The 72089-nt window shown below is 39.5% G+C and overlaps 2 protein-coding genes across 2 annotated transcripts; both read right to left on the reverse strand.

Moving 5' to 3' along the window:
• Positions 1 to 7052: 7052 nt before the first annotated feature.
• LOC142178916 (uncharacterized) lies at positions 7053 to 8331 on the reverse strand. The gene is made up of 2 exons (XM_075248736.1): positions 8109 to 8331; positions 7053 to 7813 (listed from the first exon to the last, which is right to left on the reverse strand). Exons 1-2 carry the CDS (start codon positions 8329 to 8331, stop codon positions 7053 to 7055), a joined length of 984 nt encoding a protein of 327 aa, XP_075104837.1.
• Positions 8332 to 35858: 27527 nt separating this feature from the next.
• LOC142178923 (uncharacterized) lies at positions 35859 to 36779 on the reverse strand. The gene has a single exon (XM_075248742.1). The coding sequence runs from the start codon at positions 36777 to 36779 to the stop codon at positions 35859 to 35861; it is 921 nt and encodes a 306-aa protein (XP_075104843.1).
• Positions 36780 to 72089: the final 35310 nt, after the last annotated feature.

Genomic DNA, 72089 nt, shown 5'->3' on the forward strand with positions numbered 1-72089 from the left:
TACTCTTAAGAAATAGTGAAATTAATGGCACTCACAATTAAGTCCGTCTTTCTCGGGTCTGCCATGCCATCAATTTTCATGTTTATTCCATTTGCATAATATACCAACTCCATTCTAATATAGGAAGTCTAGTCCGTTTCCATAGAATAATAAAAGTTTTAGGTTGCTAATTATTGCTACTAATTATAAAGATAGTATCCAGGTGTAATATGGTGTAAAGAATTTTTATTCAAATTATTTTTTCGGAGCCTAGAGAAAACATTAATGTTTAAATAATGCGATACCAAGTAGTCCAATTTTCAGATTATTGGAAACTGAGCAACTGATGGAGATAAATGGAAAATAAAACAAATGAATCTTCTCCGAAATGGGATTGCATATTTTTCCTCTAGGATGGACGAGGTATGAATGACAAAGTTAAATACATCTGCAAAAATTAAACCGGTAAAAAGTACGACATTAATTAACAGCTTGTTTGGATGGTTGTTACATGCCATTTCATAATGTATCGTACCGTATTGTATTACTTTGATGAATAGAATATTTGGATAGATTGTATCGTTTGTCATCATTTCATGATGCCATGCACTATCAATATGAAGAATAAACTCGCAATATTACAAAAAAAAAATGATACGAACATTATTATATAAAAAGGTAGGGTAAAAAATAAAATATGATTATTTAATAATAAAAATTGACAAGATGAAAGAAAAAAGCAAAGTAATAATGCGATCACACCAAATTGGTCGTTACACAAAGTAACATTTTTGCCGTTCCATAACAACAAATTTAACGATATGATGCAATAAAATTTAAGTAATATTCCAAATAGATATTATATTTAAAGTGACAATACGATATAATACAATGGATAACAATCATATCAAAATTAATATATGTACTAATGAATGAGAAAGAGGAAGACTAATAGCAGAATTAGAATTAGGCATTGATAGTGTAATAACTATCCTTAACAAATTTAAGCTTCCCACTAATTGCTGCAGGGATAATAGCATAATTCCTCTAGGATTTAACAAAGCCTCTGAAATTCGAGTTTCAGCAATTAACTCGAATTTCCCATAAGAATAGAGTATTTGTGGGTTGTAGAAAATAAGTAAAAGAGAAAGAGATGAAAATTTCAGATAATTTCGTTTTGGAGATGATATGGATATTTATAATACCTCTAAGAGTCTGTTGGAATTATTAGACTTATCTCTTCATAATAGGCACCTTTTTATTAATTTTGTTTTGTCTTTAAATTTCAGAAAACATTTTTTTAACAGCTTTCTTTTTAAATTCAAAAAAGGTAACTAAAATATTAATTCCGGGCTACTTAATTCCTTCCAAAACACCCTTAAAAATATTCAAACTATATAAGACAAAGAAGTGTTTTTAAACACCTCTTCCTTTCTTTCTTTTTTCAATGAGGGACAAAATAACATCTTCTCCAATACTCCCATCAAACACTAAGGGGTCGTTTGGTATGAGGTATAAGAAGGTATAGTGCTGGTATAAAAATTTAATACCACCTTAATACTTCGTTTGGTTAGCAAACCAGGTATAAGTTATCCCAGGATTAAAATTAACATCGGAATAACTTATACCTTATAGAGGGTGGGGTAATTAGCACCGGTATAACTTATACATTCTTACAAATTATGCAACTGACATATGTAATACAACATACCAAACAATAGATAAAAAACAATCCCAGCATAACTAATCCCAACATAATTTATCCCAGCATAACTTATATCAGTATAAGTTATCCCGGCATAAGCCGTGTTGAAACCAAATGACCCCTAACTAATCTAATAATATATTCCAAGATATTTTTGAACTTGCTTAAATTGGAAAAGATGGAATGAGACTTCATGGGAAGCCCCATTAAGTAGTTCAAAGCTCTAGTCATGATGATCGAAAAGAACTTAGCTTTTATTTCGGGGTAAAAAACGTCTATGATTTTTGATTGAACTGTGGTTTAACCAATGGACAAGTAGTAATGGAATTTGTATACTCTTTTCACTATGTCAGTGATCATCAGAAATGGAAAGATCCCCAACATAGGCACATTTGCGAGTGACTTGTCCAGTTCTCTATAGGATAGTGGATGTTTTGATTTGGTGTCGTTGATTGATTGTCAATTACATCCTTAGATACTGGAACTCCACGTCGTTGCTTGATATTCTTCTATTTTATTTTATGTGACACATTTTTTTAATTTGCACAAAAAGAAGAAGATTTTTATCTCTTTTTGAAAGTTGTGATACATTTGACATAAAAGTTCATTCTTCTATAGGGTGAGTGAAGATAGAAGTATGGGTAAAACTCTCGCCACTACTAATTTTCGGTGGTATACAACTATACATATGGTTTAAATGTCAAAAGTCTTCTTTCAATTTGATTTGTTAATATATTCAAATAGGTCTTTAATTCAACAAAATTTGTCTGTTTCCTTGACCTGAACTCTACACAAGTTCCACTTGCTCCAGTTCGGTTGGCCTATGGGTTTTGATCGAGACACTTTCACTGCAGAGAATGATAAGATAAATCACACTACTACTGAGTGTCTGCTGTATGTTTTTTTGTCGTTCTCAACAAAGTGCATTTGGGCTGTGATTTAATGATGTAATTTCCATGGTTCTCCATGCTCTGCTCAAATCACTCGAGACTTCAACAAAAAAAAATTAATTTACTTCTTCGTCATCACATTCAAAGGGGTTCGTTAGATAATTATATTGTATACGATTAAAATCTGGCCTATCCGACTATGCTATTTGATCGAGACAAGGGAACTGTATCAATGGATAGCCTCATAATGAATCAGACTAGAGAACAAAGACGAGGCATCGAGTCCGACGAGATCGAGGCCAACAACGACCAATACCAAATGTGACGTACTTCGAGCAAAGTGTAATAACGGAAAGGCAGGATATCCGTGACTGACCAGATATCATGGTTTAAATCACGGAACAGATCAAATCAATGGTGGTTATCTAGTTAATCACGTGATTTATTTCCATAGTTAGAATTGTATCTTAAATAAGATTCATTTACTATATAAAGGGGGTCCTAATCATCTTGTAAACACTTTACATTCACTTAGATTAAAGCAATACAATATTTTCTTTTTAATTCACATTCTCGTTTATCAGCTCGTTGCATTTTAACTGTTCTTGCATAACTAGCTCGAGGGACCTATCCAAACGCTGGTTTGCTTTATATTATTATTAATTTTAATCACTTATCTTTACGTTTATCAATTGGTATTAGATGAAATTACATATCCTTAAAAAAACATTATAAGTTTAATTGTTATCATATATATATATATATTTTAAATTCTACCAAATTTTTTCTGAGTTACCTTTTTATATTTTTAACTCCTTAAATAAAATTCTGGCTCTCCTACTAATTCTATAATAGAGTTGTGCCCATCTATCTATTCATGTCTTTGTCCTATTATGAAAATCTGTAAATCAGCCCTACCGCAGATTTCGTGATCAATCCAGACATTATTTTCTAATTTGGCAAAAAAGGTTTTCCTTTTATGATTATCATCGATACCCAACCCACTCCCCACCATGTATTAACAGAGGCGAATATAGTCTTTTGGTTATGGATTAATTTAAACTCAAAATTTATGATACAGAATATAAATATTTATATAAAAACGTGTTAAAATCTTAAAAATATTAAATTTGAACACATAATTTTAATTGTATAATAAATTCAGTGCTAAGAATAGCAATGTAGGTGCAAGACGATACTGTCTCGTCGCGTGCAACTCTTCTGCAAACTTGGTTCAAATCATAATAATTATGACGACAGCAACCAAGAGGAAAATCAATGTTTTTAGTATTAATTAATAATAAATAAAATATTTGTTTTTACGTTCATTTTTATTAATGTGTTCGATTTTTTTATCTCTATTTATGACTTAACCAAAATAATGTAAGTAAACAAGTCTTAAATCATGATTTATAGTCTTAAAACATCTTTAAAACATCTTTAATGTTTTATACTCGATTTGCTTATTTTCTGAATCCTTCACCTAATATGAATAGCCAACGCATAAATTGTGTGGTTCTCAGTTATGATTGCCCAATGTACTTTCAGATTATCAGTCACGTAAGTATTAAGTACATAAATGCTCTTAATTAATTAGAAGGTCATTTACGTAAATTGATTTGCCAGCATTGGGATACCAATATTTTTATACAATCCGTTTTTAGGACATGCATTATATGCCAAGATTAGCTAGCCAAGGGCGACGCCAGTGGCGAAGCCATTAGGATGTTCAAATTTGAAATAAGTATAAAAAATTTACGATAAATAATATTTAATATATATTATATACCATTAAAATTTGATATTTTTCCTATATATTCAGTATAATTTTTCGATGAAGGATGATCAATTGACCGCCCTTAGGATATGTACCTTCGCCCTCGGTGAGGCAGTTGGAGTTTACCTCTCAAGGCCTCCTTTTTAAATGATTGTTATTATCTAATTAAGCCACGGACTCCTTTCTTAAAAGGATAGAGGTTCTTCCAGTAAGTTCGGATCGTTGACCAAGTATTTTCTTTCTTTCTTTTTTGTTGACCTTCAAAAACTAATTTAATTTTTTGGATTATAACTGCAAATGTGTTTTAAAGATAGAAAATATTTAAAGAGTAAATTTTACAAAAACTAATACGAATATTCTACAAAAACACATTTTCAAACGGTTATAAGCTAACCAGAAACAACCAAATGTTTGAGGTGTTAACGTAGTTTTACTTCCTACTAAAAAATAATGCTGCTTCTTACCAATACACGGTGAAAACGGGCGAGTCGGGTAGGATATGATAGGTCGAAAGCGGGTAACGCAAAAAAAAAAAATTTATCCGACTCGACCCATATTTAATACGGGTAAAAAATAAATTAATCGGCGGATAATATGGATATCTGTATTATCCGTGGCTTCTTGAATGATTACTATTGGGAGAATTTCCTAGTTTTTCAAACTTGAGAAACTCCCAATTTGACTCTTTTACAAATGTAAAAGTTTAAACCCATTAGTTATCCATTTTCTAAGCGGATAATATGGTTCCTATCCATATTTAACCCATTTTTAAAAAGTTCATTATTCAACCCATTTTTTAATGAATAATATGGATGAATAACTGTTTCCTTTTAACCATTTTATCACCATACCAATATAGTTTTGTATCGGTAAATATATAGTTAAACTTCCTTCACTCACTTCCACGGGTGAATAACACTTTTTTTTTCACACTGGAAGGAAGCAGAAAAGAATAATTAAATATGTTCGATTGTGAGAGAGAATTGAGAAGGAAGAAGAGAAAATGAAATTGTATTCTGAAAATCTGAGTTTTCTCGTTACATACAAGGCTGTATATACAGCTTCTCCACTACTTAGATGACATCACATGTACAACTGTCAATTACCTAACATAACCAACTAATTTTCCTTTTGCTAACTTGCACACTCCTAGTTTTATTTTGTACACTTTGACTCCCACATGCTAAGACTCCCCCTCAAGTTGGAGGGTGAAAAGCATCGAACACTCCAAGCTTGGAAAGAAGGAAGGAATGTTGAGCAACACCAAGTCCCTTTGTCAAGAGATCAGCCAACTAAAGTTTGGTTGAAATGTGATGAGGAGCAAGCAAGCCAGACTTGATTTTTTCTCGAACAAAGTGACAATCTATCTCAATGTGCTTTGTTCTTTCATGAAAAATGGGATTAGCTGCTATTTGAAGTGCAACTTTACTATCACAATAGACATCAACAGGCTGATGTATCTCAATACTCAATTCTTGCAGCAATTTAACAAGCCAAGTAACTTCAGTTGTTACTGCAACAAGGCTTCTATATTCAGCTTCAGCTGAGCTACGACTCACTATTTGCTGCTTCTTTGACTTCCACGACAATAAGGAATCCCCAAGCTTAATGGCATATCCAGTGATTGACCTTCGTGTGTTTGGGAAAGCTGCCCAGTCTGAATCACAGAAGGCAGAAAGGTGGGTGATAGGACCCTTCTTGAGGAAAATGCCAAGACCAGGTGACCCCTTAATGTACCTAACCACTCGAAGTGCTGCAGTTAAGTGTGATTGTTTGGGATGCTGCATGAATTGGCTAAGAACTTGCACAGTAAAACAAATATCAGGCCGTGTAATGGTTAAATAGAGTAACTGGCCTACTAGTCTTTGATAGCTCCCCACATCTTGCAACTCCTCATCACCATTGTGCCCAACATGCTTGTCATATTATGTAGTGGTCAATTTCTGATTTAGCTCAATAGGGGTAGATGCAGGTTTAGCAGCAACCAAGCCTATGGAAGAGATTAACTCCAGTGCATATTTTCGTTGGCTCAACAATATCCCCTGGTCTGATCTCATCACCTCAATCCCCAAAAAATATCTGAGCTCACCCAAATCCTTGACCTTAAAGCTATTATACAAAGTGTGTTTGCCTCTTCTACTAAGGAGATATTACTGCCTCTAATCAAGAGATCATCAACATACACCAATATAATCACAAATTCATGTGATGTTTGTTTGGTGAATAGAGAATGATCATATGCACTCTGTTGATACCCTGCTCCCACTAAGGCCTCTGTGAGTTTAATATTCCATTGTCTTGAAGTCTGTTTCATCCCATAGAGTGACTTCAACAATCTTCAGACTTTGTTCTCCCCCTGTCATTTAAAACCATGTGGCAAAACCATGTAAACTACTTTATAAAGGTCCCCCTGGAGGAATGTATTATTGACATCCATTTGATAGAGGCTCCATCCCTTTGAGGCTGCTATGCTTAAGACAGTTCTCGCAGTTACCATTTTGGCAACTGGTGAAAATGTCTCATGATAGTCTAGCCCTTCTTTTTGTGTGAATCCTTTAGCTACCAACCGTGGCTTAAATTTGTCAATCTCACTAGATGACTTATACTTGATCTTAAACACCCATTTAGAACCAATATGTTTCTTTCCTTCTGGTAAATCAACTACTTCCCAAGTATGGTTTTCTTCAAGTGCCCTAATTTCTTAATCAATGGCTTCTATCCACCTTGGATCATTTACAGCCTCCTTGAAGGATTGTGGTTCAGTTAAAACTGAAAAAGCATTGAGGAATGACTGGTAGGCAGGAGATAAATGATCATATGAAAGGACATTAGAGATAGAGTACACAGTATTTGTTTGTGTCTTGGCCTCAGTGATGTAGTCCTTAAGCCATACATGAGGTCTTCCCTTTCCTTGTCGATTAGATTTCCTAGGCTGTCCCACTATAGATGGTGGTTGTGAGTGAACATCTTCTAATCCTGCTTCTTTTATGCTTGTCTCAACTTTTGGTTCCAAGATGATAGGATATGGATTCTGATTTGCTGAAGCATCTGCTGGGATCTCATGGTGCATATGGGACTCTGTGAACTGTGGCTGAATCCAGATTATCTGAAGTTTCATGATTATCACTACATTCTGCATGGTCTGTGACCAACTCCATATCAGCAGGCTCCACCTCTGTGGTGCCATTGCATTAATTGGCACTTGTATGTTCTGAGATGGAGTTGTAATTATAGGAGCTTGTGGTTCCAGTATTGGAGGTTGTGAAGCAAATAGATCCTCTGTACAGTTTGAATCAGCAACCCTTTCAAAAGGAAAACTCTGCTCCCTAAAGATCATATCTCTGCTAACAAAAATATTTCTATTCTCTAAATCATACAACCTATAACCATTTTGTGTTTCTGAGTATCCAATGAGAACAACCTTCTTAGCTCGCTGTAAACTTATCACCTTTAGGTAAGTTGCTTGCATAACATAAGCAACCAAACACCCTTAAGTGATCTATTTTAGCTGGCTTTCCAAACAACAACTCATAAGGTGATTTTTCTTGCAAGATACTAGTAGGCAGCTTATTTATCAAATACATTGCTGTTCTTACACAGTCACCCCAAAATCTCTTAGGAATTGAGCTTTGAAATTTCAAGGCTCTTGCAACCTCCAGTATATGCCTATGCTTTCGTTCAACCACCTCATTTTGTTATGGGGCGTATGGACAACTACTTTGGTGTATAATTCCTAGAGAAGCAAATAAAGTATTACATTGAGAGTTGAAAAACTTTGTACCATTATCTGATCTAACAATCTTCACAACAGCTTCAAATTGAGTCTTTATCATTGCAAGAAAGTTTTTAATCACAGTAACTACTTCACATTTCGACTGTATTAAGCATACCCAAGTAAACCTGCTGTAATCATCTACTATTGTGATAAAATAAAGCTTTCTGTCATATGTAGCTACCTTATGAGGTCCCCAAACATCCATGTATACGAGTTGAAAATAACTACTTGATCTAGTGCTACTAGTTGGAAATTGTAATCGACATTGTCTTCCTAAGGGACATACTTCACAGTTGTTTTCTCTTCCTGTCTGTATTTTATTCTTCAGTTCTGAAATATGCTGCATTGCCTTGGTTGATGCATGACCAAGCCTCAGATGCCATAGTGTTGTTTCTCCATGTTCCTTCAAAAAACTGATTGTTGCTGTGAGCACGTGATTTTTGTTTTACGCGACAATCGCTCCAAAAGAATTAAAAATGTATGTGTCATGCGTAATTTAAACCATGACCCGTTTGTTAGATGGAAAATTACAAAAATACGCATTTTTTCTTTTGTCCTGATTTGTCGCCGTGTTTAATTTTGCCTACTTTTAACATTTTATCCGCGTGAAATAAATATGTTAAGTGTTAATTAGTGGTGCTTGGTTTTATTTAATTAGTTTGTGTATTTAGGAAATTAGAAATAAAGAAAAAGAAGACAAAATTTGTTGTAAAATGAATTTGGGCCGTGCCCATTTCAAAATCTGGAGCCCAATTGAACAGCCCAAACCCCCAGTCCGAACAGCCCACCCCCAGGACACAAAACGACGTAGTTTAACACCAAAACTACGTCGTTTCAAGGCCGATCCATCTCAACCATTCAAACCAAACTGATCCAACGGCCAAGATCTCACACCCCGTACCCACTAACAAACCCGACCCGTCTCACCCGGACCGAACCCAAACCCTCAAAACGACACCGTTCCATTTAAGCCTTCAGATCCAGACCGTAGATCTAGATTGATCTAACGGTCGAGGTTCACCCACCCACTAACTATATAAGCCCTTCACCATACCCTGCCCCCCTAGCTAACACCCCTGCCTTCGTCTTCACCGAACCCATCCCCTTCAAACCCTAGCCGCCCCTGCACACCTTCACCATGAAAACCGGCGGCATGAACGCCGGTGACCTCGCCATGAACATCATAGAACCCCCTCACCACCCTGAACATAGACCTGTTAACCGTTTGGTTCGAATCACCCCCCAGGTCCTCGAATCTTCATTTGAAGATTCGAGTCAAAACTCGATCTAACCCAACCAACCCCAGTTTCATACCAGACACTCCCCGGACCCTCCTCGTGACCAAACCATACTTGGTTTGGTCCGAATCTAACCAGGGAAACACGAATCCCAGATCTAAGTTTTTGAACTCTAGTTTTCCCTGTGCATGTTCCGTGTTTTGTTCAAAACGAAGAGATTAAGGTCTAATGGACCTTAATCGAGGTGTTTCTCATCCGAGAAACACTTCGTTTAAAAGTCCATTCAACCTTAAAGAAGGTCTGTTCAAACACCAGTGGATTTTTCTGATTTATTCCTTAAAAAGATTTGAGGTGAGTCTTGTTTTCTTTTCTTTATTTTTGTTTTAGTCCGTGTGATTTGTTTTAAATATCTGGTCGTGTTTTGTTTCAATTTGTGTCTTTAAATTTTACCACCTTCTGATTGACCACTTTGCCTGAACCACTGTGTTTTGTTTGAACCCCTCCTATTCTGATAAGACATGTGTATTGGTTGTATTCCAAATTTGTACTGACTAACTGATTCCTCAAAGTATAATCCTGCTTAATCAGTATAAGTCGAGTCATGTGTCCCATGCTTTTGAATGTCTGATTTGGCTACGTTTGTGTATGTTAATGCTAATATAGTCGAGTCGACATGTGTCGTCAATTAGTTTCAACTGTCTGAACAAAGTTAAATCGATTTGCTTCTATTGAACATTTGCCTGAATCAATTAAGAGCCAGTTTAGTTCACTTATAGCTGTTGGATTGTTTGTATTTAGATTCTGAATTGGGAGGCATGTGCACTCGTGCACAGCATGTGCACTGGTGCACCTCATGTGTTTTGTGCACAGCCTGTGGCCTGCATAAAGGTTTTTGTTAAGCTCTAAACAATTTGACAGCATATGCTGTCAGATATATTCTACTGCCCATACCTTGCTTTAAGTTTAAAAAATGTTAAACCTTTTAAAAGTAAGTCTGCCAGGGAATGTTGATGGGGTTTAATACTTGATTAGCTAAAGTTGGAATTGAAATGGAAGGCACATGGGAGGGGTACTGGGATATTCTGAAAACAGGCTGTTAAAAGAGATAGTTTTGAGGCCTATAAAAGGACTGAACCTGGAAGAAAAAAAGGAGATATACAGAGAGAGAATCAGAACTGAAAAAGAAAAATACACACACTGTGAGGAGTTTGGAAAGGAGAGCTGAAATACATACAAAACAGATACACATAGATAGAGAGAGATTAAGGGATAGAAGGGATACAACCAACAATCAGAAACTTTTTTCCTCCTATTATTATTGGGTTTCAATTGTTCAACTTGTTCAAATCAATTCTGATTCTTTGAAATTCCAGTTGTGTCTATTAGTCGAGTGTTTTCATTGGTTTACCACTGGTTTGGTCCGTCTGGAGTTCTGATTCTACTCCACTGGGTTTTGCTGTTATTTGGCTATTGCTTTCTGTTGGCCATAGTTGCATTTCTGCACTCGAGCCTGCTTCTTGCTATATTGCTTTGCCTGCTGCTATCTTGCCCTGCTGCTGCTGCTATTTTGTTTCTTGCTGCTGCTGATTTCCCCATCTTTTTCTTCTTCTCCTTTGCATTTTCAGTGTTTCCAGGTACACATTTCAAACCCAACTTTGGTGTTAACTGTAACAATTCAAAAGCATGAAATGAAAGGAGTTTCCTGAAGAAGATTTAGATATCTGTTTGTAAATGTTTGTGATATACTGACTTCAGATTGTATAAATTGATTAGTGTGATTCAGTAATGAAAGATTAGTTAGATAATACTCCATCAAGTTTAGCCTCTAGCTTCTTAGTTTGTAGTTGTTTGCTGGTACAAAAATGTAATGACACAATACAGAGAGGGCATGGAGAATTAGTATAGATTTTGACTAGGATTCCCGTTCAACTGAGCGACATGCATAGAATAGAATATTTCCACCTTACACAAATGTTTCTTTGTTCATTTTAGTTTTCTTTTATCATAACTCGTTAGGCAGTACATAATATTATGTTCAAATCCCGTTAGTGACAATGCCTAGTAGTTAATTCCTTTAATTCGGCCCCAATCAGTCTAGTAAATTTCAATTCAAGAAATGTTTGGACACAAGTATAATGTTGGGTCAATCTCGAGTGTAATTTCTTTGCCCAATTAAAGTATGTTTCATGAGTTATGAACATCCCTCCACTTTGTAAATAATCAATCGGAAATTGATAAGAATCCGAATTAGGCAAAAGCCTATAGTTGAATTAGCACGTACCTTTTCTTCTAGTTTTAGAGACAAATGCATTAGAAATGTAGCCACTTTAGGATATCTTTTCTAAAAATAGAGATGAGCCTCGCCAAATAAAAGTGCAACAATTGTGGGGCCCTCCATAAATAACCATGATAATTATCTAGAACTCAAGATAGGCCATTTAATAAATTCCATGGCTTTTCTACAAAAATAATAACGCGTTAGACTCTTTAGGCACGGTTTAAGTAAATTATATTCTTAAAATCGGGTGCACATTGATGTGACCCAAATTCAAGTCTCAACGGAGTCAAAAATGTGTTAACAACTACGGGTGCATTGATTGTGACGTGGTTCGATATGCATTTTCACGACGTTGCAATTCTGTAAAATAAATGATAATAATAAAAGCGGTTAAAACTTAATAAAAGCACATAAGTCACAACATGTATTTAAATCAGATATTTAGCCATTATAACAATTTAAGCGACCGTGCTAGAACCACGGGATTCGAGGGTGCCTAACACCTTCCCTCGGGTCAACAGAATTCCTTACTTAGAATTTCTGGTTCGCAGACTTCATTTGGAAAAGTCGAAAATCTCCTCGATTTGGGATTCAAGATAAACCGGTGACTTGGGACACCAAAAGCCAAACCTTTCCCAAGTGGCGACTCTGAATTAAATAAATAATCCCATTTCGAATATTGTCACTTAAATTGGAAAAACTCCCCTCGCGCATTAACCCTTCGGGGCTGGGCGCGCAAAAAGGAGGTGTGACAGTTGCTGTTGGCAAATTTCTCTTATTAGGTACAACCCATTATTCTCTCTATCAATCCCCATCACCTTGCCATTGTAGAGACCCTGAAATATACAAAAATCAGGATAAAATCCAACTGAGCAACATAATTGCTAGTGAGCTTAGACACTGATAATAGGTTGAATTTGAAGTCTGGCACATACAGTACTCCCTCAATAGTTTTATTCCCTAAAACTACTGCATCTCCTGTATGTGTAATTTCTGCTCTACTGCTTGTAGGCAACTGTACTCCATCTGCTTTATGATCTGCTTTTCTAAGGTTATGTAAGGCATCCTTACAATGTGTCACATGGTAAGTAGCACCTGAATCCACTATCCAAACTTGAGCACTAACACCTGCATTTGACATTAAAGTAAAGATACATGTAGTATTAGTGAAGCACTCATCTGTGGTAGTCTTCTGCAACAGATTTACCAGCTGTTTGTATTGCTCCTCAGTGAAGAAATTTCCTTGTGTGGGGAGCATTGGAACCTGATTCTCTTCACTAGTTGCACTGTTCACATAAGTTTTGCCTCCTGAGTTTTGCCCTTTCTTCTTGCTTTTGAAATCTGGTGGATATCCCACTATCTTGTAGCAGTTTTCCTTTAAATGGCCCTTGTAACCACAGTGATCACAGATTAATCCTATCCTTTTAGGTTTAAATTCATAACCTTTACCTGCCAACATTGTAAGAGGATCATTCAATGTATCTGTGACTTCAGGAGTCCTTTGACTTTCTTCTTGTGTAACTATATCATAGGCTTCATTCACTGTAATTACAGGCCTTTTTGCTAAGACATTACTTCGAATGTTACCGTAGCTCTCGTTCAATTCCATGAGAAATTGTAATAAATGAATGTTTTTCAGAAGTTCCACTGAAGGCCTAGACTCCTCACAGTCACATGAAGTCAAAGGTGCTATGATATCCAATTCATCCCATAGGTCCTTCATCTTCAAGTAATAGCTAGTGACCGAGTCTGTTCCTTGTCTCAAGGTCGCAATAGCAGTCCAAAGATGATATATCCTTGTTAAATTTGACCTATCAAATCTTTCCTGGAAGTCAGCCCATACCTTATTTGCATTTGATGCATAGACAATACTAGGCATCAACTCATTTGAAACAGTGCTACCAATCCACGATAGAACAATTGCATTGCATTTTCCCCATTGCTCTGCTAACGCACCTTTATACATACTTTTTACACACGATCCATCCACAAATCCAAGCTTGCTTTTTCCCCGGAGTGCCAATTTCATCGCCCTGCTCCACAGTGCGTAATTTTCTGGGTCTGTGAGCTTGAGTAGAATTAAGACTAATCCAGGAGCATCTGAAGCTTGCAAAAACAACGGATGATTATTATCGAGTGAGCTGACTTCGTTTTCTATCATGGCCGCCTTGAAAATTGAGCTCAGAATTTCAGTATTCCTTTGCTCTGTATTTTACCTTTGTGTTCCTGCCGTAAAGTTGAATCTCACCGGAACTAGATCGGAGTACCATGTTCGATTGTGAGAGATAATTGAGAAGGAAGAAGAGAATGAAATTGTATACTGAGAATCTGAGTTTTCTCGTTACATACAAGGCTGTATATACAGCTTTTCCACTACTTAGATGACAACACATGTACAACTATCAATTAACTAACATAATCAACTAATTTTTCTTTTGCTAACTTGCACACTCCTAGTTTTATTTTGTATACTTTGACCCCCCACATGCTAAGAAAATAGACGAACAATTATCTATATTCTGATATGGCAAGCCAAAAAAGAAAAAAAGAAATAGAAACTCAATGATATTAGAGAATTACGTATGCATGCGGGGGGGGGGGGGGGGGAGGTGCATTATTTTAAGGAATATATTATACTTGTATGGTTTTATTAGAGATCAGAACACCTATGGTTTGTTGTCTCCGTTGACATGTGGAATATATATAAATTAAGTTGAAACAGCCACGTTTCCTTAATCTAGAAAAATGTCCAAGACCTCCAATAGTTTGTTGTCTCCATATATTTATAAGTTTAACGTATAAAATATAATGTTTTTATAATGTCAATTTAATTTATTCCCCACCATTACCAACCATCAGGTTAGTTAACTTAAAATGATAATTTTACTAATCTTAACAAGCTTGATATAATGACCTAAAAAATAAATTAATCATTAATCAACTACTTATTACCAATTAAATTACTTTGATAATACGATTTTTTTTACTAGTGTATGCAACTTAAATTCTCTCGTTCAACTGGTGGCTTATTATCAATTCTTAATTTATTGGTGCAAGTATCATGTAAGGACGGACGTCACTATTAAGTTCTCTCGTTCAAAAAGAAGATGAACCAATATCAACCTCTCGCTAAGTCAACACTTAAAACTCCCTAGGACACGAAGGCGGATTCAAAATTTTAAAGTCATGGTGCTTGTTGATAAAAATTCAGAAAGAAGAAAGAAAATGAATTTGGTTGTGAGTACTCACTCAATATTTATCTAAAAATGTAAAAATGTAATGACACAATACAGAGAGGGCATGGAGAATTAGTATAGATTTTGACTAGGATTCCCTTTCAACTGAGCGACATGCATAGAATAGAATATTTCCACCTTACACAAATGTTTCTTTGTTCATTTTAGTTTTCTTTTATCATAACTCGTTAGGCAGTACATAATATTATGTTCAAATCCCGTTAGTGACAATGCCTAGTAGTTAATTCCTTTAATTCGGCCCCAATCAGTCTAGTAAATTTCAATTCAAGAAATGTTTGGACACAAGTATAATGTTGGGTCAATCTCGAGTGTAATTTCTTTGCCCAATTAAAGTATGTTTCATGAGTTATGACATCCCTCCACTTTGTAAATAATCAATCGGAAATTGATAAGAATCCGAATTAGGCAAAAGCCTATAGTTGAATTAGCACGTACCTTTTCTTCTAGTTTTAGAGACAAATGCATTAGAAATGTAGCCACTTTAGGATATCTTTTCTAAAAATAGAGATGAGCCTCGCCAAACAAAAGTGCAACAATTGTGGGGCCCTCCATAAATAACCATGATAATTATCTAGAACTCAAGATAGGCCATTTAATAAATTCCATGGCTTTTCTACAAAAATAATAACGCGTTAGACTCTTTAGGCACGGTTTAAGTAAATTATATTCTTAAAATCGGGTGCACATTGATGTGACCCAAATTCAAGTCTCAACGGAGTCAAAAATGTGTTAACAACTACGGGTGCATTGATTGTGACGTGGTTCGATATGTATTTTCACGACGTTGCAATTCTGTAAAATAAATGATAATAATAAAAGCGGATAAAACTTAATAAAAGCACATAAGTCACAACATGTATTTAAATCAGATATTTAGCCATTATAACAATTTAAGCGACCGTGCTAGAACCACGGGATTCGAGGGTGCCTAACACCTTCCCTCGGGTCAACAGAATTCCTTACTTAGAATTTCTGGTTCGCAGACTTCATTTGGAAAAGTCGAAAATCTCCTCGATTTGGGATTCAAGATAAACCGGTGACTTGGGACACCAAAAGCCAAACCTTTCCCAAGTGGCGACTCTGAATTAAATAAATAATCCCATTTCGAATATTGTCACTTAAATTGGAAAAACTCCCCTCGCGCATTAACCCTTCGGGGCTGGGCGCGCAAAAAGGAGGTGTGACAGCTCTGGCGACTCTGCTGGGGATTAACCCAGAACCACTGGTTCAAGGTTCAAGAATTCGAGCTTAGAATAATTGTTATATTTTGCTTTATTATCTGATCTTTATTACATGTTTTTGCGTAACGTGCTAAATGTTGTCTTTTACCGCTTTGATATTATCTGAACTGTATATAAACTGTGCCGAAACCCCTCTCTCCTTACCTCCGGGGAGAAGCTCGCTGGTCGAGACTCCCTATTCTGTTAGTGTCAATACCTGAAATAAGAAAGAGGTCGGACAAGTTACAAAGCCGGACGATCTCGCGGGTCCCCGGTACGTAGCCCCTCCTCGACTCGAGTTGTCCGCTCGGGTACACAGTCTAGAACAAATACCAAGGTTTAAACCTAGTATAACGAAACTTCATGCCGGATCCCTAGTAGGAACGTTTATTTGCATCATGTTGCATTTGACTTAGGGGGCTCAACACAGGGGTTGGGTCCGTCTAGGACAGACAACCTGAATTGAAAAGACCACCCTGCTGCATCCTATTTGTTTTGCGCATTTATTTGCTTCGGTTCCGCATGCTGACCGGTTTCTAAAAAAAAAAAGAGGAAAATAGCTGCGTGGGGAGATAATTACTTATTTTGGAAAATAAAACCAATGTTCAAGTATTGTCAAAACCTCACCGGAATTTTTCTAAAGAAAAGAAAAAAAAAGAATAAAAACAAAATTTGTCTTCTTAGTTTGAATTATTAAAAAAGGTATATATAAAAAAAAAATTTCTTTCACTTTCAAAATCAAAAAAAAGAAAAAAAGAAAAGGTATTTATTTTAAAAGTAAAAAAAAATGGAAAACTCATAATTCAAAAAAAAAGTGTTGTTTCTTTTATAGTACCCTTTTATAAATTCAGACTGATGGTCCAAATATTGCAAAAAAAAAAATATTTTTTTTTCTTTAGCCTTTATCTTTTTTCAAAATAATAATACTTATTCTTGATTTCTAGGTTTTCTCTATTCATGATATGCCCGAACTACGCCGGTTTGATTCTCACCGGATGTGAGATACGTAGGCAACCCTCGTCGGGTTCAACCCCATTTTTCTAAATAGCCAAAAATCAGTAAATAAATAAATAAAAGATGTGTCAAATTTTTAATAGAGTCGTAAATAAGTCAGGTGACGTTGTTTTATCATAAATAGCCGAATGTTCCCGAAAGGGACGCCGGAAGGCTAACTTTGCATAAACAGCCACCTTTGGGTTTTGTTTAGCGTTTTTTAGACCCGCACAGCCGTAAAATCTTTGTCTCCAAAGTGTTTAAAGGCCGTGGTCAAAGCTTGATCCTCTCTGTAAAAAAAAATATTTTTTTGAGTCAGTCAATTTTGTTAAAATCACCTTAATAAATGTGCAGGATGAGCACGATGCAAAATGAACATTTTTCAATAATGACCAAAATCCCTGTCAAGTTACGGCTATGGTGGAATGATCTAGGTGTTAAAGGACAAAATGATGTTAAGAAATATTTGAAAGGACTTGTGGGTCTGTTGGAAATCCAGCCTCGGGGAGATATCATAAGAGCTTTGGTTACCTATTGGGACCCAGCGCACAATGTTTTCCATTTCTCTGATTTTGAGCTCACCCCAACTTTGGAAGAAATGGCCGGATACATCGGGAATACTGAACTTCCGTTGAGGGAAAAATACTTGGTCGCCCCAAGAGTCGTCACGGTACATCGGTTCCTGGATTCATTGAAAATACCTAGAACAGTCCACAACCCGGATCTAGCAGCCGGATTCTGTACTCCATGCTTCATATATGATAGATACGGTCACGAGGGGGGATTCAATAATCCAATCAACAAACTGTGCAGCAAAGGAGTTCGTCAGAAGTGGGACGAGCACAGACGGGTGGCGTTCATGATAATGTTCCTGGGTCTTCTGGTATTTCCGAGAAAAGATGGAAACATTGATTTGAAGATATCTGGGGTCGTCAGCACTTTACTCACGCAAAGTGACAGTACTCTCGCGCCTATGGTGGTATCCGACATCTTTCGAGCTCTCACAGCTTGTAAAGCTGGGGGAAATTTCTTCGAAGGTTGTAACTTGCTCCTACAGATATGGATGACCGAGCACCTCTGCCATCATTCCGAGATTTTGAGCCATGGTTCCCCGGAAAAGACCCGCATAGAAGAATCTTACACGAGAACCAAAGAGATCAGTTTGCCCAAAGGAGTCCTGGCATGGACCTCGTTCTTTCAAACTCTTACGGCCAGCCAAATACAATGGACGTTGGGATGGTTGCCTGTTGATGAGATCCTATATATGTCTGCATCTAAAATTCATTTCTTACTGATGGGGCTTAAGAGCATTCAACCTTACGCACCCTGCCGAGTTTTAAGACAGTTCGGAAGATACCAGACAGTACCTCATGAGGAAGATCTAAGCACTCAAGCAGTTGAGATAAGTCCTAACGGACAGTTCCCAGAAGCAAAGATTCGCCAAATCTGGAATGAGGGTCAATATTTGAAATCAGATACTTGCGTGGGGGATCGAGCCAAAGGAGAAACGGCGCCAGGTTACCTTGCATGGTACAGAAGGGAACTCGAACATGAAAGGCCAGCTAAGAGACCCCACATCCGGAATTTTACCGAATCATCACAAAAGCAGTGGGATTGGTTAGCAAAAGAAAGAGGCTATTGCGCCGAAATCAGCAGGTTAAAGCAACAAGTGGAAAACTTGAAATATGAACACAACGTGCAAGTTGCTACCAATCTGGGAGAGCGGAACAGGTTGATTCAAGAAAATGAAAAGCTCAGAGCCCAGATCAAACAGATAAGGTTGGATGCAGATAAACAGCCAAGGCGTCGATCAGACGAGCACCTGATAAAAAGGCTAAAAAGCGAGATCAGAGAGTGGCAAGATGGTTTGGAGAAATCTGAAAACGTCATAGCAGAGCTCAAAGCACAGTGGGATACAAGAACAGATAAGCATCGCAGATACCTGAATCAATTGGAAGGCGACCACGAGAAGACTGTTGTTAAGATAAAGAGAGAGATGGCAGCACTTGAGATCAAAGAAGCTAGTCAGGCCAAGGATTTCCAAATTGAGAGCAGATACTGGTATGACTCAATAGCCCAGATGAAGCTGGAAGTACGACGATTGGAGCATCAGCATATACAGGATATTCAAGTATTCGAGATATGCAGCGATCAGATAAAACGCCTACTCATAGAAAAGAAGCAAACCAGAGATAGGATCAAAGCCATTGCCCATGCCATCACCAGACGATGTCTGCGATGTGAGAACATGTCCAGTGTTACCTTCCCCTCGGCAGTAATGGTTTATGTCAAGCAGACTATGTATGAGCTGGAGCAACTTGAGAGGGATTTCACGCCTAGGACCGCGGCAAGGCCGAATGATGCCCCGCGGACACCAATTTGCAAAACCATAATGCACTCATAAGTCAAGCCCGTATCTTAGCGTCTTCTGTTTGTTTTTCCATCAGGGTGATTTTTTTAGTCTATTTTTGAGTCTAGGTTTATTTTTTTCAAAGTTTGATTTTTGCAGAATGTAGTTTGTAATAGACTGCTTCAATAATAAAGAGTTTGCTTCTTTCACGCTCATTTGTATTTTTCGAACTACGTAATGATCTGATTCACGTAGGCATCGTGATACGTAGGCAATCCTCATCGGATCCGGTCGCATTTCTTTTACTGCAAAATAAAAAAAAAACAAAAAGAAAAAAAAACAAAAGAAAAAAGGGAAAAGGAAAGAAAGGAAAAACTAATAAAAGGAAAAGTGTCGGAATGACGCATGCTCTCGTAGCAAACATATAGTAATCCACTTAACTGTATAGGTGCATCATGCCCAACGTGAGATTAACTATCTGTTATTTGCTACAAATTAACCGTGCGTTTGTCGTTGAGTATATTCAGGGTTTTGAAAGGACGGTTGGTTTGGTGAAAGTCTGGCCTCGCACTCATATTTCACGAGGTCAAGGAGAAGTGTTCAACTACCTGTTGTTAGGGCCAGAAGCAGTACTCACACTTACTTCACCAGGTCAAAAGGAAGTGTGGAAATGTCTTCAGAAATTCCATTGCAAACGATCCTTGTTTCTGAGGAAAGCTCAATCTCAGCCGTCCTCACACCTGAATCCGCAACCGCGGAGGAAAATAGAATCCTGCGGCTCCGCATGTTGGAAATGCTGGACGACTGGAACAATGGGAAAGAACCGCCAAGTGCCGTCCCCGGATTCCCTGAATTATTCTCCAGGTCAAGTGGGACTTCTAATGTCCCCATAAATTACCCTGCTACCCCATTCGGGTACCCAGCCACCTCGGCCTTCTCTGCTGGATCGCCTTCTGAGCCTCATCCCCGAATGTCGGCCACTGATGCAAGCATGAACATCTTTACTACATCGCCTTGCCCGGTTACAGCACAGCCTACCACGTACAAGCCAAGCTTTAACTCATCCTCTTTTACATTCCAAGCACCGTCGTTCTCAATGGAACCAACTAGGTTCGCTACCAGTACTAATCCTCTACCACCTCAGTGCGAGCTTGTACCAGGGCAGGATCAGAATCCCAGAGTTGTAGAACAAAATGAGATGGCCAAAAGGATGAGAAGCCTTGAGCAAAGTCTGAAGAATATGCAAGGATTGAGCGGGCAAAAGAGCGTCTCTTATGCCGACCTATGCATGTTTCCTCACGTACACCTGCCAACGGGTTTCAAGACCCCCAAGTTTGAGAAATACGATGGGCACGGTGACCCCATTGCACATCTTAAGAAATACTGCAACCAATTGCGGGGAGCCGGCGGAAAAGAAGAACTGCTAATGGCATACTTTGGGGAAAGTTTAGTAGGGATAGCTTCGGAATGGTATATGGATCAGGAAATGTCCCGATGGCATATATGGGATGATCTCGCCAGAGATTTTGTAAAACAATTCCAGTATAACATCGACATTGCACCAGACCGAAACTCTCTGTCAAATTTGAAGAAGAAGCCTTCGGAAAGCTTTAGAGAGTATGCTATTAAGTGGCGTGAACAGGCGTCGAGAGTGAAGCCTCCCATGGATGAAGTGGAAATGGTCACTACCTTTCTCCAGGCTCAAGAGTCTGACTATTTCCAGAACATGATGTCGGCCATGGGTAAGCCATTCGCGGAAGCGATCAAGATTGGAGAGATGGTGGAAAATGGGTTGAAAACGGGAAGGATTTTGAGTCAAGCAGCCATAAGGGCAACCTCCCAGGCCGTCCAAAGCGGGTCTGGAGGAACAACAAGGGGGAAGAAGAAAGAAGAAACGACTATGGCAGCCTCTGAAGCAAGGGAGTATCGTCATCCCAGGCCCCATTTTCCGGAAAGAGCCCCACAACACTATTACCCCCATTCAAATTCGGCATATGCTCATCAACCTTATATGGTCATGAATGCCCAACCTTATAACCATCCACCACAACAAGCCAACCGAGGCCCAGCTCCACCTCCCAGAAATCAGCCTCCTTACCGCAACCACTATAACCCACAACCCCCGCAGAATAACTACCGCCCCCAAAAGCCACCTCGACGGCGGACTTTCACGCCCATCGGTGAGCTATACTCAACTTTATTCCCAAAGTTGGTCCAGTTGGGTTTCTTGCAACCCATCCCTCAAACAAGGCAAAACCCGACATCTCCTTCTTACAAAGCCGGAGTCAGATGCGCCTATCATTCAGGGGCCGAGGGACATGATACAAACGACTGCTGGTCATTGAAAAGAGTGGTCGAAAATTTGATAGAGAAGGGGAAAATAGTGCTAAGGGACGAGGAGATCCCGAATGTAACAAACAATCCATTGCCCGCTCACAATAATGGGCCACTGATCGGCATGATTTGTGAAGACAAAGAGTTTGATCCTGCTTTGAAAGCCATAATTGCCATTGTCGACACGGGGAAGAGGCCTGAAATAGACCAAAAATCAGAAAAGGGGGAGGAGGCCAAGGTTGCAGAGAGCAAGTCTGAAAAGAAGGTGGAAAAGAAAGTGGTACCAGCAAAGGGCGGAGTTCTTTACGTACCGCGAGGTCAAGCTGAAAAGACGCAGAAATCCGGGATCAAAAAGACAAAACCTATGTACGTGCCAAAAGGGGCCTATGTGGTCCGGGGGACGATTCAACCACCTCGGCTGAATGAGCCAGTGGTTATCGGACGCGTGCCACAAAAGCCAATGACCAACCTGTCCACAGTGCCGTGGAATTATCAAAAGACTTTGGTGATGTACAAAGGAAAAGAGGTCATGGGAGAACTTCCAGAAAATACTTTCATTGGAGGGTACTCAAATACCCAAGAACTGAACAACGCCACACAAAGGCGCTTTCCTCCAAAGAAGCCTGTGAGTGTCGAAGAGGCGGAAGTGTTCTTCCAACAAATGAAGATGCCGGATTACGAAGTGATAGATCAGCTGCGCAAGCACCCTGAGCAGGTGTCCATGCTATCATTATTGATAAGGTCGGCCGAGCATCAAAAGATCTTACTGAAGACCCTGAATGAGGCATATGTGCCGGTTGAAACCTCGGTTGAGCAATTAGAGCGGATGATAGAAAGATTCTTCGCCGTCAACCAAATCTCCTTCAGCAAGAACGATCTACCCCCGGAAGGAGCAGCACACAACAAGGCTTTGCATTTAACAGTCAAATGCGAGGACTACTATGTCAAGCGGGTAATGTTGGATGGAGGTTCAGACGTTGACATTTGCCCGCTCTCCACGCTACAGAGAATGGAAATTGGGACCGGAAGAATCCGACCCAACAATGTCTGCGTAAGAGCTTTCGATGGCATCAAGAGAGATACCATGGGAGAAATAGACCTGTTGTTGGTCATTGGACCAGTCGAATTTCGAGTAACCTTCCAGGTGATCGACATGGACACATCCTACAATTTTCTCCTTGGCAGACCTTGGATCCATGCAGCAGGAGCCGTGCCTTCCACTCTTCACCAGATGGTGAAGTTCGAGTACGAAGACCAAGAGATCGTGGTCCATGGGGAAGACGAACATGCCATTTATCGGGACCCATCCATCCCGTATCTTGAACCGAGAGAAGGGAGCGAATATACGGTCTATCAAGCTTTCGAGGTTGTACTGGAAGAGCAGCATGAAGAGGGAATACCTTGCCCCCAGCCTTTCTTGTCTAACGCCTCGGTCATGGTGGCCAAAGAGTTGATCCGGCACGGATTTAGGCCAGGGGAGGGACTTGGACGAACCCTTCAGGGAATAACAGAACCCATTACTTTGCCAGTCATCAAGAAACCTTTTGGACTAGGTTTCAAACCTACTCCAGCAGACGAAAAATGGGCAAAGAAAAGGAGAAATGAGGGCTGGAAGTTACCTCAACCACTGCCGGATTTATATGCGACTTTCATCAGGCCAAGGTACGCTGAAGAAGAAGATGATGAGGTCTTCACAGCTGAGGAAATCGAGGAAATATGTGGGGCGATGAGAGAAATGCTCTACGAGGTCCATATGGTTCAACCAGGTGAAGGAACGAGCACTGCTGAGATGCTGTACGTGGGGCCGAGCGCCCAACTCCAAAACTGGGAGGCCACGCCACTCCCGACTAGACGGAAGTCCGGGTAGACATGTCCTGCCACTTTTCCTGTGTCACAAGTTATCCCGGGACATAACTTGAACGTTTTCTTCTTTTCAATTGTTGTTTTGAATTCCTAGTTGTAAACGTTGTTGTCCTCCAACTTTCCAAAGAAAATATACAAAAATACAAAAAAAAATCATCATTGCTTTCCTATTCTTTCTTTTGTTCTGATTTTTATTACTTTTCCTCTTATCTTCCTTTTCAGTCCTAATAATGCGGCTTTAAATATGACATGCTTGCGGACTTCACGCCCAGATCACAATGAGCTATTTAACTGCGAATTAATGAACCCAGAACCAGAATATGATGCGGAAGAGGCTTTTAGGGAGATAAACCGAGAGTTGGAATATTTCGAGAATAAACCTAAGCCAAATCTGAATGACACTGAACCGGTAAATTTAGGAACCCCGGAAAAAATCCGGGAGACCAAGATAAGCATTCACACGGACAAGAAAACGCGAGAGGCGATAATTCAACTTCTTCTTGAATTTAAAGACGTGTTTGCTTGGTCATATGATGACATGCCGGGACTAGGTGTCGATCTAGTGGTTCACAAATTGCCGATTCATCCTGATTGTCCTCCAGTTCAACAAAAGCAACGAAAGTTCAAAACTGAGGTCAGTGACAAGATTAAGGAGGAGATCACCAATCAGTTGAAAACGGGAGTGATCCGGGTAGTCCAATATACAACATGGTTGGCGAATGTGGTTCCAGTACCGAAAAAGGACAGGAAAACTCGGGTATGTGTAGATTACCGAGATCTGAACAGAGCAAGTCCCAAAGATAATTTCCCGCTGCCCAACATCCACATCCTCGTTGATAATTGTGCCAAACACGAGATACAGACTTTTGTAGATTGTTATGCTGGGTATCATCAGGTACTGATGGATGAAGAGGATGCCGAGAAAACTGCCTTCACCACACCTTGGGGCACCTACTGTTATCGGGTCATGCCATTTGGTCTAAAGAATGCTGGGGCTACTTACATGAGGGCCATGACCGCCATTTTCCATGACATGATGCACCAGGAAATAGAGGTGTACGTGGACGATGTGATAGTCAAGTCCAGGACGCAGGATAATCACATCCAAGACTTGAGGAAATTCTTCGAGAGGCTAAGGAAGTATGACTTGAAGCTAAATCCAGCCAAATGCGCTTTCGGAGTTCCATCGGGCAAACTTTTGGGTTTCATCGTAAGCAGGAGAGGTATCGAGCTAGATCCAACTAAGATAAAATCCATCAGAGATTTGCCTCCTCCAAGAACAAAGAAAGACGTGATGAGTCTTTTGGGCAGGTTGAACTACATCAGTCGGTTTATTGCCCAGCTGACAAGCACGTGTGAGCCCATATTCAAGCTGTTAAGGAAAGATGTGGCGATTAAGTGGACAACGGAGTGTCAAGAAGACTTTGATAAAGTCAAAGAATACCTTTCGAATCCCCCAGTCTTGGTCCCTCCAGAACCAGGGAGGCCACTTTTCTTGTATCTGACAGTCTTGGAGAACTCTTTCGGTTGCGTCCTCGGGCAACATGACATAACCGGAAAGAAGGAACAAGCAATCTACTACCTGAGCAAGAAATTCACCAGCTACGAGGCCAAATACACTCTGCTGGAAAGGACATGCTGCGCTCTCACATGGGTTGCTCAAAAGCTGAGACATTATCTCCAAGCCCACACTACATTCCTCATAAGCAGGTTGGATCCCTTGAAGTATATATTTCAGAAACCAATGCCTATTGGGAGACTGGCTAAATGGCAAATCTTGCTTACGGAATTCGACATAGTTTATGTCACTCGCACGGCCATGAAAGCCCAGGCATTAGCTGATCATTTGGCCGAAAATCCGGTCGATGAGGAATACCAGCCATTGGATACTTACTTTCCAGATGAAGAGGTAAACACCGTAGAAGTGATCTCGGAAGGAGCTCATGTTTGGAAGATGTTCTTTGACGGAGCCGTGAACGCCAAGGGTGTAGGGATTGGGGCAATTTTGATCTCGCCTTCCGGTCAGCATTATCCCGCCACAGCTAGACTACGTTTCTTTTGCACAAACAATACAGCTGAGTATGAAGCCTGCATTATGGGCATGCATATGGCAATCGATCAGGATGTCGAAGACTTGCTGATTATGGGAGATTCTGACCTGATCATCCGGCAGGCTCAAGGCGAATGGGAAACTCGGGATGTCAAACTTATCCCGTACCGACAACATGTGGAGGACCTCAGTAAGCGCTTTACATCAATAGAATTCAGGTACATTCCGAGGTGTCACAATGAACTGGCAGATGCACTTGCTACTTTGGCTTCAATGCTGCCCTACCCGGGCAACGCCCACGTCGATCCTTTGGAAATCCAAATCAAGGAAAGACACGGTTACTGCAGTGTAATCGAGGCAGGATCAAGTACGCAGCCTTGGTACCATGACATCAGGAAATTCCTGAAGACGCAAGAATACCCAGAGCATGCTACTGGAGATCAGAAGAGGACCATTAGGCGACATGCAAGTGGTTTCTTTCTAAGCGGTGATTTGTTATATAAGAGGACCCCGGACCTCAATCTCCTAAGATGTGTCGATATCGAGGAATCGAGAAAGATCATGCACGAAGTACACGCAGGTGTGTGCGGACCTCACATGAACGGGTATGTCTTGGCAAAGAAAATCCTTCGAGCAGGTTATTAATGGATGACCATGGAAAAGGATTGCTTTAGTTTCGTTCGGAAGTGTCATCAGTGTCAGGTGCACGGTGATTTGATTCATGCACCTCCCACGGAACTGCATCTCATGTCCGCACCATGGCCATTCGTCGCCTGGGGCATGGACGTCATTGGACCAATTGAACCAAAGGCCTCGAACGGACACAGGTTTATACTAGTGGCCATAGACTACTTTACGAAATGGGTAGAGGCTATCACTCTCAAGTCGGTCACCAAGAAAGCTGTGGTGGATTTTGTACACTCAAATCTTATCTGTCGCTTCGGTATTCCTGCGACTATCATTACAGATAATGCAGCAAACTTGAACAGTCACTTGATGGGAGATGTGTGCGAGCAATTCAAGATAACACACAGGAATTCCACTCCTTATCGGCCAAAAGCCAATGGTGCTGTGGAAGCTGCAAATAAAAACATCAAGAAGATTTTGAGGAAAACGATACAAAATTCCCGACAGTGGCATGAGCAGTTACCTTTTGCATTATTGGGGTACCGCACTACAGTACGCACATCAGTAGGAGCAACTCCTTATCTTTTGGTTTATGGGACCGAGGCCGTAATACCGGCAGAGGTAGAGATTCCTTCACTTCGAATCATTGTCGAAGCAGAAATCGAGGACAGCGAGTGGGTTAAGGCTCGACTGGAGCAATTGACATTGATTGATGAAAAGCGAATGGCCGCAGTTTGTCACGGACAGCTATACCAACAAAGGATGGCCCGTGCTTACAACAAGAAAGTCCGACCCCGTTATTTCGAAGTAGGTCAGCTAGTACTGAGACGTATTCTGCCGCATCATGAAGAAGCAAAAGGAAAGTTTGCCCCAAATTGGAAAGGTCCATACATCGTAAGGAAGATATTGCCGAGAGGAGCACTGTATTTAGGTGATATCGAAGGAAATGACCCCGACACAGCAGTGAATGCAGATGCAGTCAAGAGATACTACGTCTAGATCATACTCCGAGTGGTCCTGACACATTCGAAAATGGCGAAGGTTTTATTCCCCACTACTTCCAAACACTACCCAATCCTCTCTCTCTATATATATAAAAAAAAAAAAAGAAAACAAAAACAAAACAAAATTTGATTGAGGCCTGAACTACGTTTGACTTGATTCCGAAAGGATACGTAGGCAGCCTCTCCCTGAGGTTCAGTCACACCAACAATAAAATCCCATTCACCCTGAAATTGAAACTGGGGCACGTCGAGCAGTTTAGAAGTTAGTATCATCTACCTCTCTTTACCAAGCACAAGCCTTCAAATTAATTACCGAATACGGTGGGGAACCAAAAAGCATCACAAATGGAAACCGGCACACTCTGAATTGAGAGAAATAAAATGAGAGAGTCTCGGCGGTGAAAACCTTCGGGCACCACGAGGAGACGGGAGTAGAGAAACCAAAATGAGAGAGCTTGTTTAGTAAAAACTCGCAAAGAGTGCTATCAAGCGATGACAGGAAGAGAAATGAGAGAGGTCAGCCAGCGAAAACCCGCAAAAGGGCGTTGTTGGCCGAAAAGAATGACTCCATCCCAAGAAAGTTTCGGCAGAGTGCCACCAGTTTGGAATCACAGATCCGTTCTGGTTCAGGAAAACACAAGCTCTTAGAAGGTCAGACGTCCAGTCCAAAGAGCATGTCATGTCATTTAAAGCCAGCGTTATCTTCCTCAGATAAGTTTTTCTCGTCCCGAAAAGGGTGTTCTTTTTCTGATTTTATTTTCCCCTTTTGTTGTTTCTTTTCGAATCCTTTTCGCATTTTAACCCCGAGTTTAGGACACGCCGGAAAGGACAGGTGGCATGGTTTGTTTGCACGGAATCCCGTCTCATGAAGGAAAGCACCTCATCTCGTTGATATGATTACCCAAGCATGATGAATCATGACATTTGATGTTGTTCCGGAGTAAAGAATAAAGAGAGAAATCTTGAAGTCTTCCCCAGCAAGTCCACCTTCGGACAAATCCCCACAGAGTCTCCCCCTGTACAAATCCCCACAGAGTTTCTCCTTTTGTACAATCTCCCACAAAGTCTCCCCAGTAAAAAAAAAAAAAAATTTCATCAGCACATCCCCGGCGAGTCCTTTTGTAAATATTCCCCAACAAGCTTACCCTAACAAACCCTGGGAAACCCGTTTTGAAACAAAAACCCATCACACCCCATTGTACAGAATCCGCACAAAGGATCCACTTTGTAAATATTCCCCCCCCCCACATAGCTTCCTTTTGTACAAGTTCCCACAGAACACCGCCAATAAAATCCCCATTGAGAACCTTCAATCAAAACAGGACAAAAGAAAAAAGAGGCCTTACGAGGCAAATCATCACAGAATCCGGAAATACAAGCCTGAGCAGTCTAAAGGTTTCGCCATTCGAATCAAATCAATGGCGGGACTTCGCAACAGAAATAGAGACGCAACAAAGCAATTGGGAACGATCAAGGTCACCGAACCAACCGTCATTCCCGAACTAACAAATGATTCTTTGTTTGGAAGGTTGAAACAGGTCTAATCCAAGACAACCGTGCAAGGAGCAGGTGTCGCCCAAAGAAGAAGGTACACGGGTACAGGAAGTACTTCGGCAATAAGGAATTCACTCAAAAGGTAAGTTCCCGCAAACTCCCTTTTATCTTCTATTAAAACAAGAAAACTAAAAAAATAGATCGTGTAGAATTCTCGAGCTTTATCCCCAGCCAATCAGCATTATTAGGGTTTTAAACCCTAAACTGAATTTTCCTTTTAATCAGCATTAGGGTTTTAAACCCTAAACTGAATTTTCCTTTCAGCTAGCATTAGAGTTTTAAACTCTAAACTGAGCTTTTCCATGCCATCAGCATTAGGGTTTTAAACCCTAAACTGAATTTTCCTTTCAGCCAGCATTAGAGTTTTAAACTCTAAACTGAGCTCTTCCATGCCATCAGCATTAGAGTTTAAACTCTAAACTGAACTTTTCCCTTTCAGCCAGCATTAGATTTTTAAACTCTAAACTGAGCTTTTCCATGCAATCAGCATTAGGGTTTTAAACCCTAAACTGAACTTTTTCCTTTCAGCCAGCATTAGAGTTTTAAACTCTAAACTGAGCTTTTCCATGCAATCAGCATTAGGGTTTTAAACCCTAAACTGAACTTTTTCCTTTCAGCCAGCATTAGAGTTTTAAACTCTAAACTGAGCTTTTCCATGCAGTCAGCATTAGGGTTTTAAACCCTAAACTGAATTTTCCTTTTGGTCAGCATTAGGGTTTTAAACCCTAAACTGAACTTTTTCCTTTCAGCCAGCATTAGAGTTTTAAACTCTAAACTGAGCTTTTCCATGCAATCAGCATTAGGGTTTTAAACCCTAAACTGAATTTTCCTTTTAGTCAACATTAGGGTTTTAAACCCTAAACTGAACTTTTTCCTTTCAGCCAGCATTAGAGTTTTAAACTCTAAACTGAGCTTTTCCATGCAATCAGCATTAGGGTTTTAAACCCTAAACTGAATTTTCCTTTTAGTCAGCATTAGGGTTTTAAACCCTAAACTGAACTTTTTCTTTTCAGCCAGCATTAGAGTTTTAAACTCTAAACTGAGCTTTTCCATGCAATCAGCATTAGGGTTTTAAACCCTAAACTGAATTTTCCTTTTAGTCAGCATTAGGATTTTAAACCTTAAACTGAACTTTCTTCTTCCAGCCAGCATTAGAGTTTTAAACTCTAAACTGAGCTTTCCCATGCAATCAGCATTAGGGTTTTAAACCCTAAACTGAATTTTCCTTTCAGTCAGCATTAGGGTTTTAAACCCTAAACTGAATTTTTCTTTCAGCCAGCATTAGAGTTTTAAACTCTAAACTAAGCTTTTCCATGCAATCAGCATTAGGGTTTTAAACCCTAAACTGAATTTTCCTTTTAATCAGCATTAGGGTTTTAAACCCTAAACTGAACTTTTTCTTTTCAGCCAACATTAGAGTTTTAAACTCTAAACTGAGCTTTTCCATGCAGTCAGCATTAGGGTTTTAAACCCTAAACTGAATTTTCCTTTTGGTCAGCATTAGGGTTTTAAACCCTAAACTGAACTTTTTCCTTTCAGCCAGCATTAGAGTTTTAAACTCTAAACTGAGCTTTTCCATGCAGTCAGCATTAGGGTTTTAAACCTTAAACTGAATTTTCCTTTTGGTCAGCCTTAGGGTTTTAAACCCTAAACTGAACTTTTTCCTTTCAGCCAGCACTAGAGTTTTAAACTCTAAACTGAGCTTTTCCATGCAGTCAGCATTAGGGTTTTAAACCCTAAACTGAATTTTTTTCCTTTCAGCCAGCATTAGGGTTTTAAAACCTAAACTGAGCTTTTTCATGCAATCAGCATTAGGGTTTTAAACCCTAAACTGAATTTTCCCTTTAATCAGCATTAGGGTTTTAAACCCTAAACTGAATTTTCCTTTTAATCAGCATTAGGGTTTTAAACCCTAAACTGAATTTTTTTTTAGTCAGCATTAGGGTTTTAAACCCTAGACTGAATTTTTTCCTTCGTTCGGCGTTAGGGTTTTAAACCCTGAACTGAACCTTTCCCCAGCTAGTCGGTATTAGGGCTCCAACCCTGAACTGAGCATGCATATTCTCTTTCATCAATTTTATGAACTTCATGGTGAATAATTAACGAAATTTTCCTAGTGAAACTGGGGCAGAAAATTTCGTTCGTTTGTTTGTTTTTTTTTCCGCAGGTCTGACCTCGAGCCACATGGATCGAAATGACCCACGAGATGAATCCCAGTTCGGAATCAAAGAAAAAAAAAAGACATCCCGAGATATCAGAGTGAATGGAGAGAAGATCGACTCCAACGTTTGACTAAGGTCCTAAACCCTGCCAATCGCGTCTCACTCAGTATCCCAGAGGTTGAACAAGTCGCCGCAACTCGCAAGCATCAAGATTCAGATCGGAGTCTACAAGCAGGATCAGCTAAGACCCAAGATCAAGTCGTAAAAGAATCATAGATAGGAATCTTGTAACTAGCAGTTGACATGCATATAAGTAGTTAGTTCAGTTTCCAATTTTCGTTTGGTTGTAATAAGGCGGTCAGTGACGTAGCAGTGACAACAGCAACAACAGTAGCAGCAAGCATTGCAATCCCATGGTAGTCCCAGCTACCAAAACTTCCCGAACTACATTGACCTGATTCCTGTTTAGCCCAGGATATGTAGGAAATCTTTGAAGCAAGATTCGGTCAGATCTTTCAAAAAACATGCTTCATACGGAGTAGTCCATAGGCAAAAATCGCTCATACACGCTCACTTTATCTTTGCACGAAAACTCTTCGTGTTTCCGAACAAAGAGGGGCAGCTGTGAGCACGTGATTTTTGTTTTACGCGACAATCGCTCCAAAAGAATTAAAAATGTATGTGTCATGCGTAATTTAAACCATGACCCATTTGTTAGATGGAAAATTACAAAAATACGCATTTTTTCTTTTGTCCTGATTTGTTGTCGTGTTTAATTTTGCCTACTTTTAACATTTTATCCGCGTGAAATAAATATGTTAAGTGTTAATTAGTGGTGCTTGGTTTTATTTAATTAGTTTGTGTATTTAGGAAATTAGAAATAAAGAAAAAGAAGACAAAATTTGTTGTAAAATGAATTTGGGCCGTGCCCATTTCAAAATCTGGAGCCCAATTGAACAGCCCAAACCCCCAGTCCGAACAGCCCACCCCCAGGACACAAAACGACGTAGTTTAACACCAAAACTACGTCGTTTCAAGGCCGATCCATCTCAACCATTCAAACCAAACTGATCCAACGGCCAAGATCTCACACCCCGTACCCACTAACAAACCCGACCCGTCTCACCCGGACCGAACCCAAACCCTCAAAACGACACCGTTCCATTTAAGCCTTCAGATCCAGACCGTAGATCTAGATTGATCTAACGGTCGAGGTTCACCCACCCACTAACTATATAAGCCCTTCACCATACCCTGCCCCCCCTAGCTAACACCCCTGCCTTCGTCTTCACCGAACCCATCCCCTTCAAACCCTAGCCGCCCCTGCACACCTTCACCAGAAACCCGGCGGCCTGAACGTCGGTGACCTCCACTTGAACACCATAGAACCCCCTCACCACCCTGAACATAGACCTGTTAACCGTTTGGTTCGAATCACCCCCCAGGTCCTCGAATCTTCATTTGAAGATTCGAGTCAAAACTCGATCTAACCCAACCAACCCTAGTTTCATACCAGACACTCCCCGGACCCTCCTCGTGACCAAACCATACTTGGTTTGGTCCGAATCTAACCAGGGAAACACGAATCCCAGATCTAAGTTTTTGAACTCTAGTTTTCCCTGTGCATGTTCCGTGTTTTGTTCAAAACGAAGAGATTAAGGTCTAATGGACCTTAATCGAGGTGTTTCTCATCCGAGAAACACTTCGTTTAAAAGTCCATTCAACCTTAAAGAAGGTCTGTTCAAACACCAGTGGATTTTTCTGATTTGTTCCTTAAAACGATTTGAGGTGAGTCTTGTTTTCTTTTCTTTATTTTTGTTTTAGTCCGTGTGATTTGTTTTAAATATCTGGTCATGTTTTGTTTCAATTTGTGTCTTTAAATTTTACCACCTTCTGATTGACCACTTTGCCTGAACCACTGTGTTTTGTTTGAACCCCTCCTATTCTGATAAGACATGTGTATTGGTTGTATTCCAAATTTGTACTGACTAACTGATTCCTCAAAGTATAATCCTGCTTAATCAGTATAAGTCGAGTCATGTGTCCCATGCTTTTGAATGTCTGATTTGGCTACGTTTGTGTATGTTAATGCTAATATAGTCGAGTCGACATGTGTCGTCAATTAGTTTCAACTGTCTGAACAAAGTTAAATCGATTTGCTTCTATTGAACATTTACCTGAATCAATTAATAGCCAGTTTAGTTCACTTATAGCTGTCTGAATTGGGAGGCATGTGCACTCGTGCACAGCATGTGCACTGGTGCACCTCATGTGTTTTGTGCACAGCCTGTGGCCTGCATAAAGGTTTTTGTTAAGCTCTAAACAATTTGACAGCATATGCTGTCAGATATATTCTACTGCCCATACCTTGCTTTAAGTTTAAAAAATGTTAAACCTTTTAAAAGTAAGTCTGCCAGGGAATGTTGATGGGGTTTAATACTTGATTAGCTAAAGTTGGAATTGAAATGGAAGGCACATGGGAGGGGTACTGGGATATTCTGAAAACAGGCTGTTAAAAGAGATAGTTTTGAGGCCTATAAAAGGACTGAACCTGGAAGAAAAAAAGGAGATATACAGAGAGAGAATCAGAACTGAAAAAGAAAAATACACACACTGTGAGGAGTTTGGAAAGGAGAGCTGAAATACATACAAAACAGATACACATAGATAGAGAGAGATTAAGGGATAGAAGGGATACAACCAACAATCAGAAACTTTTTTTCCTCCTATTATTATTGGGTTTCAATTGTTCAACTTGTTCAAATCAATTCTGATTCTTTGAAATTCCAGTTGTGTCTATTAGTCGAGTGTTTTCATTGGTTTACCACTGGTTTGGTCCGTCTGGAGTTCTGATTCTACTCCACTGGGTTTTGCCGTTATTTGGCTATTGCTTTCTGTTGGCCATAGTTGCATTTCTGCACTCGAGCCTGCTTCTTGCTATATTGCTTTGCCTGCTGCTATCTTGCCCTGCTACTGCTGCTATTTTGTTTCTTGTTGCTGCTGATTTCCCCATCTTTTTTTTCTTCTCCTTTGCATTTTCAGTGTTTCCAGGTACACATTTCAAACCCAACTTTGGTGTTAACTGTAACAATTCAAAAGCATGAAATGAAAGGAGTTTCCTGAAGAAGATTTAGATATCTGTTTGTAAATGTTTGTGATATACTGACTTCAGATTGTATAAATTGATTAGTGTGATTCAGTAATGAAAGATTAGTTAGATAATACTCCATCAAGTTTAGCCTCTAGCTTCTTAGTTTGTAGTTGTTTGCTGGTACAAAAATGTAATGACACAATACAGAGAGGGCATGGAGAATTAGTATAGATTTTGACTAGGATTCCCATTCAACTGAGCGACATGCATAGAATAGAATATTTCCACCTTACACAAATGTTTCTTTGTTCATTTTAGTTTTCTTTTATCATAACTCGTTAGGCAGTACATAATATTATGTTCAAATCCCGTTAGTGACAATGCCTAGTAGTTAATTCCTTTAATTCGGCCCCAATCAGTCTAGTAAATTTCAATTCAAGAAATGTTTGGACACAAGTATAATGTTGGGTCAATCTCGAGTGTAATTTATTTGCCCAATTAAAGTATGTTTCATGAGTTATGAAATCCCTCCACTTTGTAAATAATCAATCGGAAATTGATAAGAATCCGAATTAGGCAAAAGCCTATAGTTGAATTAGCACGTACCTTTTCTTCTAGTTTTAGAGACAAATGCATTAGAAATGTAGCCACTTTAGGATATCTTTTCTAAAAATAGAGATGAGCCTCGCCAAACAAAAGTGCAACAATTGGGGGGCCCTCCATAAATAACCATGATAATTATCTAGAACTCAAGATAGGCCATTTAATAAATTCCATGGCTTTTCTACAAAAATAATAACGCGTTAGACTCTTTAGGCACGGTTTAAGTAAATTATATTCTTAAAATCGGGTGCACATTGATGTGACCCAAATTCAAGTCTCAACGGAGTCAAAAATGTGTTAACAACTACGGGTGCATTGATTGTGACGTGGTTCGATATGCATTTTCACGATGTTGCAATTCTGTAAAATAAATGATAATAACAAAAGCGGTTAAAACTTAATAAAAGCACATAAGTCACAACATGTATTTAAATCAGATATTTAGCCATTATAACAATTTAAGCGACCGTGCTAGAACCACGGGATTCGAGGGTGCCTAACACCTTCCCTCGGGTCAACAGAATTCCTTACTTAGAATTTCTGGTTCGCAGACTTCATTTGGAAAAGTCGAAAATCTCCTCGATTTGGGATTCAAGATAAACCGGTGACTTGGGACACCAAAAGCCAACCCTTTCCCAAGTGGCGACTCTGAATTAAATAAATAATCCCATTTCGAATATTGTCACTTAAATTGGAAAAACTCCCCTCGCGCATTAACCCTTCGGGGCTGGGCGCGCAAAAAGGAGGTGTGACAGTTGCTGTTGGCAAATTTCTCTTATTAGGTACAACCCATTATTCTCTCTATCAATCCCCATCACCTTGCCATTGTAGAGACCCTGAAATATACAAAAATCAGGATAAAATCCAACTGAGCAACATAATTGCTAGTGAGCTTAGACACCGATAATAGGTTGAATTTGAAGTCTGGCACATACAGTACTCCCTCAATAGTTTTATTCCCTAAAACTACTGCATCTCCTGTATGTGTAATTTCTGCTCTACTGCTTGTAGGCAACTGTACTCCATCTGCTTTATGATCTGCTTTTCTAAGGTTATGTAAGGCATCCTTACAATGTGTCACATGGTAAGTAGCACCTGAATCCACTATCTAAACTTGAGCACTAACACCTGCATTTGACATTAAAGTAAAGATACATGTAGTATTAGTGAAGCACTCATCTATGGTAGTCTTCTGCAACAGATTTACCAGCTGTTTGTATTGCTCCTCAGTGAAGAAATTTCCTTGTGTGGGGAGCATTGGAACCTGATTCTCTTCACTAGTTGCACTGTTCACATAAGTTTTTCCTCCTGAGTTTTGCCCTTTCTTCTTGCTTTTGAAATCTGGTGGATATCCCACTATCTTGTAGCAGTTTTCCTTTAAATGGCCCTTGTAACCACAGTGATCACAGATTAATCCTATCCTTTTAGGTTTAAATTCATAACCTTTACCTGCCAACATTGTAAGAGGATCATTCAATGTATCTGTGACTTCAGGAGTCCTTTGACTTTCTTCTTGTGTAACTATATCATAGGCTTCATTCACTGTAATTACAGGCCTTTTTGCTAAGACATTACTTCGAATGTTACCGTAGCTCTCGTTCAATTCCATGAGAAATTGTAATAAATGAATGTTTTTCAGAAGTTCCACTGAAGGCCTAGACTCCTCACAGTCACATGAAGTCAAAGGTGCTATGATATCCAATTCATCCCATAGGTCCTTCATCTTCAAGTAATAGCTAGTGACCGAGTCTGTTCCTTGTCTCAAGGTCGCAATAGCAGTCCAAAGATGATATATCCTTGTTAAATTTGACCTATCAAATCTTTCCTGGAAGTCAGCCCATACCTTATTTGCATTTGATGCATAGACAATACTAGGCATCAACTCATTTGAAACAGTGCTACCAATCCACGATAGAACAATTGCATTGCATTTTCCCCATTGCTCTGCTAACGCACCTTTATACATACTTTTTACACACGATCCATCCACAAATCCAAGCTTGCTTTTTCCCCGGAGTGCCAATTTCATCGCCCTGCTCCACAGTGCGTAATTTTCTGGGTCTGTGAGCTTGAGTAGAATTAAGACTAATCCAGGAGCATCTGAAGCTTGCAAAAACAACGGATGATTATTATCGAGTGAGCTGACTTCGTTTTTTATCATGGCCGCCTTGAAAATTGAGCTCAGAATTTCAGTATTCCTTTGCTCTGTATTTTACCTTTGTGTTCCTGCCGTAAAGTTGAATCTCACCGGAACTAGATCGGAGTACCATGTTCGATTGTGAGAGAGAATTGAGAAGGAAGAAGAGAATGAAATTGTATACTGAGAATCTGAGTTTTCTCGTTACATACAAGGTTGTATATACAGTTTTTCCACTACTTAGATGACAACACATGTACAACTATCAATTAACTAACATAATCAACTAATTTTTCTTTTGCTAACTTGCACACTCCTAGTTTTATTTTGTATACTTTGACCCCCCACATGCTAAGAAAATAGACGAACAATTATCTATATTCTGATATGGCAAGCCAAAAAAGAAAAAAAGAAATAGAAACTCAATGATATTAGAGAATTACGTATGCATGCGGGGGGGGGGGGGGGGGAGGTGCATTATTTTAAGGAATATATTATACTTGTATGGTTTTATTAGAGATCAGAACACCTATGGTTTGCTGTCTCCGTTGACATGTGGAATATATATAAATTAAGTTGAAACAGCCACGTTTCCTTAATCTAGAAAAATGTCCAAGACCTCCAATAGTTTGTTGTCTCCATATATTTATAAGTTTAACGTATAAAATATAATTTTTTTTATAATGTCAATTTAATTTATTCCCCACCATTACCAACCATCAGGTTAGTTAACTTAAAATGATAATTTTACTAATCTTAACAAGCTTGATATAATGACCTAAAAAATAAATTAATCATTAATCAACTACTTATTACCAATTAAATTACTTTGATAATACGATTTTTTTTACTAGTGTATGCAACTTAAATTCTCTCGTTCAACTGGTGGCTTATTATCAATTCTTAATTTATTGGTGCAAGTATCATGTAAGGACGGACGTCACTATTAAGTTCTCTCGTTCAAAAAGAAGATGAACCAATATCAACCTCTCGCTAAGTCAACACTTAAAACTCCCTAGGACACGAAGGCGGATTCAAAATTTTAAAGTCATGGTGCTTGTTGATAAAAATTCAGAAAGAAGAAAGAAAATGAATTTGGTTGTGAGTACTCACTCAATATTTATCTAAATATTTTTATAATTATCTATGTAAATTTATTAAATATGGTCAAAGGTCATGGGTGGTTGAGCACCCACATGTGTTCATATGGATCCAACCCCCCTCCCCCCACCACCACCACGACCACCACCACAAAAAAAGGAGAGAAAGTTGTGTGATGACCCAAAAGGCCATCACTTGTGTTGCAAGTGTATTTAGTGTTCCGAGGCCTAAAAACCTCCCTTTTACCCCACCTTGATTTGCGTGTGTGGTCCGGACCTATATCCGAAAAGCCTTCTATGTGAAAATAAGAGAAATAGAAATTCTAGAATTAAAAATTTGATTATGGTTGACTTTGGTCAACATTTTGAGCAAACGGACCCGGATCCGTGTTCTAACGATCCCGGGAGGTCCGCAGTAAAATATGGGACTTGGGCGTATGCCCGAAAATAAATTCCGAAGTCCCAAGCCTTAGAAATTAATTTTTGAAAGAAATTATATTACTGAATTATCTAAGAAATAAAGAAAAGAATTAATTATTGAAACCATTGTTATCGGAGCCGTATTTTGGTTCTGGAGCCCGGTACAAACTTGTTATAGTATTTGAAAGATAACTTTGAAATTTGGTAAAAAACGGAGTTTATTTGACGTGAGTTGGACTTCCGGTTGAAGAGTTATAAACTTTGAGAGTTCTTGATGAAAATGTTGAGTTTTGAGGTTTAATTCATAATTTTACATGTTATTTTGATGATGTGATCGCACGAGTAGGTCCATATGATGTTTTTGATTTAGTATGCACACTTGGTTTGGAGTTCCGAGGGCTCGGGTGCGTTTCGGGTAAGTTCCGGGAGGTCGTAGGCTTAAAAACATAGCTGTTGCAGGTTCAGAGAGGTGGAAGGCCTCTGAACAGACCAGTGCGGTCCGCACAAAGAGGAATGCTGCCGCGGAGGGGCTTGTGCGGCCGCACTGGATTTTGTGCGGACCGCGGTGAGGGCTTTGCGGCCGCACAAGATTCTGTGCGGTCCGCGGTGAGGAACATTTCACTGGTCCTACTTCGGAAGCCTATATCTTTTTATCTACAAAGAATTTTGAGAAGATTTAAAAATGAAAGTTATAGCCCTTCGTGTCTAGTTTCCAGAAAGGTAAGTGATTTCTAACTCGTTTTCTTCAATCATTAACATCTTTTCACATGATTTCAACTCAAAATCAATGATTTCCATGGGGGAAATTGGGTGTTTTAAGTAGAACCTAGGTTTTTCAAAAATTGGGAAATTGGACCTCGATTTGAGGTCCGATTTCAAAACAAATCATATATTTGGGTTCGTGGGGGAATGAATAATTGGGTTTTGGTTCGAACCTCGGGTTTCGATCATGTGGGCCCGGGGGCAATTTTTGACTTTTTGGGTAAAACTTTGGAAAAACTCATTTTCATGCATTGGGGTCGATTCATTTAGCGTTTATTGATGTAATTTGCGACTAGATACGAGCGAATTGGCGGTGGAATCAAGGGGTAAAGTTATAATTGAATCGTGAATTGTGTTTATGGCATCGAGGTAAGTGTTTGGTCTAACCTTAACTTGAGGGATTAGGAGTTGTGTCCTATTTGCTAATTGCTTCTTGTTGAGTACGACGTATAGGCATGGTGACGAGTATCTATAAATTGGTATCGAGCATGACCGTGAGTCTTAAATTGATATGTGTTATGTTCTTGAATGATTTTACGGATGTTCTGACTGGTGATTCTCGATGTTGATCAAGGCTTTAGTTTATTTACGTGGAAATTAATTAAGGTTGAGTATTGGTGTTAGCTGAGATGAGTAGGGATTGAGTTGAAATTGGTTATAGTTGATTCTCCCTTGCCGGGACGTATATACTTGTACTGTTGAATTCCCTTGCCGGGATAGTGTAGTTTATTGTTGATCCCTTGCCAGGACGGTGGTACGATTGAGTTTAAGGTATATAAATATATTGGATCGGGTTGCACGCCGCAACAATGTTATATATATTGGATCGGGTTGCACGCTGCATCAATGCTATATATATTAGATCGGGTTGCACGCCGCAACAAATGTTATATATATTGGATCGGGTGGCACACCGCAACAATGTTATATATATCGGACCGGGTTGCACACCGCAACAAATATTATATATATGGGATTGGGTTGCACGCCGCAACTATGTTAGATATATATTGGATCGGGTTACGCGCCTGCAGGACTACCTCGGGGTCTCTATGGATTGAAGGCTGGCTCCCCAAGTGCTACTGAACACAAACAGAAGGAAAACTCTTCGATGTCAATTGACGAACCTACCGATCTAGAATAGCTACCGGCTCCTCCTCATAAGACAAGTCCTTGTCCAACTGGACAATGCTGAAATCTAACACGTGGGATGGATCATCGTGATACTTCCGAAGCATGGACACATGAAATACTGGATGCACGACTGATAAACTCGACGGCAATGCAAGTCTATAAGCCACCTCTCCCAAGTGTCGACAGTGCTGAATTCTATTGGCTCAAACGTGCCAATGAACCTAGGGCTAAGCTTGCCCTTCTTCCTAAATCTCATCACACCCTTCATAGGCGACACTCGAAGCAATACCCGCTCACCGATCATGAATGCCAAATCTCGAACCTTGCAGTCGACATAACTCTTTTTCCTGGACTGAGCTGTACGAAGCCTATCCTGAATGATCCTGACCATGTCCAAGGCATCCTGAACCAGATCCGTACCCAACAACCGAGCCTCTCCCAGCTCAAACCATCCAATCAAAACCGACACCGCCTACCATATAAAGCCTCATACGGAGCCATCTGAATACTCGACTGGTAGCTGTTGTTGTAGGCAAACTCTGCTAAAGGCAAAAACTGATCCCACGATCCTCCAAAGTCAATGACACAAGTTTGGAGCAAATCCTCCAAAATCTGAATAGTTTGCTCGGACTGCTCGTTCGACTGAGGATGAAACGCTATGCTCAACTCAACTCGCATGACCAACTCTCGCTGAACTGCTCTCCTGAAATGTGAGATAATTTGCGTACCTTGATCCGAAATGATAGACTCGGGCACACCATGAAGAAGAACAATCTCCCGGATATAGATTTCAACTAACCTCTCGGAAGAATAGGAGACTGCCACAAGAATGAAATGCGCTGACTTGGTCAGCCTATCAACAATAACCCACATTGCGTCGAACTTCCTCTGAGTCCGTGGGATTCCAACAACCAAGTCCATAGTGATCCGCTCCCACTTCCACTCAGGAAGCTCAATCCTCTGAAATAGACCACCAGGCCTCTGATGCTCGTACTTAACCTGCTGACAATTCAAACACCGAGTCACATATGCAATGATATCCTTCTTTATTCTCCGCCACCAATAATGCTGCCACAAATCCTGATACATCTTAGCGGCACCCGAATGAATAGAGTACCTAGAACTATGGGCCTCCTCTAAAATCAACTCTCGGAGCCCATCTACATTAGGCACACAAACTCGACCCTGCAATCTCAAAACTCCATCATCACCTAAGGTAACCTGCTTGGAACCACCGTGTTGCATCGTGTCTTTAAGGACACATAAATGGGGATCATCATACTGCCTATCACGGATACGCTCCAATAAAGAAGAATGAGCAACCGTGTAAGCCAACACACGATTGGGCTCAGAAACATCCAACCTCAGAAACTGATTGGCCAAAGCCTGAACATCCAAAGCAAGCGGTCTCTCACCGATCGGAATATAAGCAAGACTGCCCATACTGGCTGACTTCCTACTCAAAGCATCGGCCATCACATTAGCCTTTCCCGGATGATATAAGATGGTGATATCATAATCTTTTAACAACTCCAACCACCTCTTCTGCCTCAAATTCAACTCCTTTTGTTTGAACAAATACTGAAGACTCTTGTGATTTGTGAACACCTCACATGCCACGCCATACAGATAATGCCTCCAAATCTTCAACGTGTGAACAATGGCTGCCAACTCCAAATCATGAACCAAATAGTTCTTCTCATGAATCTTCAACTGCCGCGAAACATAGGCAATGACCTTGTCATCCTGCATCAACACTGCACCAAGTCCAAAGCGAAATGCATCACAATAAACTATATAAGGCCCTGAACCTGTGGGCAAAACAAACACCGGTGTCGTAGTCAGAGATGTCTTGAGCTTCTGAAAGCTCGCCTCACACTCATCCGACCATCTGAATAGGGTACCCTTCTGGGTCAACCTGGTCATCGGGGTTGCGATAGAAGAAAACCTCTCCACGAACCAACGATAGTAGCCTGCCAATTCCAAGAAACTCCGAATCTCTATAGCTGATGCTGGTCTAGGCCAGTTCTTGACTGCCTCAATCTTCTTCGGATCAACCTGAATACCCTCCGTTGATACAACATGACCCAGGAATGCAACTGAACTCAACCAGAACTCACACTTCAAGAACTTAGCATATAACTGACTATCCCTCAAGGTCTGAAGAACCACTCTAAGATGCTTCTCGTGCTCCTCCCGACTGCGGAAATATATCAAAATATCATCAATGAAGACTATCACGAACGAATCCAAATAAGGCCTGAACACTCGGTTCATCAAATCCATAAAAGTTGCTGGGGCATTTGTCAACCCGAATGACATAACCAAGAACTCATAATGCCCGTACCGAGTGCGGAAAGCTATCTTAGGGACATAGGATGCCCTAATCCTCAACTGATGGTAGCCATATCTCAAGTCAATCTTCGAAAATACCTTGGCACCGTGAAGCTGATCAAACAAATCATCAATCCTCGGCAATGGATACTTATTCTTGATTGTAACCTTTTTCAACTGCCGGTAATCAATACACATTCTCATCGACCCGCAACACAGACGCACCCCAAGGCGAAACACTCGGCCTAATGAAACCCTTCTCAAATATTCGAGAGAAGGTGAGGTGCGGGCATACAAGGATGGATAAGATTAGGAATGAAGATATTCGAGAGAAGGTGGGTGTGGCCCCCATGGAGGACAAGATGCGGGAAGTGAGACTCAGATGGTTCGGGCACATTCAGAGGAGGAGCACTGATGCACCGGTGATGAGGTGTGAGCGACTGGCTGTAGTGGGCACGCGGAGAGGTAGAGGGAGACCTAAGAAGTATTGGGGAGAGGTGATCAGACATGACATGGCACGACTTAGGATTACTGAGGACATGGCCCTTGATAGGGATTTATGGAGGTCGAGCATTAGGGTTGTAGGTTAGGGGAGAGTGTGAATATTTCTACAGCACAATAGAGGGAGACTATCCAGTTAGGAGTTAGACTAGGAATGTCATTAGGCGTCTATTGATGCAGGGCTTTACCTTCTAGTTGTACTATACCAGCCATCTATTTCGTATTTTCGTTGTCGTATCCTGTATTTCATATTTCATATCTCTTATATATTGTTGCTGTTTTATTACGCATTTTTACATAACTAATGTATCATCTCCTATTGCTTCTTTTGAGCCGAGGGTCTCCTGGAAACAGCCTCTCTACCTTTCGGAGTAGGGGTAAGGTCTGCGTACATACTACCCTCCCCAGACCCCACTTGTGGGATTATACTGGGTCGTTGTTGTTGTTGTTGTAATGATGGGAGTAGAAGTCAACTTGAGCTTGAGAAGCTCGAATGCTTGCATAAAACTCTCGTCGAACAAGAACTTTGCATCTTTCTCTAGCAACTTGCATAAAGGGTGTACCACTTTTAAAAAATCCTTTATGAACCTCCAGTAAAAACCCGTGTACCCAAGAAAACTCCTCACCCCTTTGACAGAAATAGGGGGAGGAAGCCTTGAAATCACCTCTATATTGGCTTTGTCAACATCAATTCCTTGCTTCAAGATTTTGTGACCCAACACTATACCCTCTTTAACCATGAAAGGGCATTTTTCCCAATTGAGTACGAGGTTTGTGTCTTTACATCGGGCCAATACTCTATCCAAATTTTTCAGTCACTCATCAAAAGAATCCCCAACCATATTGAAATCATCCATGAAAACCTCCAAGATATCCTCCACCATGTCGGTGAAAATAGCCATCATGCAACGTCGGAAGGTTGCCAGAGCATTACACAATCCGAATGGCATTCGAGAGAAGGAGAATGTGCCATAGGGACATGTAAAAGTTTTCTTCTCTTGGTCCTCTGGGGCAATTAAAATTTGATTGTACCCCAAGTAACCATCCAAGAAGCAATAGAAAGCACACCCCGTAAGACGATCTAGCATTTGGTCAAGGAATGGCAATGGGAAATGATCTTTTCGGGTCACCTTGTTTAGCTTCCGGTAGTCCATACATACTTTCCACCTGGTGACCGTGAGAGTAGGAATGAGTTCATTGTTGTCATTGGCCAGCACAGTCATACCACCCTTTTTCGGCACACATTGCACTGGAGAAGTCCAAGAACTATCAGAAATAGGATAAACCACACCGGCGTCCAACCACTTGATAACCTCTTTCTTCACCACTTCTTCCATTTCCTCATTTAATATTCTTTGATGCTCCAAGGAAGGCTTTGAATCCTCCTCCAAGATGATTTTGTGTATGCAAAATGCGGGGCTTATTCCCCGAATGTCAGCTAGAGTCCATCCAATTGCCCTTTTTCGCTTTTGAAGTACCGCCAAAGTGGCCTCAACCTGCATGTTAGTAAGGCAAGAAGAAAGAATAACTGGTAAAGTAGAATTTAAACCCAAGAATTCATACTTGAGGTGTGAAGAAAGTGGCTTCAACTCCAACACCGGTGGCTCCTCAATGGATGGATTTGTTGGTGGAGTTTTCCGGTTTTCAAGATCCAAAGATAGCTTCCTCGGCTCATAAGAATAAGAGCCCATCCCATGTAGAGCATTGACACTTTCCACTCTACTAGCGTCATCATTGACATCCATGTTCAAGAGCACTGCTTCAAGTGGATCTTCCACATTGTTTATATCAATGGTATCATCCACAATCACTGCTATAACAAGGTCTACAAATGAGCACACCTCAGTGCTATTGGGCTGCTTCATAGATTTGCAAACGTGGAAAACGACCTTTTCATCTCCCACTCGGAGAGTGAGATCACCCGCTTCAACATCAACCAATGCCTTCCCCGTTGCAAGGAAAGGTCTGCCCAAGATAATAGGAACCTCATAGTTTACCTCACAATCCAAAATCACAAAGTCGACCAGCAATATGAATTTGTCCACCCGGACAAGCACATCATCAATAATGCCTAAAGGTCGCTTCATCGATTGATCCGCCATTTGAAGTCTCATTGAAGTTGGCCTAGGTTTCCCAATACCTAAAGTTTTAAAAACCGAGTAGGGGATCAAATTGATACTAGCTCCCAAGTCACAAAGAGCTTTAGCAAAATACGCACTCCCAATGGTACAAGGAATGGTGAAAGCACCGGGATCTTCAAGCTTCGGGGCCATTGAATGCACTATAGCACTAACCTGGTGAGTCATCTTTATAGTTTCACAGTCCATAGAACGCTTCTATGTAACCAATCTTTCATGAATTTTGCATAGCCCGGCATTTGTTCAAGTGCCTCTACCAGAGGACACATTAATAGATAAGCTCTTCATCATGTCAATGAACTTTTTAAACTGATTATCAATCTTCTGCTTTGCGAGCCTTTGAGGATAAGGTGGAGGTGGCCTTGGCAGAGGAACCTTGGCTTTTGGCACCACCGGCTCGGGCATGTCAATCACGTGTTCCCTAGACGGGTTCACGGCATCATGGGTTTCTACCTCGGCCTCACCAATATCAATCCTTACATCATTGTTCAAATTCTCTTCAACCACATCTTCAACAATCAAAGGTACATCAACATCCCGCAACTCAACATCTTCATCCACAACTTGCTTTTGCTTTGAGGTATTCACATCACCGCCTCTCCCACTTCTTGTTGTAACCGCCATCACATGATTGTTATTTCCACCCTTCGGGTTCACTACCGTATCACTTGGTAGAGCACCCTTCGGGTGAGTATTCAATGACTGAGAGATTTGGCCTAATTGCACATCCAAGTTTCGGATAGAGGTGTTGTGAGAAGCTAATTGTGCATCAAAATCCACATTCCTCTTCATCATCTGCTCGAACATCATTTCAATTCTACACATATCATTAACAGAAGAACTAGGACCCTGAGAAGAGAAAGGAGGTGGATTGTTCGATTGTTGGTACATTGGGGGCCTTTAAAAGCCTTACCCCATGTTGCCTTGGTTTCCATTGTTGTTCCACCCACCTTGATTGTTGTTGTTGCCCCAGTTATTGTTATTTCCATTCCAGTTGCCTTAGTTGTTGTTCTGATTACCCCGATTATTGTTTTGGTTATTGTTCTAATTGCCACCACTTTGTTGTTAATTGCCCTAATTTCCTTGGGGTCGCCATTGTTGGTTTGAAGAGTTGCCCCTATTGCCTTGATAGTTGTTGACATATTGTACCTCTTCACTGTCACGACCCAAACTGAAGGGCCATGACTAGCACCCGACCACACTTGCCGAGCACCAACGTACATTTCATCTAACCTTCATTATTATCTTTTAAGGCTAAAGAGATCAATATAAATGGTAGACCTAGATCATGGACAACCAACAATAAAATATGATGGCATGAATATACATAGCAGGGGATGACCAGACAATCAAGAAACTACATATAAGGTATGAGCTACCACGCTACTATGAAAGACTATACAACAAAAACTAGCCGACAAGGCATACCAAACTATACATGAGCCGACACCTATCTATGAGCCTCTAAAAGAACATAAGTGTTACAACATAGCCGGAACAGGGCCCCGACATACCCATAATGTCTATAACAAAAATTGCATACCAAGACCAAGGCAAGTCCGGAGAAGGGATCTCGCCAATCACCACTGAACTGGACAGTCTACTGTGGTGGGGGAGCTGCACCTGCCTATCTATCAGGACCTGCAGCACGACATGCAGCGTCCACAAATAAAAGGACGTCAGTACGAATAAAGTACTGAGTATGTTAAGGCAAGGAACTATAAATGCGATCAGTAATGTAAGCAAGGATAGAGAATATACAACCTGTAACATCTTAGTACCTCTGAGGGCTACTTACATGAAATGCATGATACATATGTATAAATACATAAACCTTTAAAGCATTCACCTCTATGGGCATCATCATCATCATATCGTACCCGGCCATAATAGGCTCGGTAGAATCGTACCCGGCCACGTGGAGCTCAGTAAAACCCAACTGATCAGTGGTTGCACAATAGGTGCCGTACCCGGCCAACTATAGCGTGGCTCGGTAGAGTAAAATAGATACATATATATATAATGCATGCTCGACTCATGGAATCACATTCTAAACCTTTCGGAGTGACGTAAGGTCGGTATCCTCTGTACACGTTATTAGGACTAACTCTTCACTATGAACCTTATAAGAATCAGGAAGTACCAACAACATTGATAACATAAGAATAAGAGAAGCAACATTAACATCAATCGTTCCACAAGAGGGAAAACAATGTAAGTACTGCTAGCTTCTAAGAGTAGAGTATCTTGGAAGATCGTTCATTACATTATGTACAATCGGAGTCGTGCAAAAGAAGGAAAGGGATAGCCTCACATACCTTGTATATACTGCCCCAATCTCAAGCTATGCAATTGTCAAAACTCCTTAGTCTACAATAAGAGAAACGATACTATCGTTATCATTTAAGCGTCATAACTATTATGTATCGACCACAACCTATTTTACGATGAAACGGACAGCACATCTCCTATATATATGACCTCACACCATTCAAAACAATCACCAAACAGCCCAAACATCATCAATAATAAACATATTGAGCCTCCCAAAATAGTCCACACACAGCCTAATCACTCCATACATACGACGACCACCGTAGTCGTGTCAAACAACCTGGAAATGTTACGAATAACTATCAGCCCATAAACCTACATATATATGGTGTTTATCCACACCCTTCCTCCTCCAAAACTCCACAAGATAGTAGTAAAATACGCAGCCCAACAACAACGCAAAACAGTCCACAAAACAATAACACTACTACCAAACCTTTCGATATATATCTCACAAGTTCTAGCTTAAATGGCTTAGCCGCAACTTGGATAATCTTAAATACATATATAGTAAGAGGTTCCTTACCTTTATACAGAAAGAACAACTCCAATTTGACCTTAAATTTCCAAGAAATATCCCTCCAATGCTGCCACAACAACAAAAAAATGAAACTAGCGATCAATTAGTGTTTTTTGGCACTAGAATCACTTTAGAAGGCTTGAAATAACCTAGGATTGATATTAAGAACATTAGGGAGTATTTACAGAATATATACCCTTTAAAACAACCTCCCACACGAGCTGGAACGACACAAAAATGAGCAACAACAAGAAGAACAAGAGACTTACTAGCGCCACGGAATTCCCGACACTTGATTTGTGTTGTTTGCCCTTTTCTTTGGGTCTTGAATCTTGAGAGAACCTTGAGAGGATGTTCCTAGGGTTCTAAGGTCTGAAAATAGTGAAAAGAAATGACTAAAAACGGGTTGTAGTCATCCTATATAGGTCCAAATATCTTAAACCGACTTAGTGGGCCCCATAGAGAGGTGCTTGGCGCAGTCTCGCGAAAACGCGAATATCTCTCTACTCCGAGATCGTATCGATGAACGGTTTAATGCGTTGGAAACTAGACTCATAGATGTTTAATTTGGTGGGTAGATCACCCCGTAATTCCTTGTAAATTATGAGAACCGATTAGAAACATTTGACCTAATGTTTAAGTAAAATTATGAATCTAAGTTGCGACAACTTTTGTCGACTTTTGTTTCATAACTCGTTTGACTTCAAGACTTATGATACGGATATTATATGATTAAAATACCTTAATAAATGACCTCTTGAGTGTATTAAGCACCGCTAGATTACCTGAAAATACAAGTTACAACATCCTTGATTCGTTTAACTTCTAATACTGGTTAATCACCCTTATACACTCTTGTATCACTTAAGACCAATATGATTGACTTCTTATAATCTCAAAGATAATTCCTTCTTGGATTTATGTTAACTAATATATGGCATGAACTAACACATGTGGATATGGGTTGTAACACCCTCCCCCTTAGGAACATTCGTCCTCGAATGTAAGGGTTTATGGGGAGTTTAAATCATCGTGGATTCCAATGGAAATTTCCGATCAATTTTCCCCTATAAAATGGTCACTAGCAAAACTTGCAAGTAATTAAGCCCAACATATGGTTTCACAAGTCTACACAAAGCATTATGCGTATTTACATTATCTACATATCATCATTTTGTGTTAAGGAGGAGTATTCTCAAATTATTGCTTACCTCATAGAGCCGTTTCTTCTTCCAATGTATCCTGTCTTCCACCAGCATCCTTGTTATCTTCATTCTGGAATAAGTAAGGGTATTTAGACTTCATCTCCTCTTCTGCTTCCCATGTCATTTCTTCCATATTTTTGTTCCTCCACAATACTTTGACGGAAGCTACATCTTTTGTTCTCAGCTTGCAGACTTGCTGATCTAATATCGCCATTGGCACTTCTTCATATGATAGGTCCTCTGTAACTTGTACATCTTTGATAGGGACGACTCGAGAAGGGTCTCCAATACATTTTCTCAACATAGATACATGGAATACCGGGTGGACAAATTCTAATTCGGATGGCAATTCTAACTCATAAGCAACCTGTCCAATCCGTCGAAGAATTTTATACGGCCCGATATACCTTGGACTCAGCTTACCTTTCTTCCCAAAACGCATAATACCCTTTATTGGTGAGATCCTCAGGAAAACCCAATCACCAACCTCAAACTCTAGATCACGACGTCGGACATCAGAATAAGATTTTTGCCTGCTTTGTGCCGTCCTCAATCGCTCCTGTATCACTTTCACCTTCTCAATAGCTTGGTGAATCAAATCTGGCCCATATAATTCTGTTTCACCGACTTCGAACCATCCAACTGGTGATCTACATCTCCTCCCGTATAGTGCCTCATATGGGGCCATTTTAATACTGGAATGGTAGCTATTGTTATAGGCGAATTCTATGAGTGGAAGATGATCATCCCAATTCCCCTTAAAATCTAGAACACATGCTCATAGCATATCTTCCAGTGTCTGAATGGTACGTTCAGCCTGTCCATCAGTCTGCGGATGAAATGTCGTGCTGAGATTTACCTGTGTGCCTAAACCCTTCTGGAAAGACCTCCAAAAGTTAGCCGTAAATTGAGCTCCTCGGTCTGATATAATAGATATGGGCACACCATGAAGCCTAACAATCTCCTTGATATACAACTTTGCATAATCTTCAGCCGTGTAAGTTGTCTTCACTGGCAGAAAATGGGCACATTTTGTAAGTCGATCAATTATCACCCAGATGGATTCAAACTTATGATAAGAGCGAGGTAATCCAATAATGAAGTCCATATTAATCACCTCCCACTTCCAGGTCGGAATCTCTATATTTTGAAGCAATCCACCGGGTTTCTGATGTTCTATCTTTACTTGTTGACAATTGGGACACTGGGCTACAAATTCCGCAATAGACTTCTTCATATTATCCCACCAATATTGCTCCTTGACATCATGATACATCTTTGTCGAGCCGGGATGGATGGAATATCGGGATTGATGAATCTCATTCATAATCTTCTCTCGCAACCCTGCCACATTAGGCACACACAATCGGCTCTGGTATCTCAGTGCCCCATCTTTTCCGATCCCAAAAGCCATACTTTTACACTGTTGAATGCTTTCTCTTAATCGTACTAAGATAGGATCTTCATATTGTCGTGCTTTTACCTCGGCTACCAAAGATGATTCTGATGTATTCTGTACAGTAACACCTCCGTCATCAGAGTCTAACAATCTGATTCTCATATTGGCTAGCTGATGAAGCTCTTTAATCAACCCCCATCTACCTGCCTCAATATGTACTAAGCTTCCCATTGATTTACGGCTGAGAGCGTCTGCCACAACATTGGCTTTACCGGGATGATACAATATCTCGATGTCGTAGTCTTTCAATAATTCAAGCCACCTACGCTGCCTCAAATTCAACTCTTTCTGCTTGAAGATGTATTGTAAACTCTTGTGATCTGTGTAGATGTCAACATGGACGCCGTATAAGTAGTGCCACCATATCTTCAAAGCATATATTACTGCAGCCAATTCCAAATCATGGGTTGGATAATTCTTTTCATGCTTCTTCAATTGTCTTGATGCATAAGCAATCACATTCCCACGCTGCATCAATACGCACCCCAAACCTATACCTGAGGCATCACAATATACCACATAACCTTCTGTTCCTTCAGGAAGAGTAAGCACTGGTGCAGATGTCAATCGATTCTTCAGTTCCTGAAAACTACGTTCACAAGTGTCAGACCACTGGAATTTGGTAGCTTTTTGTGTTAACTTAGTCAATGGTGATGATATAGAGGAAAATCCTTCTACAAACCGCCTATAATATCCTGCTAGCCCTAGGAAGTTGCGAACTTCTGATGGTGTTGTAGGTCTCGGCCAATTCTTTACTGCATCGATCTTCTGAGTGTCGACCCTAATACCCTCATCAGATATCACATGGCCAAGGAATGCTACTGAGTTCAGCCAGAATTCACATTTGGAGAGCTTAGCATATAACTTACGATCCTGAATCGTCTGTAATACTATCCGCAAGTGGCCCGCATGTTCCGCCTCCGAACGAGAATACACTAGAATGTCATCAATGAATACAATCACGAACACATCAAGATAGGGCCTGAATATAGTATTCATGAGATCCATAAAAGCTGCTGGGGCATTTGTTAGCCCGAACGACATCACCAAGAACTCAAAGTGCCCATATCTTGTCCGGAAGGCCGTCTTTGGAATATCCTTCTCCCTAACCCTCACTTGATGATACCCTGAACGTAAATCAATCTTAGAGAAATACTTGGCACCCTGGAGTTGGTCAAACAGGTCATCAATTCTTGGAAGTGGATACTTGTTCTTTATAGTAGACTTATTCAACTGTCGATAGTCGATACACATCCGTAACGACCCGTCTTTCTTCCGCACGAATAGGACTGGTGCACCCCAAGGTGAAGTGCTAGGCCTAATAAAGCCCTTATCCAGCAAGTCCTTCAACTACACCTTCAACTCTCGCAACTCTGCCGGGGCCATTCTATATGGAGGAATAGAGATCGGTTGAGTGTTAGGCAACACATCAATGCTAAACTCAATCTCCCTTTCAGGAGGAAGGCCTGGGAGTTCATCTGGGAAAACATCTGGGAATTCGTTAACCACAGGGATTGATTGTAAAGTAGGCGGTTTCGCCTCCGCATCCCTAACGCGAACGAGATGATAAATGTAACCTTTTGAGATCATTTTCCTTGCCTTAAGATAGGAAATAAACCTACCTTTCGGTGTAGCAATGTTTCCTTTCCATTCAATGACGGGTTCACCCGGAAATTGGAACCTAACCATCTTCGTACGACAGTCAACATTTGCATAGCATGAGGCCAACCAGTCCATTCCCATTATCACATCAAAATCAACCATTTCTAACTCAAATAAATTTGCCGAGGTTTGATGACTACAAATCATCACAGTGCAACCTCTATATACCCTTCTAGCAATTACAGAATCTCCTATCGGAGTAGATACCGCGAGGGGTTTACTTATCAATTCAGGTTCAATGCCAAACTTATTAGCCACAAAGGGTGTAACATATGATAATGTAGATCCCGGATCAATCAACGCATATACATCATAAGAAAACACAGATATAATACCTGTAACAACATCTGGAGACGACTCGAGATCCTGTCGACCTACTAGAGCATAGGTTCGATTTTGAGCACCACTCGAACTCGGCACTGCACCTCTACCCCTACCACGACCTGTCGACTGCTGAAAACCCCGTGCTGGAGGTCGAACTGATAAGGAAGAACCAGACACAGATCCAGTCGGCTGAGCCATACCATCACCTCCTCTATTAGGACAATCCCGCATCATATGGCCAGGCTTCCCGCACGAATAGCATGCATCAGAACCTCGACGACACAGTCCAAAGTGGGCCTTGCCGCACTGATCACAATGTGGTGTTGGGGGTCTCATCTGACTAGTATCCCTGTGATGTTGCGAGCCAGATGCCCGCGAACTCTGACCTAGACCAGAATAGGATCGATCATATCGAGGCCTCTGAAACTGTGGAGGAGCACTAGCTACAGGTGGCGCCGAACTCCTCGAAAACTGTGGCCTGATGCGGCCTCTGAAGTCATCAGAATACCCTGCAAATCTCGCCCTCTTATGCTGGCCCCTATCCTGCTCCTAACTGCCCTCTGCTGGCGCTTACGATCCTCTAGGGTCTGGGCATAAGCTTGAATACGGGAAATATCCATGCCCTCCACCAAGGAGGCTGTCGTACACTCATTTATCAGATATGGTGCCAACCTATTCACGAACATATGCACCCTATCACTCATCTCGGCCACCATATGGGGAGCATACCTTGCCAAAGAATCAAACTGCATACTGTACTCTCGCACACTCATATTACCTTGTCTAAGGTTCAAGAACTTATCAGCTCTAGCTCGTCGTATCTCAACTGGCAAGTAGTGACGAAGAAAGGCCTCAGAAAATTCCTTCCACACAGCTGGAGGAGGGTTCGGACCCCTGGATCTCTCCCAACTATCATACCAGAGAACTGCTAAATCCCGTAGCCGATAAGAAGCCAACTCTACTGCCTCTGTATCACTAACATGCATAACCCGAAGTGTACGATGAACCTGGTCAATAAAAGTCTGTGGGTCCTCCTTGGGGTCTTATCCGGTAAACACTGGAGGGTCTAAATTAATAAAATCACGAACTCTTGTACTAACTGGTTTCTCAGCAGCACCTGTATTCTGCCTCTGAGCATGAGCAGCTACCAAGCTAGTCAATAACTGCAAAGCACTCTGCATATCCTGGTCTGGAGTGCCAGACGGAGGAACTGGAGGCGCTGGGTGCCTTCTAATATCCTCTGGAGGAGATGGAGTAGATGAGGTATGAGAGGGCATCTCACTTTGAGCCTCACTTTGTCCTGCTCTGACTTGGGGCACCTGACTGGTACCCTCTCCCGCTGCTGTATCAAGCCGTCTACTAATCGTTTGCTTCCTAGTCGAAGGCATCACTGAAAAAAACAAGGTGAATATTAGAGACAAACACTTACGACTCAACTCTACGCACGATCTAGATTCAGGAAGAAGGTAACAACCCTAGATGTCATGTAGCCTCCTGATTATAAATGTGGCGCGCTACACATCCATAATCAAGACTCTACTAGACACGGCTCATAGACAACCCCTAGGACAGACTTGCTCTGATACCAAGTTTGTCACAACCCAAACTGAAGGGCCATGACTAGCACCCGACCACACTTGCCGAGCACCAACGTACATTTCATCTAACCTTCATTATTATCTTTTAAGGCTAAAGAGATCAATATAAATGGTAGACCTAGATCATGGACAACCAACAATAAAATATAATGGCATGAATATACATAGCAGGGGATGACCAGACAATCAAGAAACTACATATAAGGTATGAGCTACCACACTACTATGAAAGACTATACAACAAAAACTAGCTGACAAGGCATACCAAACTATACATGAGCCGACACCTGTCTATGAGCCTCTAAAAGAACATAAGTGTTACAACATAGCCGGAACAGGGCCCCGACATACCCATAATGTCTATAACAAAAATTGCATACCAAGACCAAGGCAAGTCCGGAGAAGGGATCTCGACAATCACCACTGAACTGGACAGTCTACTGTGGTGGGGGAGCTGCACCTGCCTATCTATCAGGACCTGCAGCACGACATGCAGCGTCCACAAATAAAAGGACGTCAGTACGAATAAAGTACTGAGTATGTTAAGGCAAGGAACCATAAATGCGATCAGTAATGTAAGCAAGGATAGAGAATATACAACCTGTAACATCTTAGTACCTCTGAGGGCTACTTACATGAAATGCATGATACATATGTATAAATACATAAACCTTTAAAGCATTCACCTCTATGGGCATCATCATCATCATATCGTACCCGGCCATAATAGGCTCGGTAGAATCGTACCCGACCACGTGGAGCTCGGTAAAACCCAACTGATCAGTGGTTGCACAATAGGTGCCGTACCCGGCCAACTATAGCGTGACTCGGTAGAGTAAAATAGATACATATATATAATGCATGCTCGACTCATGGAATCACATTCTAAACCTTTCGGAGTGACGTAAGGTCGGTATCCTCTGTACACGTTATTAGGACTAACTCTTCACTATGAACCTTATAAGAATCAGGAAGTACCAACAACATTGATAACATAAGAATAAGAGAAGCAACATTAACATCAATCGTTCCACAAGAGAGAAAACAATGTAAGTACTGCTAGCTTCTAAGAGTAGAGTATCTTGGAAGATCGTTCATTACATTATGTACAATTGGAGTCGTGCAAAAGAAGGAAAGGGATAGCCTCACATACCTTGTATATACTGCCCCAATCTCAAGCTATGCAATTGTCAAAACTCCTTAGTCTACAATAAGAGAAACGATACTATCGTTATCATTTAAGCGTCATAACTATTATGTATCGACCACAACCTATTTTACGATGAAACGGACAGCACCTCCCCTATATATATGACCTCACACCATTCAAAACAATCACCAAACAGCCCAAACATCATCAATAATAAACATATTGAGCCTCCCAAAATAGTCCACACACAGCCTAATCACTCCATACATACGACGACCACCGTAGTCGTGTCAAACAACCTGGAAATGTTACGAATAACTATCAGCCCATAAACCTACATATATATGGTGTTTATCCACACCCTTCCTCCTCCAAAACTCCACAAGATAGTAGTAAAATACGCAGCCCAACAACAACGCAAAACAGTCCACAAAACAATAACACTACTACCAAACCTTTCGATATATATCTCACAAGTTCTAGCTTCAATGGCTTAGCCGCAACTTGGATAATCTTAAGTACATATAGAGTAAGAGGTTCCTTACCTTTATACAGAAAGAACAACTCCAATTTGACCTTAAATTTCCAAGAAATATCCCTCCAATGCTGCCACAACAACAAAAAAATGAAACTAGCGATCAATTAGTGTTTTTCGGCACTAGAATCACTTTAGAAGGCTTGAAATCACCTAGGATTGATATTAAGAACATTAGGGAGTATTTACAGAATATATACCCTTTAAAACAACCTCCCACACGAGCTGGAACGACACAAAAATGAGCAACAACAAGAAGAACAAGAGACTTACTAGCGCCACGGAATTCCCGACACTTGATTTGTGTTGTTTGCCCTTTTTTTGGGTCTTGAATCTTGAGAGAACCTTGAGAGGATGTTCCTAGGGTTCTAAGGTCTGAAAATAGTGAAAAGAAATGACTAAAAACGGGTTGTAGTCATCCTATATAGGTCCAAATATCTTAAACCGACTTAGTGGGCCCCATAGAGAGGTGCTTGGCGCAGTCTCGCGAAAACGCGAATATCTCTCTACTCCGAGATCGTATCGATGAAACGGTTTAATGCGTTGGAAACTAGACTCATAGATGTTTAATTTGGTGGGTAGATCACCCCGTAATTCCTTGTAAATTATGAGAACCGATTAGAAATATTTGACCTAATGTTTAAGTAAAATTATGAACCTAAGTTGCGACAACTTTTGTCGACTTTTGTTTCATAACTCGTTTGACTTCAAGACTTATGATACGGATATTATATGATTAAAATACCTTAATAAATGACCTCTTGAGTGTATTAAGCACCGCTAGATTACCTGAAAATACGAGTTACAACATCCTTGATTCGTTTAACTTCTAATACTGGTTAATCACCCTTATACACTCTTGTATCACTTAAGACCAATATGATTGACTTCTTATAATCTCAAAGATAATTCCTTCTTGGATTTATGTTAACTAATATATGGCATGAACTAACACATGTGGATATGGGTTGTAACATTCACTTTGGTCATCATAACCATTATTTTGACACCCATCATATTCATCAACAAATTGCTCAGAATTTCCTTGATTTTGTTGCCTCTTTTGCCTTCTCTTGTTGACAAGCATACTACACCCTCTATGGAATTCACTTGGCGAGGATTCTGAACTTTTTGCAACTATGCCTTAGCTAATTGATTCATCGTGGTGGTAAGCTCAGCTATCGCTTGCCCGTGATCATGTAATTCCTTGTGCAAATGGATAATCGCAGGGTCACCTTGAGGCACATTTGCTCTACTCTGCCATACTGAAGAAGTGTCCGCCATTTCATCAAGTACATCACATGCCTCCTCATAAGAAAGTTTCATAAAACTGCCCATGGCCAATTGGTTAAGAATGCATTGATTTGTAATATTTATGCCTCAGTAGAAGGTTTGTTGGATCATGGCCTCGGTCATATTATTATTTGGGCACTGCTTCACCATCGTTCTATATCGCTCCCAAAACTCATGCAAATGTTCTGTTCGCTCTTGCTTGAAGGCTAATATTTCATCTCGAAGTGCCGCCATATGACTAGGAGAGAAGAATTTGGCAATAAACGTATACGCCAACTCATCCTAAGTTGTGATGGAATGGTTGGGGAGTCTCTCGAGCCAATCCAATGCCTTTCCCCAAAGTGAGAACGGGAAAAGTCTCAATCTCAACGCATCCTCAGACACATTCATCTGTTTACTCCCCCAACATGTATCTATGAACCCCTTGAGATGTTTGTAGGAATTTTGATTTGCAGCGCCCGTGAAGTACCCACGCTGCTCAAGTAAGGTCAACATCACATTGGTTATCTGAAAGTTGCCCGTCCGGATTTGGGGTGGGACAATAGCACTTGCGTAGCCCTGGTTCGGTTATACTCTGGGAGCCACTCTTGGGGGAACCATGGGAGGGTCTGAAATATTTTCATTTGGAAGAGCATTTGCATTCCGGCCTCTCTGTTGACTTTGAGGTGCAAGAGGCACCTCATCTTGTTCAAGATCATCTACCTCCTCCCCCGCTATCACGTTTCCTAGAGGATCATTAGCGTTTCTTAAAGCCATGTTGGTACCTGAGTAATGACACAAACAAGTAAGTAACAAGGAAGGAAAGAAGAACAATACACAAAACTAACTAAATAGATAGCCAAAACCGTTAGCTCCCCGGTAACAGCGCTAAAAAGTGATTGCTTCAAACTCCACACTACTAAAAAGTAGGAAGAGATGGTCGCAATAGCTTTTACCCGATATGGGGGTGGGGATAGATTTCCACAGGGAGCTAGGAATGGAGTCGAGTATCTATCTAGACTAGAAGTGTGTATTTGTTCCAAATGTCACTTCCATACATTTTTGGGTTTTTAGATTATATACTACTATTACCAAGCTATTAATTGAAACTAGATTATGCTACGAGATAATTGATAAGTTGTATCTAATGAGAAGAAGGGCACTAGGGTCGTGACATTACCTAGGTGGCTAATTGACGGGTAGAAGTTACTAAAGTTCGATTGACATAATTGGGGCTTATGCTATAACCGTTGCACAATTTTACCCACTATAACACCTCTCGTTAGAGAGAGTGATTTTTCCCAATTGACTCTCTCGAGACCAAACGGGTAGGCAAATTAGCTCAAGCAACTAGGGTTCAAGTAAGGTAATTACTCTCTCGAGGTTTAACCCTTTAATTAGGACTATCAATTCTCTTGAGTCCATCCCAGTTCCTTGTTGGGTAAATTTTGGAGACTTGGGCTCTCTTTCTCAAGAAGAGCCAAGTCAACTTAGCATAAATCAGTGTTTTCAACCACTAATTTATAGATTAAACCATAAAATTGACTCAAATAACAAACACCCATAGTTAATCTAATAATAAATGGCAACACCCATCAATTACCCACACTAGGGTTGAGCCACAACACTAGCTAATGGGTTTAGCTACTCATGCTTGAAGAAGAAAATAGAGAAATAGATAAAGAACAGGGCATATTAATTAAATGCTAAATGAAAATACAAGAATCTATCGTTAACTTGAAGCTAAGATGCCAAAAATGGCTACAGATGAAGTTCCCATGAGAGCAACTAAGTTCTGGATATATCTGATAACCTAAAAATAATAAATTATTCTATCTATACTAGGCTGGAAAAACTGGACAAAAATACCCCTGCGAGGTCAGCGCGGGCCGCGTAAAATGGACTGCGGCCGCGCTAGGCTCTTGGACTTTAATTCTGGATTCTCTGACTTGGGCTCCGCGGATCGCATAAAATGGACCGCGGCCACGGAGGAAGCTGTCGCGGTCCGCACAATAATGACCGTGAACCGCGTTAGCATTTTCTATATCTCTGAATATCTCTTTCGTGGACCGCACAAGAAGGCAGTGCGGCCGTGGAACATTCACCGCGGACCGCGCACTATGGACTGCGGCTGCGTTGCCTGAGGCCTGGTTTTTGTTATCTCTCTGAATACCTCTTCTGTGGACCGCACAAAAAGGCAGTGCGACCGCGAAACTTTCACCGGGGGCCGCATAGTGTGAACTGTGACGGCGTTGCTTGAAGCCTGATCTTGCCATCTCTCTGAATCACCTAGTGCGACCGCATTCTATTTTGTGTGGTCCGCACTAGGCTTGTTTTGCCCTCAATTTACTTTGTCTTTGATACTTGAGTAGGTTTCACTCCGTTTGAGCCGATCTTTGACATTTCGTCACTTTGGCGATCAAACCTGCAATCAAGCACAACTTATGAGCCTTTTGGGACTATTTTGTAACGATTTATAATCAAAGAATAAGCAAGAAGGAGCATAAAACTCATTAAAATCTCTACTTATCAGTATACATATCTCTTCCAGAAGGCTTTACTAGCTAGGGGAGAATAATGGAAAGGTTCGCAGGCTAGTAAAATCTTTACATGGCCTAAAGCAGGAAAGTAGGCAATGGAACGTGAAATTAACAGAAGCATTGTTGAGGTCAGGCTTAACACAAAGTAATCTGGCTCACTCTCTGTTCATCAAGAAAGTTGTCAATCATATTGTAGTGATCTTGGTGTATGTTAATGATATGTTGATAGCAGGAAACAACCTCATCTTGATTGAACAAACCAAACAAGATTTGCACACGGCCTTTAAGATGAAAGACTTGGGAAACTTAAAATATTTTCTGGGAATAGAGTTCAGCGAATCAGCAAGAGAAATACTGATGAACCAACGAAAGTATTCTCTAGCATTAATCGTAGAACGGGATTGACTGGCTCTAAACTAGCATGTACACCTCTTGATAGTAATGTAAAGTTGACAACTGCAGAAGTGAGTGAAGCAGAAGGGTTAACAGATGATAAAGTCATACATGATAGAGGAATTTATCAGAGTTTGATAGGGAGATTATTGTACCTAACACTGACTAGGCCAGACATAAGTTTTGTTGTCCAGACTTTAAGTCTATTTATGCATCAACCTAAAAAGTCACATATAAATGCAACACTGAGGGTTGTAAGATACATAAAGAGGCAGCATGAGCTTGGAATTCTCATAAGAAACAATAAATCTCGAGACTTAAAAGCATATTGTGATGCATATTGGGCATCATGCCCCAATACCAGGCAATCAGTCACTGGATTTCCAATAAAGCATGGAGATTCTCTTATATCTTGGAAATCTAAGAAGCAAACAAGAGTCTCTTGAAATTCAGCGGAAGCCGAATATAGAAACATGTCATCTACTTTGTCAGAGGTAATATGGATTGTGGGGGTGTTTGAAGAATTAGGTGAGAAACTACACTTACCGGTTGATCTTTACAGTGACAGTAAGGCCGCATTGCAAATAGCAGCTAATCTGGTGTATCATAAAAGAACAAAGCACATAGAGATTGACTGCTATTTTATAAGGGAGAAGATACATAGTGGCCTAATCGAAACATATTTTTTTGGGTACAAAAGACCAACAAGCAGATATTATGACAAAGGGGTTGTACATATCACAACATGAATTTTTAGTGTCCAAGCTGGGTGTCCTTGATGCCTTCATACCCACGAGCGGGGAGTAATAAGAATAGAGTTGTGATCAAGTGTCAGCTGGCATTGTTACTTATTTTAGTTGTATGCTTAGTCAATCAGTTAGAATAGTCGGTTAGGCACAACACGTGTATATAAGTAGAAGAGAACATATATTTTGTGTAAGTTTTCATTTTAATAGATATTGGAGACAAGTCTCTTCCCAATTCTCTCTCTCAGATATTCACCTATTCACGTACGATCTGTTAGGGTTAGGGATTTGATCCCAAATAGCTATACTTTTTCTCCTAAAAATTAACTTTTATTGAACTATTTATTGAATTTTACAAGAGCGATGTTATTTTAATCAGTATCTAATATTGGAGATGGAATCATACCGGATTGGAAGGAAAGAAGAATCATGCAATTGGCAAATAACATTTCTTTTTCTCCTTTTTTTTTCTTTGTTGAATTCTTCGTTTCCTTTTTTCTTTTGAATTTTTCTTCGTAATTTTTTAAAAACAATTAGTGGGTTATCAACAATATATCCTTACAAGTATTAAAAATGGAATTACGCAACCATGAAATTAATGATACCTATCACTAGGGGTGTATATTGGCGGGGTTGGCTCGGATTTTTCAATTACCAAACTAAACCAATTGTCTCGGATTTTTAAATGTGTAAACCAAACCAAACCAACAAAATTCGGATTTTTCAATATCGATTTTTCTCGAATTTTTTGATTTTTTTCCGGATAAAATCTTCATAGCATAAAATATATAATTTGTGCTCTAATATTTCTTAGGTCCTAGTAGAATAAAACCATATAAGATGTTTTTCAAGAAAATAATACAAAATAATGTGAGACGAGTCATGACTATACTAAAATGCTCAACAAGTCGCATAAAATAAATATTGCTAATTAAGAATCCATAATAAAAATAAACATAATCTAAAATTACTAAGTCGTCATGCTAAAATAAATACGAAGTATTAATTACATGACTAAATAATGATAAAAATAAGTTATACATTTTTACTATCAACACCAATGCAATACTAAAAGAATAAATATACAATTCTATTGTCATTCCTACTTCCTAGTATTGATAGATTTTTTTTAGTATTACTATTGATTTGATTTTGCTTTGGGCTTTATTTGAGTTACTAACTTTTATAACCATAAAACATATTTGACCATTCAAAAATTCTAAGTTCTAGCTTGAAATAATACATTAAAAGAGAGAACTATGAAAAAGTTTAAAAAATATTTATAAATTACATTACAATAATTATTTTTATGTATAAAATATTTTTAAAATTTGTATACATGTAATGTCAGGTTGGTTTGGTTTCGGTTTGACTTTTTTCAGTTAAAACCAAATCAAACCAATTATGGTCGGGTTTTTTGTTCTAACACCAAACCAAATCAAACCAAACTATAGTCAGATTTTTTTTCTCGGTATCGGTTTGGTACAGTTTGTCGGTTTCCTTTGTACACCCCTACGTATCAATATCTTGACCAGTGGAGAGCATCATATCTTTATGAAATAATTTAGGATGATGTATAATATTAATGTATTTTGGAATCCCTAAGTGCCAATTATTTTTAGTATTTCACGTTTCCTTTGGTTAAGGAATTCCACAGAGTTGCTGCTTTCTTAGAAGAAGAGGAAATTAAAGCAATTAGTCGTAGCTTGCTTTATTAGGTAGTAAACCTTTAAAACTTTGGCATCGTCAATTAAGTGCACCCACTTCGATGTATGAAATATCCATGACTCAGATGAAAAATAATTGAGTCGAAAAGCATTCGTTCATTGTATGCAGAATCTTTTCTTTAATTTTCACTTTTTCTTGCCTCTCCTTTTTCTTTTCCTTTGTCATTAGTCTATTAATGACTAGTGACTACAAGATGAATGCATCTCTTATGGAAATTCATGCACATTTAATCCGGATGCACGTGATATAAGATATTAAAATTGAAGTCATAAGAGCTTTTATATCATTTCTCCGATAAAACTTTGATGGGATATGCCTCGTAAATATAAGTCATGTCAATTTCAAACTAACAAGACAGCGTCGAAGGAGGACACATTAATTCTTCAAGTTCATTCTTCGATGTTCGATTTACCTTTGGCTTCATTCTTCGATGTTCAATATATATATATATATATATATATATATATATATATTGTTGTTGCGTGCAGCCCGATCCATAGATCCCTTTCGCCGCGGACTTGGGAAGATCTTGGTATTAAGCAGAGATTAAGTAGATGCGCATTTCTCCGTCGAGAGGCAGATCTAGAACTTAAGTTGTATGGTCAAACAAAGCTGCATCGGCATATACAGCACATAGTCAGCTCATATGCTAACATCTTTCTCCTACCCAAAATTAAAGAATAATTAAGGAAATAAATCAATGAAAATTAGAGATAAACGATTGTAGACTTTCGCTAAGTCGCTAACAGCCATAGATTATAGTTGCATTTATTATAATACATGTGTCTCGATATGTCTCCATAATACACTACTAAAAATTCGGAAAAAAGCAACCACAAAAAGCGATCAAAGTTGGTCACTTACAGGTCAAAAAGCAAACAAAAGCGTCCAAACAGGCTTGGTCGCTATTTTGCTAGTCCCTTTACATTAGGGACCAAAGTTGTTCGCTAATTAGCGACCAACTTTGGTCTTTAAGGTAAAAAGACCAAATATTCCAGGTAAACAATATTCCGACCAACTTTGGTCGCTTTAATATTTTAATAATATAAATTTAGCGACCAAAGTGGGTCTCTATATTTAAATTACATTTTTTTAATTTATTATTAATCAAAATATAGCGACCAACTTTGGTCTTAAACCAAATATTATATTTTAAAATCTGGAAAATAGCGACCGAAGTTCGTCGCTTTTTTTAATTTTCTTTAAACATAAGCGACCAAATTGGTCGCTAATTTCAAGAATTTAATTATTTTTTAAACATAAGCAACCAAAATTGGTCGCTATTTTCCAGAAATTATTTTTTTTAATAAAATAATGACCAAGGTTGGTCGCTTTTTAAGAAATCTGGATTAATTAGCGATCAACCTTGGTCGCTATTGCCCAGAAAATATTTTTTTAAAATAGAAAAGCGACCAACAAGCGACCAAAGTTGGTCGCTTTTCTGGGTATAATTTTGGCAGAAATTGCCTGTTTTGGCAGCTACACCACCTGCCAGCATACCAAATTCCCTATTAGAAGCAACAACAACAACAATACCAACAACAAAACCAACAACAACACAACAACAATATTAACAACAACATTAAAACTAACAAAGTATAAAGTTCAATAGAACTAACACATTAAGCTAACCAAACTAAGTTAACTCTTATTACAAGCCCATTCGAAAACCGGTTCTATTTGTCTAGTTCAAAGTGTATAAAAGTTAAGGAGTGTTTTGTACACCATTATCATCACTGTCTGATGAACTTTCATCACCAAGACGGTATCCAGAAGGGTCTACTTGTCGAGGATAGGAAGAACGATTACGGGGAGGACGGGAGAAACGAGCACGGGGAGGACGGGAGGAACGAGCACGGGGAAGTCGAGCCTCTGGCGATGACTCACGAGACCGGGGAATCGGAAAACCTCCAAAAGCTAGGAGAGATTTGAGTTGCTCTTGCATGCCCTGGCACTGAGCTTGCATGCCAATGTATTGAGCATCTCTAAGCTTTTCTCTTTCTTTGGCCGCTTCTAGCTCGGATGTGAGCTTTGTCACAGTCTCCCGCATAGCGGAGAGGCTCTCCCCATCAAGTTGCTCAGCTTGCGAGGAAGTCCCTATTCCTTGCATTCCACACTTATAGTGATGGAATTTCTTAGTAGGAAGCCCGTAAACCTTCCCCCATTTTGGACGGCCAACAGCCTCCATCCACATTCTTTCAGCATCCTCGTCCGAAGGTTGGATTGGCTCGCCCGACTTATTAGGTGGCTGACTGCATATGAATTCCTCCACTTCAGTTGTGAAGCAACCCTATAAAAAAAATTACATTGAATTAGTATTTCAAAATTTATATAAAAGTAAATCAAAATACTTAATGAAAAGCGAAAACTTACATGTACAGTCGAGGCTCGGCCCTCGACCCACCTTTCTTGATCCGTCTCCTTCTTCTTCTTTACAATATGAGTCTCCTTGAATAGCTCATCTTGGTTCATCGGACGCCCCAACTTCTTTTCCTGAAAACTCATAAATTTTAGTTAATAAACAGAATAGATATACTTTGAAAATTAAAATAAATTAAGCAATTACGTACCATTCTTCTTTTTATTGTCCCTAGGCTGATCGCACCTCCAGTGTGCAAGGATCCTCCCTTCTCAGATGTGCAAGCTTTCTTTCCTTTTTTGTTGTTCTCTAAGAACTTTACGGTAAGCCATTGTCTTTGCAAATCCTCCCATAAATTCTGAAGCAACCAGTCAGGCTTGTAGTTCAACTTTCTAGCTTTGGAGAAACTATGCGACAACCGCTTGCGAGCTTTGAGATGAAAATTTGCAACCACTTTCGCGCTATAGCGGTGTTCCCATACACACTTGCTCTGTATTTCAAAAGTTAAATATTATATGGAAATATCATAAATATAAATAATTATACTGCTTAAAAGAACATTTATACCTTAAATTGATAGAAAATTTGCTCCTTCAGCGAGAATGAGAATTCACTCCAAGTCGCATAAGGGCCATCATAAAGCTTTCTGGTTGCTTTGGTGATTATCCTCGTAATAATATTACTCGGGATGAACCTGCAATTTAATAAAAAAAATACATTAATCTCTTAGTAAAAACTGTACAAAACAATAAACGTAAAAATAACAAATAACTCTTACCCACCACCCTCAGGGACTATGATGATCCTGCCATATTGATCATAACGCACCTCCTCGTCATCATTGGCATCATCGTCCGAAGCATGTATATTAGAGGAATGTGTGGAAGGTGTAGCGGGGTCAGAGCTAGTATCTCGCAGGCGAAGGCCTGAAATAGATGGAGTCCCTGATGAAGATGGTTGTGATCCCTGTGACTGCGACATAGCTGGATGGACCGCAAGTGGCTGTGATACTGATTGATGTGACCCGAGTGGCTGTGACACTGATGGCTGTAATCCATGTGGATATGACATGGATCGATGCGATCCATGCGATGCAGATGGCTGCGATCCACGTGGTCGTGAGGTAGATGGAATGTATGTCGGACGTATAGTCCTATGGCCCTGTGACGAAAGACCTAGTGTCTGCAAGAAGGTGTAGGGCTCGTGATGTTGTGGCAGCTCAAAATAGCCCTGGGGTGGAGGCAAAGACATAGGCATAGGCATAGGCATCTCTGAAGAGGGTGGAAAAGATTGAGTATTATCTTCTACCCTCCTCTTCGGTTTCCTAGCCTTTTCTCGACCCCGAGAACCAGTAGGGTCATTGTTACCTCGACCCTTGCCTGTCATATGTATAATATAATACATATTTATTTTGAAACATATAAAGAACTAGCTATAAACGAGAGTTATTAAAGAAATCAACTTTTTAAAGCTCATCGACATATTGTTCCTCGTCAGAGAATTCTTCTTCCTCACTAGTTTGAGCTTCATCAGTTGATTCTTCTTCCTCGTTTTCTATAATTCTTACTTCATTTATATCAACTTCTTCCCATATATGTTCAGGATGTTCCAAATAATTTTCTAAAAGTTCGTCCACTATTTGGTGAACACTGGAGATATCGTTTTGATATGCAACATCTAACACATTCTCGACTTCCACCCTACCTACAGGCTTAATTTTGATTACAACCCACCAATCGGACTTATTTTGCCGCAGTGGATAAGGAGCATAATACACTTGCCTAACATTATATGCAATTATGAAAGGATCATCGCGATCATACTCCCTCGTATGATTAACCTCAATTATGTTGTATTTTTTGTGTACTCTTGTACCTCTTGTTGGATTTGGGTCAAAACACTTGCATCTAAAGAGTATCAATTTCTTAAATGGCCAACCTGTATATTCTTGTTCTATTATTTCTTTGAGCACACCATAATAATCAATATCTCCAACTTGGTTGCCATCACCGCCTTGAACCCACACCCCACTGTTGTTGCTATTTTTATTTTTAGAGCAATCCTCTGTATGAAACTTATAACCATTCACAATGTACTTAGATATTGTTGAGACCTCAAGCCCAGGTCCCCAAGATATATCTTTCAAAAATTGATTTACACCATTATTTGGATCATTTACCTACATATTGTTACAAAAATTCATAAGTTAGCATAACTTCCAAACATTGTTTACCTACATAGTGTTAGAATATTTTAAGGATAAACTTACAAATTGTTTGAACCACGTATCAAATGTCATATATACGGCATCATGGCTAAATTGACCCATGAAGTGACTGTGACACATCAAATATTTTTAGTAGTTGCATTGAGATGTAATCACAGTAAATTTTATATTTTGATTACTACTAAATCAATACTTACTTGAGAAATGGTACAACTTCGGGACAATTTAGTAACACATGAAGTGTAGCTGACTTGTACTCCATATCACTCAAACTTCTCTTTCTAACATCCTTAGAACATCGGCCTGGTTGATTGAATATGGACATAGGCGGATATAATGGATCATTCACACATTCGATGGTGTGCCTATTGGGCCTATTCCTAGCACATGGCACATTACTCTCAAAATAATAAGAACAAAAATGGGCAGTTTCCTTTGCAAGATAAGCTTCGCATGTAGATCTTTCAATCATATTCCTCTGCTTAACAAATTGTTTGCATTTGTCAATTGTCCTACATAATTTCAGGTTAGCCAAGAACATTCAAATAAAACAGAAAATTACATCAAACTTATAATATTACCTCTCAAACAGATACATCCATCTGCATTGAACAGACCTTTCAAGTCGTGTCTCGTGTACAAGGTGGATTGGAAGGTGTTCCATCACATCAAAAAACCCACATGGAAATATCTTTTCCATCTTACTAGAAGTTACACGAATGTTCTGATCCATCCGGAGTTGGTTTTCTTCCCTTAATGTGGAAGAACACAAGTCTTTGAAAAACAAACTAATTTCTGTGATGGGTTTCCAGATTCTTTCAGGCAAACCACAAAATGCAATAGGCACTAAGGTCTCCATGAAAACATGACAGTCATGACTTTTCAAATGGCTCAACTTCCCTACCTCCATATCAATTTTTTTCCCAAGATTCGACGCATAACCCTCAGGCATCTTCAATTTTGTTACCCAATCACAAGTTTGTCGTCTTTCCTCCAAAGTGAATGTGTAACTTGCTTTGGGCTTGAATATCTTACCATTGTTTTCTGTCTGCAAGTATAATTCAGGCTGCCTACAATATTCTTGTAAGTCCATTCTAGCATTCGGGTTATCCTTTGTCTTACCTTTAACATCCATCATTGTGTTGAACAAATTGTTAAAATAATTCTTCTCAATATGCATGACATCAAGGTTGTGACGGAGAAGATTATCCTTCCAATAAGGCAACTCCCAAAATATACTTTGTTTCGTCCAATTATGAGTAACACTGTATCCGGGGAATCTATAAGGTGGAGCTTCAGTAACTTTACTGAAATTCTGGACCCTCTCCCAAATTTCCTCACCTGAAAGTATCGGAGGTGGAGAATCATATTCCATTTTATTCTTTTTGAATGCATTATTCATCCTTCTAAACTCATGATCAGGAGACAAGAATTGACGATGACAATCAAACCATGATTGCTTTCAGCCATATTTCAAAGTGAACGTTTTACTATTTTCCATGCAGTAAGGACAAGCTAGCTTCCCAGCAGTCATCCACCCAAGACAACATTCCATACGCAGGAAAATCGTTAATTGTCCACATTAAATTAGCACGCAAATTGAAATACTGCTTGGTTGATATGTCATATGTTTCAACACCATCGTACCACAATTGTTTCAGCTCATCAATCAAAGGTTGCAAATATATATCTATCAAACTTTTCGCATTACGTGGACCGGGGATAATAAAATTTAAGAATATATATGGACTAGTCATGCACAACTCGGGTTGTAGATTATAAGGTATAAGAAAGACAGGCCAACATGAATACGATGTCCCAGATACAGAAAAAGGCGTGAAACCATCCGCACACAGACCTAACCGAATGTTCCTTGGTTCACTAGCAAAATCTATGTCCTATCAAAGTGCTTCCAAGCTTCTCCATCTGAAGGATAATACATAACACCAGGTGGTCTTCTATTTTCAAAGTGTCATCTCATATGAGGAGCAGAACTCATCGACGCATATAATCTCTTTAACCTAGGTATAAGAGGTAAATAATGCATCGCCTTGATAGCGATCATATTCCCGCTGGAAAGCCTCTTGAAACGAGGCTTTTCGCAAAATTTACAACTGCTTAAATTTGCATCATCTTTATAATATAACATGCAACCATCTTCACAACAATCAATTCTCATTGACGAAAGTCCTAACTTAGAAACTAATCTCTTTGCCTTATAGAAATCACTAGGTAATTTGATATTAGAGTCAACTAGTTAACTCATAAGGTCAATGAAAGAGTTCATGGTTGCTTAAGAACTATTCCAATCAGATTTGATACTTAGTAATCAAACTGCAACAGACAGCTCAGAGTGCGGACTTTCATTACGTAGTGGACGACTAGCTTCCTCTAACTGTTCATAAAAACGTTTTGCGTCATCATTAGGAGTTTGTTCAACATTTTCATTGGGCTCACCCCCTAAGTGCATCCCAAAAGCATCCGCAACCATATCATGAATTCTAGAATCACGATTTGTATTCTCCACCAACTTACTACTTTCACCCACAACCATGTTATGAAATATCCCATGGCTACCATTGATCTCTCCATGATTAGTCCACACAAAGTAATTTTCTATAAACCCCTTTCTATAAAGATGATGCTTAACTTCCGCTGGTTTTCCAAACTTCATACAATCACACCTAACACAAGGGCACATAATTACTCCTTAACTTAGGTATGGTGGAAATGACATTGCATGTCTAATAAAGTCATCCACCCCTTCAAAAATTCCTCCCGCAATCCCTGCCGATTAGGATAATTCCTATTGTATATCCAAGTACGATGTTCCATCTATACAAATAAAACAAGAACAAATTAATTTAGTTAATTCATATCCTAATCTTTTTTAGTTAACTAAAAGTCCAATTCATATCCTAAAAGTCCAATTCATACCCTAAAAGTTCAATTCATATCCTGCAAGTCCAATTCATATCCTAAAAGTTCAATTCATATCCTAATATTTCAATTTATAAACTAAAAGTTCAATTCATAAACTAAAAGTTCAACTCATATCCAAAAAGTTCAATTCATAATTTATACCTTAAATCAATTTATAAATTAAATAATTTAAATACATTAATTTGAGTTCTATTAAGAACCATAAGTTCATAATTTATACATTAAATAATTTAAGTGCATTAATTTGAGTTCTATACCTTAATTTTAAATCTAATGTAGTTCCAACCAAAAACCCTAATACTAAATAGACAAAAACTTTAAAAAATTACATAAAATTATATAGCAAAAATTAAAAAGCTAATAAGGTAAATTACTAACCTTGAACAACAATGGCAGTGGTGGTGCTGCAAAGGAGGAGAATGACAGTGGTGGCGCGCGGACAGTGATAGCAGCGGCAGTGGTGGCGCGCGGACAGTGATAGCTGCGGCTCCGGCGGTGGTGGCGCGGTCACAATGGTGGCGCGGGGTGGGGGGATTGATTTGTGTGAGGGAAATAGAGCAGGGGAGGGGAATGTGTTGAGAGAGAGTTTGGGGAAATTTTGGGAAGAAAATAAGAGAATGAGAGTGGGAAACCCGTTTTTGAGTCTGGATTTACAAAAAGCGACCAACGTTGGTCGCTAATTTTGGTAGCTAATTAAGTTTTGATTGTTTGACCAAAATAGCGACCAACGTTGGTAGTTAATTTTTGACTGTTTGACCAAAATAGCAACCAAAGTTGGTCGCTGTTTCTAAAAAAAAAAAATAACTTTTTTTTCTATTTTGTTTTTTTAAATATATATTCGATATTAAATATTGAATATTAAAATTTAGGATTTTAATTAAATTTAAAATTATGTACATATATAGTATAGTGTGTGTGTGTGTGTATATATATATATATATATAAAAGCTATATTCGATATAATATTAGCTAATGCACTAATACTTAGTGTAATGTCAATCTATAAGTTAATTACAACTAATACACTTACTAATTACTATAAGCGACAGAAAAAAGTTCGTCGGTACATATATATATATATATATATATATATATATATATATATATATATATATATATATATATATATATATATATAGTGTATATTATATATAATAAGTGCATATTATATTCGATATATATTGTATAGTATAGTATATAGTATATAAGCTATATATATATATATATATATATATATATATATATATATATATTGAATATAGCTTGTATACTATGCACTTAGTATATATAATACACTATATATATATATATATATATATATATATATATATATATATATATATATATATATGTGTGTGTGTGTGTGTGTGTGTGTGTGTGTATAAATATATATATATATATAGAGAGAGAGAGAGTATTGATTAAAAACAAAACTTCTTGACTTATATCAATTAATATGTTATAATTGATTCATCAACTTATAACCTAGTGATGAATGAATTTAATTCATTAACTCCGTTACAATACAAATAATGAATACAGTATCATTATGCTATATATGTAGTTAAAGTAGCACAAAGTGTGTGTGTGTGTTATATATATACACACACTAACATATACTATAACAAGTTATATATACGTTATAGTATTACAGTGAAGTATCTGTGTGTGTGTATGTGTGTGTGTGACGACCCGGCCAGTCGTCTTAATAATTAATGCCCCAATCCCCAATTAACTGTTTTTCCCATGATTATTTCTGCTATTTTGATTTGCCGGGATGTATGGTTTTGAGTTTCAGAGAGTTTTGGGACACTTATG

Source organism: Nicotiana tabacum, chromosome 3, assembly GCF_000715075.1.
Source record: "Nicotiana tabacum cultivar K326 chromosome 3, ASM71507v2, whole genome shotgun sequence".
Lineage (NCBI taxonomy): Eukaryota > Viridiplantae > Streptophyta > Magnoliopsida > Solanales > Solanaceae > Nicotiana > Nicotiana tabacum.

Coding starts and splice junctions, on each gene's coding strand:
- LOC142178916 (XM_075248736.1), bottom strand. CDS start 8,331: ATGGATGTTTGGGGACCTCATAAGGTAGCTACATATGACAGAAAGCTT. Junction 7,814..8,108: donor AAAGTTTTTCAACTCTCAAT/GTAATACTTTAT, acceptor ATGTTATGCAAG/CAACTTACCTAAAGGTGATA.
- LOC142178923 (XM_075248742.1), bottom strand. CDS start 36,779: ATGAAATTGGCACTCCGGGGAAAAAGCAAGCTTGGATTTGTGGATGGA.